Source organism: Neomonachus schauinslandi, chromosome 4, assembly GCF_002201575.2.
Source record: "Neomonachus schauinslandi chromosome 4, ASM220157v2, whole genome shotgun sequence".
NCBI lineage: Eukaryota > Metazoa > Chordata > Mammalia > Carnivora > Phocidae > Neomonachus > Neomonachus schauinslandi.
In genome coordinates, this window is record NC_058406.1 from 137,775,240 (window position 1) to 137,847,328 (window position 72,089).

The window sequence follows — 72,089 nt, forward strand, 5'->3', positions numbered from 1 at the left end:
AAATGGAGACACACACACCGGACAGATGATAAATGACAGCAATTCTGAAAAGGAGAGTAAAAGATGACTTCTATGCTACATTCTTTGTAGTTCTTTATTATTTTGATTTTAGCCATGGTAATGCATTAATGGTTTACTTGGGCAATTAGAAAAAGAAAATATGTAAGTGTACATCATCATACATATTTCCTAAACTAAAGTTACAAATAAAACAGCTTTTAAATTATACTTAAGCTTGAACTTTGAAAAGAAACACTGTAAGAGTTCTGGGTATATTATTTAAGTTTTACAGCCACATCTCTCTTTAGCATTTTTTTTAACAGAAGAAATACAAACAATTAGCCTCTGAAGAATAATGCAAAGAAAGAGCCAGCATTACTAAACTCTTGGTAGCAGTATCGGAAACAATGACTATGCACTAATTGAGTCCATTTCTGATATATTCATTTTACATATGTCAATTCTTAGTAAATGAAAACTTTATGATATTCCTTATATTTGTATCATTATGAATCTTGTCTTATTGTGATAGAGAAATCTGGAACAATATCACTGTAAATTATGTAAGATGTGCATGAAAGGATATATTGCACCTTCAAAATTAAGGCAAGTGGATAAAAAAATGGATTAAAAAGAATATCCATCATAGTATTTTTGTAAGACAACTGTAAATCTCATTTTTATGCTAACATTTCATGTAGTTTGTTTATAGTGTTCAATCAACATTAGAGTACATGCTTGTTTGCCAAAACAGATAAATCCTCAACAAAATTTTAAGGAAAAAAATGTTCTAAAAGTGAACTTGGAACCATGTCATACACTTGAAACTAACATAACATGGTATGTCAAGCATACACAAATAAAAATATTTTTAAAGGAAGAATTTAAAGTATCAGGCACCTGAAATTTAAACCAAAAGTGCAATAATATGGATAATCAGACACATACTTGCCAAATTTTCTCTGCCTGGAAATGATAAATTTGAGAAAAGAAATATGAATATATATGCCATTTTCTGATACTCCTTTCTCTTACTGAGTGGTAAATGAGTAGAGGAAAGAAATTCTCAGATCTCTCATTCCCACCATCATATTTTTGTGCTTGAGAGTTTTTGAAATAATCACAGTAAGTTCATCTCAAGACAATCACCATGAAAATGACTTGAGTACTGCACATAGCCTAAAATAAATGCGATTCATCATGCTCATTTAAAACTGCCAACATATCATGGTTTAAATCCATTTGTGAATTTTTCAGCCATTCCTTTACTTCAAGAATGAGAAATTATGGGAAAGAAGCCAGAGAAAATTTGAACTCCATGAGGGCAAGCTAAATTTATTTTCCATCCTTATGTTGCATACATGCACATGGTTCCCCAAAACAGCAGTATTGAGCAAATATTTATTGTTGAATAAAATATGAAAATTATGAAACCGATTTACCTACATCGTTCAGAAAATGAGTTGGAAGATAAATTCATTTGTTCCAGGGAAGAGTAGTTATGTAATGGTGAGAATACTAGGCACAGATACTGAGAGTTTATTCAAAGGTGGTATCATGATCAGCTAGCTTCTCAAATATTAGAACTCATAAAGGCCTCACAAATGTACCTTCTGTTTGTCTTGTTCAGAACATATCCTCAATATTCCTCAACCATGATATGTAGGGCCATGGATATATCACTTCAAGCATAAAGTCTGCCCTGAATCTCATTATAAGAACTGATACAGGAGCGCCTGGGTGGCTCAGTCGGTTAAGCGTCTGACTCTTGGTTTTGGCTTAGATCATGGTCTTAGGGTCGTGGGCTTGAGCCCTGTGTTGAGCTCCTTGCTCAGTGAGGAAGTCTGCTTAAGATTCTCTCTCCTTCTTCCTCTGCCCCTCCCACTCACGCTCACTCTCTCTCTCTCTTAAAAAAATAAATCTTAAAAAAATAAATATTTAAAAAAAGAACTGATACACTCTCTTTTGTATCAAATCTCTGTCATTTCCATATCTCTATTATAAAATGTACCACATAGAATTTATAATTCTTTGTTTCCTTGTTTCATTGGATATTGCCCATGGATCCCTCCAAGCTGGCTCTTTCACCTCCTCCACTCTGTAGTGCACCAAGGAGAGCTCATTTCTCTAAGCTGCACTACTAGGGCTCCCTTGCTCTTTGTCTTCTGATTTGGTTCAGCTAGTGGAGGCACACAGGAAATCAGAGGTTCAAAAGAGCATATTATGATATTTTCCCCTAGGAAAGGGGAGATAAGATAAGAATACCCTTATTCTTAGGTAGGTCACAGATTTGCAATTTCTATGTTTCTCTGCTGAAGACCTTGGTTCTGTTGAACAGTTAGAATTCTATCTAGATTTCAGTAACCGTTTTGTCCAGTTGTTTAGTCCTCCAGTGCTAGGGTTAGCAGACTCCCTACTATTGCAAATCGTTCATTTTGTTTTCTTTTAGAGCCGCACACATCTTTTTGAAGAAAAGCTTCATTATCTTTCCTCAATTACCCTGTTTGAGTGCTGTCTTTTTTCTTTCTAGCATCATAACTGACACACTTAACTATATGATCATAAAAATCTTTCAGTCAAGTACCATGACTTTCATCCTTTATCCCAGCACTAATCAGAGTTTAGTCAAGTAGTATGAGTTAAATTAATGTTTATTCCACCCATTCTTAGTCAATATTTCCATGATGATAGATAGATAGATAAATGATAGATTGATAATCTTATTTAAATGTTAAGAAGAAAAGAGCTCTACAGAACTTTGTTTATGCTTGGCTTTTCAAATTATGCTCATTAACCTACATATATATCTCAAAATTTTGGCATTCTTAAGGAGCCATGTGAGTGTGGGAGCCTAGGGCAGGCCACTTTGGCATACTGATTATTCTGGGTTAAATAGGCAGTGCAAGAACAACAATATGATCTCCCTCCCACACACATGCTTTGTCTCCAGAAAACAGGAAATAAATCTCCCATATGAAAGGCACCATCCCTGCATGAGGAGAAAGAGAGGCATCCTTATCATCAGAGATAGGAAATTTAGGGCCTAAGAACCCCAGTTAAACACACCTTGTTATTTTTACTAATTTACTACCCAAACCCAAATAAATCTGTTTAGAATTCATTACTAATTGAAGCTCCTGAACATAAGGAGCTTTCTTTGTCCTGTCAAATACTCACAGATTTATGTTTCTTTGTCCAAAAAGTACAAACACTGCCTGTCTTGGTCATTTCTTAAGGACTCAAGGTCTTAATTTTGTTATTGGGCCTTGGTATGTATATAATTAAACTTTGGATTTTTTTTTTTTCCTGTTAATCTTTCCCATGTCAATTTAACTCTTTTTTTTTTTTTGAGATTTTATTTATTTGAGAGAGAGAGAGAGAGAAGGCGATCTCAAGCAGGAGGGAAGGGTAAAGGGAGAAGCAGATTTCCCGCTGAGCAGGAAGCCCAATGCGGGACTCGATCCCAGGACCCCGCGATCATGACCTGAGCCAAAACCAAGAGTCAGACACTTAACCGACTGAGCCACCCAGGTGTCCCATCTCAATTTAATTCTTAGACCAGCTAGAAAAATCTCACAGGGTAAAGAACTTTTCCTCTCCAACATGAGAAAAGGAGGTTACAAAAATAATCTGTAAGGATAAAGCAGGGGAAGCTGGAGAAAACATAGGAAAGTAATAATCAAAATTTGAACATCTATTATTTTTCCAGAGCATGAAACCTACCCTCTATCTATGTTTTTTTACTCTCAAATAAGGTACTTAATCACATCTCTAATAGGAATAAGAATATGACCTTAAAGAAAAATGTTTGTTGGAAAATATTTTAAAATCAGAAATACCTAAAGGTTGCTCAATTATTTGTTCATTTGTTCACACACGAAAAGACTCATTGAGCCTTTGTCTAGAACTGTGGTAGACTCTGGAATGATAGGGCATAAAAGCAAAACTATACTTTTTAGTTGTATTTTAGGCAAATTCTGAATTCAAACATTCAATTTGAAGATATTTGAGTTTAAGGGCGCCTGGGTAGCTCAGTCAGTTAAGCATCTGACTCTTGGTTTTGGTTCAGGTAGTGATCTCAGAGTCCTGAGATTGAGCTCCATGTCTGGCTCCTCATAAATAAAGAAATCTTTAAAGATATTTAAGTTTCAATCTATACTTATGTAGAAAATAATTTCACTATTTGAAAATACATTGGTTATATGCATCTTCAAAGATTTTATACTCTCCTTTAAATAAAAAAAAGCAATGCACAGAAACAATGTAATAAAAGGGCTTACCAAAAACCCTAGTGATCATTTACTCTAACTTTCAGCTTTAAGTAGCATTTACCTATTTTATTAATAGACTTTCACAGTGTTCTTAGAACTAGTCTAAATGTCATTCAGAAAGCTAATAAATTGTTCTACAGGTTTTACTGGAATATGATTTTCAATAAGGCCTAAAGAGAGAAAGTGTGTGTGCATATATATGTATACATATTTATATAATATATATAATATATAACATATTTAACATATATATAACAATATATATTATAATATATATTATATAGGAAGCCCAATGTGGGACTTGATCCCAGGACCCTAGGATTATATATTATATATAAAAATTATATATGATATATAAAAATACATATTACATATAATATAAATATATAATATATAATATATATTTATTATTTTAATAATAAAATAAATATATTATTTATATATAAATATATATGTGCATATATATATATATATTTAGGTTACATTTTATAAGGCTTTTTCCCAACCTAGTTAAACTTGAAATCTGTCCTCTGTAATAAGTTCTATATATATAGAATTTTTGTTACTTATGATACTGATTTTAACTATTGTATAATATGAATATAAATTAGTGTGCATTAATTATATATCAGGGCTAGCTCATGTAATTTATCTTTTAATATTATGGAACTTAATGGTTTCCAGTTATTCTTAGTATTTCCATAAACATTTACTGATTTCTATAAGTGAAATGTATCTTCAAATAATTTTCATAAAATATTTATCTTTTCAGTATATTCCAGTATTTATACTTAGTCCTATTTAGCTTGATCAACTCCACAAAATAAGTTTGAGTTATTGTAATATATATATTTATATATAAATATATAATATATATAATATATACACACATAAAATTATACAAGTGTATATATATTTATACAAATCTATATAAATATATATAAATACATAATACACTATATATATATATATACGACACACAAAAAACTCTTTGACATACATTATTCTAAGTAATGTTCATTATTTCATGTAATGACTATAGAACAGACAGGTCATCTTCTTTTTGCAGATTAAAACAACAAAAAGCAAAAAAGCAACCTAAGTCTCAGAGGAGTTATGCAAAGTTTATCCCCCCAGGAAGTCAAAGACTTAATAAATAGACTCAGATCTTCAAAAACTAAATCTTAGCAGCAAAATACGATTCCCAACTATGCAAGGCATTCTTGTCTTTGCATGATCATTTGAATCCCAAGCCACATAGCCCGAGGCTTAATGGAAGAAGGCAGAAATAATCTTTTTACAATAATTTTGCTGCAAAGATTCTGTCAGATATTTCCACAGAGTGGAAAGATCACAGAATGTTAGCGTAGCCACTAATTATATCCTCTGTGTGGAGAGGAAGACACTGAGGTGCAGCCAAAACGTGTATGATTCAGAGCCTGGCAGAAATGATTTTGAATCTTGTCATTGCCTCTCACTTCGCCCGGATGCTTTAGGAGACAGTAGACCTGTCTGAACCTCCGTTGTCTGTTTTATCAAGAACGGGAGGATGATGATGTTCACTTGCCAAGCTTATTGCAATGATTTTATTTAATAGGCATACATTCAGAAATAAGATGAGGCAAAACTTTTATTTCCTGAAACTCTCTTGGTCTCAGACTTCTATATTCCTAATGGCAGAAACATTTTCTTCCTTCTAATTAAATGTAACTGTTGATTAAAACAAAGTCTTCTTTGGAGGCTTCCTCCTTTCAAGAGCTCTGTCTGCCCTGTCTCTCTTTCTTCAATGGCAGGACAGAGGAGAAGTTTTCACTTTCACATGGTTATTGGCTGAGTGGTACTGAGCCACTGAGCGCTGATTCAAGTGTTTAATTCTCCTTGGTCGGCATTCTTTGGCCTCTGTTTTTGTTTCTTTGTTTGCTTTTCCTTTTTTTCTTCATTCTGGTAGATCTTGGCCAAGTGGGTAGCTGGGCATCCTGCATTTTATATGCTGTTTTGTGCCAAGTCCTACAAGGCCTTTTACATTTTGGGCCAGACTGTGTTGTTTATTACCATGTACCTGCAACTGACTCCAGTTGGGAGATCCCTGTATTCTGCAGTCACTTCCTTCCAAAGTCTTGGCTCTTTTGATATACTAATTCTCTGCCCTTGAGGTCCCTGGGGGGAAAAACAAACAAACAAAAAAAAACATTTTGCCGTTTTTTTCTACCCTGAGAATGTGTAACCTAATAAGGTTTTAGCTAGGCCCATCTACTTAGTACCTTCCATAGCCATTGATACTCGACATAAACATACCATGTTAGATTTAAGACAATACTATGAGCATTTTTTGAGAACCTTGCAAACTTTCAAGACATTGAAATTTACTACCAAACCCCAGAGATCTATCTGGATATTTCTACCATATATTATTTTTTTTTAAAAGCTTTTATTTATTTATTTGACAGAGAGAGAATGAGAGAGCCAGCATGAGCCAGGGTGAGGGGCAGAGGGAGAGGGAGAAGCAGACTCCTCACTGAGCAGGGAGTGCAACATGGGGCTCAGTCCAGGAACCCTGTATGTTGATGACAGCCAAAGGCAGATGTTTAACCAACTGAGCCACCCAGGCGCCCCTCTACCATATAATCTTAACTTGTAACGTAAGGGGTAGCAAAACCTATGAGTCTAACTTTTGGTCATTCTGCATCTTGTTCCCTTGTTTCTTTCCCCCAGAACTGTTCCAATGAGGCAGAAATTTGCATGACATTTTTTAGCTCTCCTATGCTATGGGATACATTGATCTTTCCTTTATGTTCTAGTTCTTAATATTTAAAATCTGAAAAAAATATTTAAAATCTAAGGAATCTCATGAAAACATTATTCCTTCTCTCTCCTTCTGAAATTACAAGACTATTATCTTACTAGGGTTAAAGATATTGTATGTAGAAAGCAAAACCAAAGAAAGACATTTTTTATTCGGAATATCATACTTCTTTCCAGTACCCATGGGAATAAGCTTCAGGTTTATGGTCTCATCTCAACAACAAAAAGTTACTGAAATGGAGGAAAAATTACCCACAATGAAAAATAATTTAAATACTATTTAAAAATATTCCCTTGCTGTACCTTTAAGGCACACAACACATCTGGCATATTACATGTGCCTAATAAGTTTAGGTTAAAATTATTATTACCTATAATTATGATGTATAGATAAATACACATATATACATACACATATCTATACACATATATACACATATATATGTGTTTATTTAAATAATTGTATACAATTTTACATGATTAACATAGCTTAGCTATAATTGTTTATACTGTGCTCACAAAAAAACATTCATTAACATATTTGTTAATACTATGCATGTTGTTCTTCTAATAAAGCAAAGTTAATTTTCAAGGTTACCCTTGATCAAAACTAAAGACATACATGATCCATGTTTTTTTTTCTTTTAAAGATTTATTTATTTATTTGAGAGAGCGAGAATGAGAGAGAGTACACGAGAGGGGGGAGGGTCAGAGGGAGAAGCAGACTCCCTGCCGAGCAGGGAGCCCGATGTGGGACTCGATCCCGGGACTCCAGGATCATGACCTGAGCCAAAGGCAGTCGCTTAACCAACTGAGCCACCCAGGCACCCCATGATCCATGTTTGATTGGCATTCATATGTGTGAGACAGTAGAAAAATAATTACCCTTCACTCTGAAACAGAAACAAACTAGAAGCAAATGTTTTAACCCTTGGATTTAAGATTACATCCTGGGCCTGAGGAGAGATAGATTTAGAAATATCAAGCAATTGACAGCACTGCATAAACAGTTGCATTTGGTTTAAGATTTTTAAAAATTTTCTTGATTTTTAAAGATTGCTTTTAAAACAATTTAATAAAGTGCCATGTCTTGTTGTTATAGAGGCTATAGGATATTTTCACAAGGAGTTAAAAAAAGTTTTGTACATTTCCTTTCAATCATAAACATACTCAAATTGACTATACTTAAAAATTGTATTAATGTAGCAAATTTAGAGATGGGTTTTCACAATTCTGTAGTATAAGTATTTGACCACACACCTAACTAGTGTGACCCGCTCTGTCAGTAATGTCTTACGAGTTCTCTAACACTCCCCTGGAATTTCAATCAGTCATTTCAATAAGCATAACATCATATGCCATCAGAGACTTCCTTCTCTGAGTTACTTATTCTCCTAAATGTTATGTGACTATTTATTGCCAGGAAACTTTCTAAACATAGAAAAGTGGATGAAATATCTTTCTTCCCTTAAAATGACAACATAGTGGGGACCAATACACATTTTTTCAAAAGACTAGAGCAAATATAAATAGGATAACAGAACTCTGCGGCACAATAGGAGATCAGGAAATAGGGGATGAGCTGCTAAGGAATGCTATACGTGAAAGAAATAATTTTTTTATACAGAACATCACTATTGAGGTAAATTTACGTAAAATTAAATTTATCAATTTTAAGTAAACAAGTTTATGACTTTTGACAAATGTCCACAGTCATATAAAAACTACCACAGTCATAATATAGAATATGTATAACACCTCCCCTATAAAGGGATTGACCCTTTTCAGTCAATCCTTTCCTATCAACACTCACAAATACACTTTTTGCCACAATAATTTGTCTCTTCCAGAATTTCATATAAATAGGATGACATCTGTTGTTGCTGGCTTCTTTTACTTAGCATAGTGCTTTTGAGATTTGTCTGAATTATTACACATACAAGTTTATTTTTCTATTCCTAAGTTGTATTTCATCCTATTCATCCTTTAACAAGCTGATGGACATTTGTATTATTTCCAATTTGAGGCTATTCTGAAAGAAGCCTTTATTTACTGATTTATGTTTCAAGTTTTTATTTAAATTCTAGTTAGTTAACATACAGTGTAATATTGGTTCCAGGGGTAGGATTTAGTGATTTTTTGGTTACATATAACACCCAGTGCTCATCACGACAAGGGCTCTCCTTAATGCCCATCACCCATTTATCCCATCCCCCACTCCCCTTCCCTCCAGCAACCCTCAGTTTGTTCTCTATAGTTAAGAGTCTGGGTTTGCCTCTCTCTCTCTCTCTCTTGATTTTTTTCCTTCCCTTATGTTCATCTTTTTGTTTCTTAAATTACACATATGAGTGAAATCATATGGTATTTAGCCACTGATATTACTCTGACTGGTGTTGATAGTATGATCATTGAATTATTTTTGTTCACATTTGCCTGATGAATTTTATTTATATTTTAATCTTCATTATTTTATTGTATATAAGCTATAAAATGAATACTTTCTTGAGGTAATCCCTAAAGAAATTACAGTAAGAAAGCAGGTTACAAAACTAGTCAATATTCATATATATATAAAATACTTATAATTATGAATATTTTAATATTTAAATGTGTTTGTGGATGTTAGTTTGGGTATATATAATGACAAAAATAAAACTTAAGTTTGTCACTTTTTCTTAAGTGGTATGATATGGAATTATTTTTCTAAATTATACTTTTTCATATTTTTACAATAACATTTGAACTTGACATCTAAATATATAAGTAACATTAAAGAGTATTTAAAATTAAAACTAAAAGCCTTGTATTTATTATACTGAACTCAAAGTTCTATCATTTTTTTCAAGTTCATTCACACAACAATATTCAGTAAAATGTCTTTTGCCAAGTAAATTTTATGACACATTGAATTCCTTTTTCATTTTTGAGATTAAAATTAAAATTAGCATAATAAACATTTTGAGAACTTTGGTAGAACAGAAAACCAGCATTCTCAAACTTATTTCATAACTGAGCCCTCTTCTTACATCCAGCGCACACTGTTGGAAACAATGCTTTGTACTAGGGGATGTATTTATCTGTCAAGTACATAAACTTGTAAAAATAATCTTGTGCTTATAATGGGAGGGAGTGAAAATTTTGTGAAAAGTGAGTTTGAAAAATGAATATATTAATATTTACTACCATGATAATAAATTTCTTTTGAGGATTTATCATTTGGGTTTTCAAAGTTATTTCAACATTTATCAGAAGAGGAAGGTCTATCTCCATAATGTTCTTTTCCTTTTACCTTCCTTTGTGATGTGACATTAAACTCCTTTGGGTTTGAATTATATTCATCAATCAAATTTGTGTATGCGTTCCTAAGCTTCAACGAAAAAAAGGAAAATATAAATAAATATATCAAATACAAAATCTAGAGTTCTTAGTGTAGATCTGCAAAGACCATTTCTTCAAAGCAGTGTGTAAGTAATACGTTCTAATAGAGTAATAAAGAAAATTTAAGCTTGAGACTAAGCAAGAAGACGAAGTGTGTCTATAATACGCTGTTTAGCTTCTAATCCTAATTTGCTTCAACATTTATCAGATGGAATTAAACACTTCCCATACTTATTTTGATGCAAACTCCATCAATCTAGTATATGAATCCCTCAGAGAAAGGAGGATTTGCTTTGGTTTATCAAAACTCTCAAAATGTTGCCCATTGATCTAATCAGTTATTTATGCCTCTATTTTTAAGAGGGATTAAACTATATTTTAGGAGTGTAACCTTCACTGAATAAAATGCAAAATGGCTCTTATTGCACTCTGTGGTCTCAGCCAGAGTCATCCTTAAAATTGTAAATGTTGTTTCAACAAGTTTCTGTCTACTCTGATTCTTTTAGAGACTAAATGAAAAATCCCCAAATTGTCATTGGTACCATCCATCACCATTCCCGACCACATATCACTGACAAGGAATCTTATCCATTGATTTAAAATCTGAGTAGGGGGCACCTGGGTGGCTCAGATGGTTAAGCGTCTGCCTTCGGCTCAGGTCATAATCTCAGGGTCCTGGGATCGAGTCCCACATCGGGCTTCCTGCTCCTTGGGAGCCTGTTTCTCCCTCTGCCTCTCTCTCTCTCTCTGTCTCTCATGAATAAATAAATAAAATCTTTTAAAAAAAATAAAAAATAAAAAATAAAATCTGAGTAGGGACATGAGGAAACAACTGTCCCTTGCAGTAAATGAATGTCGTTCAGTTCAATGATTAAGAACACAGGGTCTATTTGCATACATCACACAGATACATTGACTTCAATGCGTAATCTTTATGCTACTCCCTGATCATTAGTGCAGTTCATTAATAAAAAAGTAGATATTTTAAATATACACAAGCTAAGAGATAATAAAAGTGATGTTTTGTTATTATGTTAAAAAATAATAATTATAGAAAAGCTTGCCATGATGTGATATTTTCTTAATGGGTGAAAGGAGGTGAAGAAGAGTGAAAGAAAAAAAAAAACATATATATAGATAATGCCAAAAATAAAGAAAAATATGTCTTCTATTTCAAACTAGTTGAAGAAGTGTGGTAATGACAGTAAGGAAGACAAAGTCTGCAACATGTTTAATACATTTTAGATCCAATTGTATCTACTAATTGAATTCCCTCTGTTATTCTGGATGGAAATGCGAAGGAGAGTGGGACTGAGTAAGACACCTATAAGGGACACTCATATGATGGTACCCATACGTTTACTGCATCCCATTAACAAGAAGCTTAAAATACAGGCACTAGGTAATATCAGCACTTGTGTATTGTGCAAATATATACAGTCTCTACACTTCACCTGTAAAAGAGAAAGTTACAAAGGATATCACTAAAAGTCTCAGTGAATGATATGAATCAGTAATTTATAGCAATAAAAAAACTATTTTAGTTGTGAAAATTGCCAATGATAAATGATTATTCTAACATTCATTAATTTATTCTGTTTGGCCTCAGGTCCAGTCTAAAGTCTTATCAAATCTTTTTTTCAAAACCTACTGCACACCCTCTTTAAAACCATTTTTACTGGGGTGCCTGGGTGGCTCAGTCATTAAGCATCTGCCTTCGGTTCAGGTCATGATCCCAGGGTCCTGGGATCCAGCCCCGCATCGGGCTCCCTGCTCGGTGGGAAGCCTGCTTCTCCCTCTCCCACTCCCCCTGCTTGTGTTCCTCTCTCACTGTGTCTCTCTCTATCAAATAAATAAATAAAATCTTTAAAATAAATAAATAAAACCATTTTTACCAGTTTTTAATATTTTCTTAAATAAAACACAGCATGACTTCTAGGTTGCATAATTGCATATTGTTTTAATTTGTAAATTATACTTTATCAAATGTCTTGATACTTAGTATTTTTCCCCCAACGGTGCTTTAACTAAATATGTTACTGTAGTAACAAAATCTTTCCATTTTTCAAATCTCTGCTAATTTTACTTATGTATTTATTTATGTATTTATGAGTGTATGTAGGTATTTACAGATGTACTTATTTATTTGAGAGAGAAAGAGAGAGTGCATGAGTGGGAGGGGCAGAGGGAGAGTGAGAGGGAGAGAGAATCCCAAACAGACTCCACGCTGAGCACGGAGCCTGACATGGGGCTTGATCTCAGGACCCGGAGATCAGGACCTGAGCTGAAACCAAGAATCGGACAGTCAACCAACTATGCCACCCAGGAGCCCCTCTGGTACTAATTTTAAACTTAGTTCATATCAAGTAAATGTTAAATCATACACTTTGAGATATAAAAATATTTATTTTTTAACAAACTCAATAATATAAATATGATTAGTAAGATGGAATTCTTACCTATTTAACCATTTTAGACTTGTGGTTTTCTTTCTTTCATTTGTTGAAATCTGCTTTTACTTTTATGCTACTCTAGCTATGTAGCAATTACACTGGACAATATCACAACGAACGCTGAGAAAATTTTTATGGGTATGTCGTTGATTAAGGTTAACAACAGTATTTCTTTCTAGTTCTTAGTGATTTAAATGGACCAAGTCTTCTATACTTGGTCACAAAAAAAAGCTCGTTTTACAGGTGATGATTTTGATGAGTGTTAAAAAAAAGAATTTATGCTGTTTTACTATTGATTCACTTTGAACTAAAATATACTGCAGGAAAAAAAACATATTGCAGATTTTGAGGCTTAAATTGTGTTATTTTTATTTAAAATCCTCAATATAATGTAGGAACAGAGAGAATCTCTATCTCCTAGGGTCCTACGATTTTGTTTCTATCTCTAAGTACTTCTTCTCAGAATCAGTTACATGCAGTGTTCCCTCCTCGCCAGTCTTATAGCTCAGCACATTGGAACCTTTTGAAATCCATACTGCCCTTTTGTAAAAGGGTTCTAAAGAGCTCCAGTTTTGCATTCACATGATTCAGCAGGTAATCAGACTTACTCTCAGACTTTGGATTTCTACACTCTCTCCATGCACAAACCCCTACATTATATTTTGTGACTTATATTTATGTCCTTTCTCTGTGGAGCCCTACCATCTTTGCTATTCCCTTCAAAACCTGGAGTTCTGTTCCAGAGCTGGAGTTTCATGGATGCATCTCTACATTTTGCTTCAAACCTCCTGATACCACCTTTTATTTTGTTAAAGGAAGGTATGATAAGAATATACTGTATGCTAGATCCTATGCTAGGTAATGGGAAGAGCATTGCCCTAATCATCAGCTTAATTGAAACAAAAATTTCAATTATAAAATACAAGTAAATTATGAGTTAGAACAAAAGTGAAAATAATAAAATGGTTAAATTAACTTGCAGAAGGAAAAGATTTTACATAGAAAAGATCATTCTTTAGAATGAATAAAACTTCAGGGAAGTGTCACAGGAATGTGATTAAGAAGAATGGGATGCAAGGATTGCTTTTACAGATCTCTAGTCTTTCTGAAATCCTTCTGTTATTAGATCTATTTGACCTCAATCTCATCTGAATCCCACCCCATAATTATAGCCCACTCTGGGCAAATCCTATATTTATATAAAATTTGGCTCACCAAATGGCATATGTTGCTGTGTTTTGTATCCTATAACCATAAAGTATAGCTACAATTTATTAAGCCTTGGGTTGATGACGGAGCCAAGAGAGAGAGAATGTAGGGAAGGGAGAGAGGAGAAAAGGAGGAGAGAAGAGAAGAGAAAAAAGAACAAAGAGGGAAGAGAGTGGAAGGGGAGAGAAAAAATACCAATATTGAAGCGGGACTAATCTTTTCTTTTTATGATTTATTTATTTTAGATTGAGAGAGAAGGAGAGAGAGTGCAAGCAGGGGGAGGCGCAGAGGGAGAAGGAGAGAGAACATCTCAAGCAGACTCCCCACTGACCATGAAGCCTGAGGCGGGGCTCAAACCCCAACCTCAAGATCATGACCTGAGCCGAAATTAAGAATTGGATGCTCGGGGCACCTGGGTGGCTTAGTCGGTTGAGCGGCTGCCTTCGGTCATGATCCCAGGGTCCTGGGATCAAGCCCCATATCGGGCTCCCTGCTCAGCGGAGAGCCTGCTTCTCCCTCTCCCTCTGCCTGCCTCTCTGCCTACTTGTGCTCTCTCTCCATCTCTCTGTCAAATAAATAAATAAAATTTAAAAAAAAAGTTGGACGCTCAACCAGCTGAGCCACCAAGGCACCCCAAAGCTGAAGTATTTTTTATAACCTATAAACATGTTCCTGTCTTCTATTTTTTTCCACCTATAATATTGATTTTTCACACTATGTCTTTTGAAATTTTCCTCTAAGTCTGTTACAATTCTCTTATGACTGTCATCAAAATAAGTTCCTGGGTGGCTCAGTTGTTAAGCATCCGCCTTCGGCTTAGGTCATGATCCCAGGGTCCTGGGATCGAGCCCCACATCAGGCTCCCTGCTCAGCGGGAGGCCTGCTTCTCCCCCTCCCACTCCCCCTGCTTGTGTTCCCTCTCTCGCTGTGTCTCTCTCTGTCACATAAATAAATAAAATATTTTAAAAAATAAGTTCCAAATGGTTTCTGCTATATAACAGTTTCTTGTATAAAATAGAATGCATTTCTCCTTCACATCAAAGATCAAAGGTAGATAGTTCAGTTCAGATATGGAGACTCTGAGGTATGGAGGGATCCAGACTCCTTTTCTATCATGCTAATGTCAGTTTTTACCTTCACAGGTCAAAGTGTATTTTGAGGCTCTGGTCATCATGTTTCTACTCCAGAAATTATCCCACAAAATTCTGCATGCATTCCACTCGTCTGGTGTGAGTCACATGGCCACACCTAGCTACATAGAAGTCTGGGGGAAATAGTCTTCAAAATGGATATTTTACCACCTTAAATAAGATGAGATATACATTACTAAGGAGAAAGGAAATATTGCATATTTAGTGGTAACCAATATTTCTTTTAGTGCTTTGAGATACAAGTTATGTTTGCTGTTTCAAGTCTTTAAAATCAGGTATCAATAGTGTGACCATCTCCTTCAATTAAACTTATCCTTTTTAAAAATAGAGTGTATATTTTAGTTGCAGACCATCTTTTTGTGCTGTCCTTGAATCTCTGTGATGTCCTAGTTATTTTCCCCCTAAATTTTATCTGCTGTGACCATTAGTGGCATTTTGTAAATATTCTGGTCTTTCTTGAGCACTTACATACATTGTTTTTCTTTTAGGCTTGAGTAGAGCAGCTCTAGTAGCTAAGGTTGCAAAAGTCCTGCAGTGATTTGAACTACAATGATCTCTCCAACAATGGTTTAATCCTTAGATTAATAGTTAATCCTTAATCACTTCTCTAGATACCAGGACCAAACTTCTTTTCTCTCAGGCTCTATTCCTCAATGGCAGGAACACCTTCATGCCATCTGATTTGCTTCCTCTCAGCTTCTTGTGAGCCAAGGAGACCAGATTCACCAAAGAGGGAAAATGTTACTCTCCTCCAATGAAGTCCAGGGGCTTCCAAGCCAAGGTCTTCCCAGAAGCTTTGTGTTCAGATATTCATTTTCAGTGTTCTAACCCTAGCTCCTAAAGCCCTATATGGTTCAGAGATGAGAGAACCTGCAAAAACTCTTAAAGACCTCACTGCATCAATGACCACATTTTCACACTGCAAGTCTCAGTTGCTGAAAAGAACCAGCAGCTGCTTTGCTCAGGAGAGGAATGTAGTTGGGAGTTGGGAATAGATTCAAGGCAGGAGACATTCTAATCACCATCTTCAAAGAATTTGGAAGATGATTTAAAGCTATTTAAATTTTCTCATTAGTAAATTCCTTTCTTCCATTTGATCTTAAATAGAATTCTACATGAAAGCTGAACTTCGTAACTAAAGAAAGGGGCAAGTTCTGCAGCCTTTTAGCTACCCAGGGAATGTAGTTTTAAAAACAGTGATATATTGCCTATTTGACATCTGTTGAAAGAAATTCAGAACTATTATTTGAAGTAAATCTTTGTATCCAGCAGGTATCTCTTCTACTTTGGCTGTGCAGAGGTGGAATGTCATCTATTCTGGAATCTTTCTTTTCCTTTACAAGAGGAAGGCAAAAATTCCTTCTTCAATGATAAATGTCAAAGAACAGGGATCTGTCCCTCGTGGAATACACTGAAAGAACATATTGAGACCCCCTTTTTAAGAATGGTGGACAGTAGTAGTGAGACCAATACTTGTACTGAAAATAACTTACATATTTGGTTTAAAATATTTTAAAAATCATCAAAATAAAATCACCGAAGAGCTGACATGATATTAAACAACTAACCCAAATCCGAAAACTAATCCAAATTTCAAAATAATAGTTATAGGGGGTATTCATGTCTTCACTATTGTCAAATTCTTTTTTTTTTTTTAAGATTTTATTTATTTATTTGAGACAGAGAGAATGAGAGACAGAGAGCACGAGAGGGAGGAGGGTCAGAGGGAGAAGCAGACTCCCCGCCGAGCAGGGAGCCCGATGCGGGACTCGATCCCGGGACTCCAGGATCATGACCTGAGCCGAAGGCAGTCACCCAACCAACTGAGCCACCCAGGCGCCCTCAAATTCTTATTATTAGAAAAAATAATATGTTTTATAATTATGTTCTTATTTTCATTTTAGCAATCTTTGGGCTAGATGCTTGATTTTATATCTTATCTGATAACATGCTTATCTGAGGGATATTGGGCAAGTTGTATATATTCTCTGGGACTTAGTTTCCAGATCTGTAAAGTTTTTGTAATAAAACCACTTGCCTCCTAGAGTTTTGAGATAATTATATGAATTATTTGACATAAAGACTGATGCCTAGAATTTGGTAAGTGCTCAGTAATATTTAGCTATTAATCAATTTTGGAATAATTTTTGTACTATACAATTTTTAAGGCAATCTCAAATTACTTTGAAATGAGATAGGGTATAAATGCATTCCAATATCTATGTCTGCATGCATCCTCATCTCAATGAAGTATTTTCTCTGAGAAGTTGTATGTCTCAAATTCCTCATGGCCCTGCTTGTCCCCTCTCCCCTGTCATGAAGTCTGTATTGTGTAGATTTCATCTTCTTAAAAAGAACAGCTTCCCAGGGTGCCTGGGTGGCTCAGTCGGACTCTTGAATTTGGCTCAGGTTTGATATCAGGGTTCTATGATTGAGCCCTGTGAAGAGTCTGCTTGTCCCTCTCCCTCTGCCCCTCCCCTTGCTTTCTCTCTCAAATAAATAAATAAATAAATAAAGTCTTTTTTTATATATCTGTTTTTATTATGTTATGTTAATCCCCATACGTTACATCATTGGTTTTTGATGTAGTGTCCCATGATTCATTGTTTGCGCATAACACCCAGTGCTCCATGCAGTAGAATAAATAAAATCTTAAAAAAAAAAAAAGTAACTGCTTTCCAAGTCCCAGTCCCATTCCGTGTGTGTAGTTCTCCCAGGCTTGCATTTGCCCATTGAAGTACACACCACCTTTAACCTAGGAGACAGCACTCATTAAAATTCATTAAAATCAATTACTTATGTATACCAAACAATAAAAACATCTGATGTACAATTTTTCACTTGAGAAGCACAAAGAACAAGAAATTCAACTAATCATAAAAAACTTATAAAATTATTTCAAATACTTTTCTGGCTTTGAGAGCTATCTTATTTATATACAGCTGTGTGTTCAGGGGATTTTGAAGTATGACATTTGGAGTACATGATAAACTACAGTAAGAAAAATAGTATAGTAAATTTCTATCTGCTTTTTGACTTCACACAAATGTTGTAGTACCAGTTGACATCATCTCTAGAATAAGAAACATGAAAGCAAGGTAGCTCTGCTTTTAAACGGGCTGGTTTTGATTTAGTGTTACATTACTACCTTGTTTTATGAGTTCTGTAATATCAGCCTATTTGGTTCATAATGAATAAATGATGAATAATTCATAACATGTAAAAATTAATCAGGGAAATCTGATTTTTGAGAACTTATTCTGAAAAAAGACAAAGCCTTGACATAGAGCATGAGGAATATTTTTAAAATAGTATTGGAATTTTTGTAAAAATTAAGTCTAAAATGCAGTATATTCTGTAAGATCAAAGTAACCTCTTTGAGTAAAAACATCTATTTGAATGCGCACATCATAAAGATGTGTAGATTTATGCACAAAATTTAATATAATCATGGACAGGCAAACAATCCTACCCTGCTTTTTTTTTTTCCCATCTAATTTTAAATCATGCTAAATAACAAATCAGTTGAACTGATGACTTGTATGAGCTACTGAGTAGTAACACTATTTCCTGTAAATTCTGTGAGTTTGGAAATGTGCAGTTGTAATGTGGGTATTTAAGAGTATACTGTCATGGCACTCCAAAACCCCTAAACCCCTAAACTTAAAGATAGAGGAAAGTACCTACCTCAGTGGTTATCTAAATATCATATCCTTACCAAAATTTCATCCACACAAGGAACCTAAGTAGACACGTAGGTATCATTCATTTTTGTTCTTGTTCCCTCTTTCCTCATATACTGTTTCATTCTAATCTCAATTGAAAATGGCCTTGAAAGGCCCAGGTCCTTTAATTTGATGTGAAAGAGGTTGAGTTGGTGTACTTGCAGCAAAAGGATGGGTCCCCTTAACATGGTATATGCAGATCTTTCAGATTGATGAGATAATCTTCAGGGCTTTTCATTTATAACTGGAAATGCCCCATTACTTCAGGATATAAGCAGAATTCACTGACTACACCAATCCTCTACCTATCCTGAACGGAATAAAAAGGAAGACGAAGTGGCAAAGAGGTAGAGATGTCTACACAGAGACTGAATCTGAAAAGGGATATGGCATGTGGTGAACCTAGAGAGAGATACGCATACCCAGGAACTGCCCAGGGATGACACAATGTCCCACTTCAGCTCAGAAGCTGACCGTCTTTATGGACGGTCTCCTGTATCTTTTTCTTTACCTAATTGTGCTTTCCTCGTTTCCACACCCTGAGCCTTTGAATCAGAATCATTCTTGTTGTTTTCTAAATAGTTTTTGAAAGGACTAAAATTCAGTACATTCCAAATAAATGAAGGAGGCATTGTTTAGCCCCAGATTAAGTTGTGCAACAAATATGCATTTCTTAATTGTGTTTAATTAATTTATATTCAACACAGAGACCACAGGACTGGAATGACAGGAAAATGCAGCTCAGGCCCTAATAAATCCTTTTTGACCCTCTAGGAACCTGCGAAGATCTAGGATATTTAAATCTCTGCCTGGGAAATGGAGGAAGGATCTCTAATGTCTGATGTAACATTGTCATTGGAAATCTTCTTCTTGTCTAAGTCCCCCCAGTCTCTTTTCCGATGGCTTCTGATTGCCTCTGCATCACCAATGGAAAACAGAAATTTTTACCAAGAATGGAGCTCTGATGCTTGAGATCTTGCCTCCCTAGTGCGACAATAAACCACATCCTTTGAGTTCTACCTTATCCAACGACTCCTAGAGTAGTGCCCAAGAGCACACAGAGTTCCACGAAACCACAGTCATGAATCCACTTTGCATTTTGAGAAATAAGTCTCCTATCTCATCTTTAATAGCCCTTAAATAACAAACCCAAGCATGATCATTATGTTAACAGTCACAAATATTAATTGTCAAACAATGGATGGTCAGAGCCTCTACAGATTGCAACAAGTAGATGGACTCATTGGTGATCCAACTTTCTGATCAGCTATTGGTGAACAAGTCAACCAGTAAAAGTCAATCTATTCATACTAAATGGTATTGACCCAAAAACAGCACAAGTCTAAAAGCTGATCAATGGTTACACTTTGTATTATATAATATATTAATGTCTGTGGTAATGACGGTTGAGTTGTAATAATCTCTTTTCTGACTATGCATTCTAGATGTTAAACCACATATCTCAGGATAACACCATGCAAGTAGACTAAAGATTTTATTTTTGTATGATTCATCCAGTGGGGGAAAAGAAGTCTTATTAGATTGTAGTCTTGGCCTAAGCGCACACAGAGGGCAGAGAGAGAGATAAAGCCCAAGTCATTAAAGAAAAATTCTCATGAGTTATTGCATAAATAATTTTTTGTTACTGTTTTCATTTTGCTTTGTTTTTTATTATGTTCTTTTGCTATTTACTCTTTTTTGAACAAAATACCAATTCCTAATATATTATTTTTTAAAAAATTTTATTTATTTATTTGAGAGAGAAACAGAGAGAGAGAGCATGCACAGAGGAAGAGGGAGAAGCAGACTCCCCAGGACCCCGGGATCATGACATGAGCCTAAGGCAGGTGTTAACCAACTGAGCCACCCAGGCGCCCAGGGTGCAAAATCATAGAAGATATATAACCAGGACTCTCACTCCCGGACAATTCTTTAAGTCATTTCTTTTCCTTATACTACCAAGTAAATTTATTCACCAATTCAAAGATTTCCTATGACATGCATCTTTTATATTAAGTGCGGTGCAATCTGTTTTAATTATTTTAGGTCACAAGGATGCCATTGTGAGGTATAAAATAATTTCTTGCTCTTCACTAATTCTTTACTCTTGTAGGTTAACATGCGTGTTTAGCATATTAGAAAAACATCTAGATTCTGACAAGTTTAAGAAGTCTTAAGTCATTTTGCTTTCAGTGAAACATAAGTCACCAATTTAAGATTGACATTTGCTTTTTGTTTGTGTGTGGGTTTGTTTTAATTATCCCCGAGCATTTACAAGGCAGCCCGACTAACACCAAAAACTTTGTTAACAACTGACAAAAGGGAGTATCCCACTGAGAGAAAGCACTGAAGTCAAAATAGGCCTTTACTATTTTCTTAGTTCATTAAGCACTATACTGAAAATCAGGAAAATTGTGGTAAGGATTTTAATTTTACTGTGTATTTGTAGTAAATAATTATAGGAGCCTAAGTGAAAAATACTGTATTACAATTATAAAATAAATTTTATTATCTTAACATGAAACAGAATAGATGGACTAATAGGGCCCATATATGTAATTCCAGAGCACATTTTATTAAATTATTTATACTTAATGTGGAATATGAACTGCCATCATCTTTTAAAAAGGGTCTGTTAGACAAACTTTAATAAATATATTTTGTTGAAGGAAAGACAACATTATTTCTCTGGAACCAATCAGATCTATTAAACTACAAAGCAGAGTTCTTGGTAGGAGAAAATGTATTAGGAAGAATGAAGATAGAAATGTAGGAAGGGAAAAATGATCTAAATATATTTATAATTAAAAACAAATATCACTGTGTCTTACACCAAAGACTGTGGAAAACAAATGAATGGAACTGTGGAGTACTGTTTTATCATGGGTAGGGACAAGGTTTAAACACAAGTATCAAGATGAAAATAAATGGATAATTGATTTCATTTACTGAAGAAGCATAACTTAACTGGTAAGTGTAGATGTGGACAAGTAATGGGAGTGTTTTCAAATAGTGGTGTCTGAGGTTTAAATGGTATCTGAGCATTTCACTGAATCATCTATTAGTGTTCCACTCAATTCCTTGTAGAGATACAGATCATGACAAAAATCCATATCACAACCAATAGCTAAGGCTGATAAACAAAATAAGGATTGGGGTATAATTTTTCAACTAACACTAGAATACCTGAAGCTAGACACTAATAAACCTTACCTTGGCTTCAACCTAAGGAAGAGAGACCGTTTTGAAAATACGCAATGAAGATAAAATTGTTCTGAGCACTTAAAAACATTAATCTGAACATATAAAGAAAAAACTAAATTCCTAAGAGAATATAACCATAACAAAACAGCAGAAGAGGATATTAAGATATTTTTCAATACCTGATAGAAAAATTATGTAAAATATCAATAACGTGAATATTATTATTAAAATAATTGCATCCATGATTATTAAAGTTATTTTGTTGTTAGAACTTTAATTACAAAATGCGATAAAATATTTAATAGCCCATATATCATCTTCATAATAAGACCATTTTTCCATAAACTCATCAGAGAAAAGACTGTGTTAATTATAAGATTTCACCAAAGTACAATAATTGATAACATATTGTTTAATAAACAAAAAATCAAAACAAGATCCACCCTAAAATAGACTCTCACATCAGGACACAACAGCAGAATTTCCAGCTGAGATTAGAAATGACTGTGTGCTATGTCTACCCAAACAATTTGGGATGTTTTACAGAATTTCCCTGTGCCTGGAAGGGTTGTTAGCAATAGAAAATCTATAGACAAAATAAGGATGTGAACACTTATTAATCTAATGTGGAGAAAGGACAATGATCAGTCCAGCTATACCATCAACCCACGACTTGTCATAATGTAAGCCTGTGAAAGAAACAAGCCAAGGAAAAAGAAATGAGACTGATCCTCAGTGGAAGGAGATTTGCCTAAACTGACTACATTACATTTCAGCCATAAAGGGTGACAAAAAGAAAGTCAGAGATGGAAATCAAACTCAATTATACCTTAAAGTAATAAATCTTGCTCCCAGGAATAAGTCCATACTTAAATTATAGACAGTAGAAAATGACCCTACAGAAGTTACTAAACATATGGAATGCAGTTTTTAAAAGATGAAATTAAAGGAAATTAGAAAGATTTCAATATTTTTATTACTAGTGATAATGAAAAATAAGTATTGAATTGAAAAATTTAGTTAATATTTTTAAATTTTATTTTATTATGTTATGTTAATCACCATACATTACATCATCAGCTTTTGATGTAGTGTTCCATGATTCACTGTTTGCGTATAACACCCAGTGCTCCATTCAATACATGCCCTCTTTAATACCCATCACCAGGCTAACCCATCCCCTACACCCCTCCCCTCTAGTTAATATTTTTTAAATGATTGTAATTCTAATCATTTACAGAAATTTAATGAAACTGAATTCAAAAATTTGTTTACATGACAGGAAAATCATATAATTAATAATATAACTAATAATTAATGATATAATTAATAATAGTATAATAATATAGTATACAATAATTTTAAACAGATACCAATTCAAATCTTTGCAAAGTTAATAAAAAATGAAATAAAAAAGTAAATGACATGTGAGATGAGAATGAAGAATGAAATAAAGCAATGAAATAAAGTTAAACTAAGAGAAAATATGCAAGTGTAAATAATGCAGCAGCTTGGATTAGTGTTCACCACCTTCACTTCCTCCATGTGATATAATTATACAACCATTCTTTTGCCATAATGCTCAGCAGTACTTACTGTTACAGAAGTTTGGGTATATCTCTCCATCCCAGGGATGTTGAGCTTGGGCATGTCACTCGCTTTGGTCAAAGAAGTGGTAGCTGAAATATTAAGAACAGAGGCAGTAAATATTTTTGCATGACTTAGGTAGGTCTCTTGCACTTGTATCTTTCACCATAAGAAAACTAAGTCTCAAGTAGTCTTTGTTTCAAATAAAGTGAGGGGGCTTGTGGAACAGAACCCAACCCACAGCCAGAGCTAAGCCCAGCTGATCCCAGCCTAGACTAATAGAGTTAAAGGCTGCCCACAGACACACAAAAGAGAACCGTAATCTTTTTCCTGTAAACCACTAAATTTGGAGGTAGTTTGTTGCACAATAGTGTTGCAGATATAACTCATACATCTAAAATTTAGGGAAGTGAGTGTTAATGATTGTTTAAAATCACAAATCGCACTTTATTGAACAGAATTCTTGGAAGAATGCTTGGTTAACTAGAACAGGGATCAGAGTCATGTGTTGTCAATCCTTTTGATCCTTAATTTTTTCTTTTAATAATAATTGTATATATCTATACCTGTATCTAGATTATATCTATATCTGTATCTATACATAATCTATATTGATATGGTTATACAAAGTAGAATGAATTTTAAAATGAATCATCATAATCCCTGGATTCAATGGTGACAGCCTTTTTAAATCTTTTATTTTCTCCTGTTTGTTTTTTGTTGTGTAGCAAACTTATATATTTGTCCCTAAGTAATACTGTATTTTTTGCCAAATGATAACATTTTACAAAATGATTATAATATGATTATACTAAAACCTATGATTGACTCCAAAATGACTTTTTAAAAATTTATTTTATTCTATTAATTTATTTGAGAGAGAGTGAGGAGTGAGAGAGAGAGAGAGAGCAGGATCAGGCGGATTCCTGGATCATGACCTGAGCTGAAGGTAGACACCCCAAAATGACTTTTTTTTTTTTAAAGATTTTATTTATTTATTTGACAGAGAAAGACACAGCGAGAGAGGGAACACAAACGGGGAGTGGGAGAGGGAGAAGCAGACTCCCTGCCGAGCAGGGAGCCCGATGCGGGGCTCGATCCAGGGACTCCAGGATCATGACCTGAGCCGAAGGCAGTCGCTTAACCAACTGAGCCACCCAGGCGCCCCCAAAATGACTTTTTGATAAATTATTGATCCCAGGAAAATTTTAAGTTATCAAAACTCACTCAAAAAAGAATATGAGTGTTGTAATGTGTGTATCTATATGTCTATCTATCTATATATGTATGTGTATTTATATATGTAATAGACATGTATGCATGTAAAAGCATATGAATGTTGTAATATGTATATATATACATGAAATGTAATGTGTATATATATATATATATATATATATATTCAAAATGTGTATATATATATTCAAAACAAAATTTTTCAAGACAATACCTCCACAGAAAGTGTTGTGTCTAGACATTTTAATAAGCTGTATTCTTGCAAAACTTATTGAACATAATTACCGGGGTATTCATACATTTTCAAAATGCAGAAAATATGTAGCTTATTTCTTGGTGTTAGCCACATTTGGTTATTAAAATTTGACAACATATATCATACCTTCCATATATACGTTAACAAAATCTACAGATAATACCTACCATATAGAATCTTGATAAGTGATAAATAAGATATGAAGACAGTATTTTGCAAAGGAATATAGACCATCACCTGTAAATATTTATTCAAGAATCCAATAACACATTAATATGAAGGAATCTAAGAAATCTGTTATATCATAAATGAATAGATAAAATTAAGAAAGCCACATAGACTTTTTTTTTTTTTTGAGAGATAGAGCGCGGTGCACAGGTGTGGAGGGGCAGAGGGAGAGGGAGAGAGAGAATCCTCAAGTAGACTCCCTGATGAGAGTGGAACCCAACTTCAGCTTGATCCCAGGACCTTGAGATCATGACCTAAGCCGAAATTAAGAGATGGAGGCTTGACGACTGAACCACCCAGGCGCCTCAAGAAAGTCCCAGAGTCTTTTCGTAGGATATGGCTATGGCTGATTGTAAAAGATATTCCTCAAAAAGAGCAAAAACAATCATTTCTTTTGCATATAACAGTCAAGACGCCAGCATCTCAGGGCTGTAGTTGTAGCTCTGTTCCACAAGTGCTTCCAGAGTCCCTAAGATGAGACCCTTGGTCATGACCGGGGATCGATTATTTCCCGACTCCACGTGGTGACAGGCAGCACTGGAAAAATATGCATCATGCCCCTCTCCGGAAGGGAGAGTACTGGATGTTTTGCACACACCTTTTACCTCATATTTCTATGACCTACACTTACAGAGTCATAAACAGAGTAGTGCCAAGATATATCAGTTTTATTCTGAAAACCGATGTGCCAAAGAATCAACGTTTTTATTACTGTGTTAGAGAACTGATATTAGGAACTACTGTCGTCTCTGAAAAGCTATTTTATAAAAGTCAATAGTTATTTCTGATCAAACATCTTAAATACTGAGAATTGGAGGATACTTGATAAAATGATAATGAATACCATCTTAAAGTTACAACTACTGTGAAGCTTTAAAAAAATGCAACACCAGAAGTAGTCATGTTAAAGTTAAAAATAGAACAAGGCTGACCCCACTAAAAGTATTATAAAATATTATACTGAAAATATTAATAAATAGAATTGTAAAAGACACAAAGATGCATAAGCTACGGAAATGAAAGTATCATCATTTTTTGTGGATACTAGACTATACTGAAAACTCAAAATGATCCACTCAAACAAAATGTCAATTCAGTAAAAAGCGATTTAAATATATAGATGTAAAACCATTTGTTTGCCGACGTAATAACGTTAGCACTTGAATAAAAGCAATAAAAATTAAAAGGACCTAAAGATAAAATTCTGAAGAAATATCCAGAAATAATGTAAAGAATAAATATTATTGAAAGATACTTTAAAGATTTAACTATCTTACAAATATAGTATATTCCTAAAAAAATAGTATATTCTTAGATAGGAAAAAATATCTGGAAAAGTAAAAGATCAAAATAACAATAAAAATAAAAATAAACAAAAATGTATAAATTTTAAGAATTCAGTTTTAGAATTCAATTTTTAACTATTATAATTAAAACAGATTGATAAAGACAAATGCCTACAAACATGGATTCAACTGGCAGAGTGAGAAATATGAGAAACTGAAGTTTATGGATAAATTTAAGAATATGTTTTGTTGGAAATAATGATAGCCTGCTTCAAATGTTCAGTAGCAGAAAGTTTATACCACACTTTTACTAATTGTTTAGCAATTAGAGCAAATGATCCAAAATTATTGACATATTTTGACTCAGTAAATGCACTAAGAATTTAAATTAAGGAACTAAACAGAAACATTCAATAATATCATATCAATATCAAAGACATCATTAAATAATAATATTAGAATAATGTGACTAGCCGGCAATAGACGATGTGTTGCATAAATTGTGATACACTCATATGAAGATAATTGGTCATCTAATCATGACTAATGAATATATTTTTAAATTATATCTCAAAGGAGCATATAAATATGATACCAATCTTCAGATAAAATACTATATACAGATAAACAATTTAAATATTATTTTAAATTATGATGGCGAATCCTTAGATATTGGGAGTTTAAGGTTTTTTTTTCCTATTTTGCCTTTTTATTTAAATGAATAAGTGCGTTTTTTAAGTACAGGATAGTTATTTTAAAAGAATTTAAGTAAAGTGTTTTATAAGTTTTACTAGGCCTGTAATAGTTACATGGATAAAATACTGCATGAAAAAAATCTTTGAATAGGAGGATTTATTAAACAGTTACTAATTTCTATAACCACCAGGTTGAAAAAACATTACTTAAAGTACTGAAGAAATTAGAGAGACATGTAACTCTCAACTTAAAAATTAAAAATACGTGGGAGCCCAGTTGACTCAGCTGGTAAAGGATGTGCCTCTTGATCTTGGGTTCTGAGTTCGACCCCACATTTTGGGTAGAGATTACATGAAAAAATAAAAATCTTTAAAAAAATTAAAAAATGCAAATGCAACAGAAGTTTGGGAAGAGTTATAATTAATGTAGATAAAACTCTGAATGGAGATTCCAAACTGGAAAAACATGAACAATACTCAGAGAGTGTATGAAAAAATATGAAGAGAGAACCTATTAAGATATCCCAGCTTCTCATTGTACTATATTTGTAACTGAAATTACTCCACAAGTCTAGGTCAGCATAAAAAGCATATCTTTTTACATTTTTAAGGCTTTTTTAATCTAATAAATATTTGGAATACCCGTATGCAGAAAATTATGAAATTTTATTGAAATATATTAATGAGGACCTAAGCAAAGTAAGACATACACTCTATGTACAGGGAGATTTGATTGGATAAAGAGGTCAACCCTCCCTTAAATAATCTATACATATAAGACAATTCCAACTACAGTAGTAATAGGATTTTATACAGAATTGGAAGTTTATTTTAAAGTTATTATTAAAAAGCAAAAATTCTAAGTATAAAAGACCATTCTTGGGGCGCCTGGGTGGCTCAGTCGTTAAGTGTCTGCCTTCGGCTCAGGTCATGATCCCAGGGTCCTGGGATCGAGCCCCGCATTGGGTTCCCTGCTCCGCGGGAAGCCTGTTTCTCCCTCCCCCTCTCCCCCTGCTTGTGTTCCCTCTCTCGATGCCTCTCTCTTTGTCAAATAAATAAAAATTTAAAAAAAATAAAAATAAAAATAAAAGACCATTCTTACAGAAGACTTGCCCTATCATATATCAAGATTTAATCTAAAACTAAAGTACTTAAGACAGTGATATTTGCACATGAATAGACAAACCAATAAAATAAGGAGTGAATAAAAAAATATATATGAAACTTTAGTATATGTATACAGTGTTATGGGGGTTGTCTGAGGAAACGATGGACTAACTAAACAAATAGAAAAACTCATTATCCATAAAGAAAAAGAAAGCATGAAAATAAATCTCTGTCTCACATATGCACAGAATTCAAACCCACATCATTTAAAGATTTAATAATCTAATGGAAAAGTTTTAAATAGCAGAAAATAAGCAAGAACGTCTTTCAGACCTTGGTAGAGGATCTGTCAAACAAGGTATAAAAACAACAACAAACCATGGGTCTTAATAAAAGATTGCTAAATTTAACTATATTGATATTAAAATCTTGTGGGGAAAAAATAAGCTACACCTGGGAGAAAATACCTGTCATACACATCTGATAAAAATTGATGTGTAAAGAATATAAACTATAAATCTGCACTGGAAAATACATATAACACTATAGGTAATAGGGAAAAAAACATGAAAAACTTGGGTTAATGTTCAGCTAGTACCCAAAAATATAGGCTTACTCTCCCTTATATCCAGCTTCATCCGTGATTATCCTGGTTATCTGTTTACATTGATTGTTGCTTTTCCTATACAAATTGCTAAATGTTTAGAATATCATTCCATAAAACACATTCCACAGCATAAGCAACACATATGGCCAATAAACATATGAGAAAACCTGTAATGAGGGAAACACAAATCATGGCCTTAATGAGGCCATTTCACAACCAGCGGATTGGAAAAATATGAGTTTGACAATACCAAAAGGTGAAGAGAATGCAAGTGAATGGGAACTTTTATAAGTGGCTTATGTGAGTTTGAATCCACAGAACAATTTTGGAAAATAAAATGGAATTTTCATTAAAAGGTGAATCCCATTGTATTCTATGCCCCACTATTTCACTCCTAGGAATATATCCAAGAAAATGTCTGCACCTGTGCAGCAGAAATATAATCTTCCCTTTCTTTAATGCTTCCTGATCTCAGGGAATGTTTTTTTTCCAGTCTGTCTTTAAAAATACTGTCTCTTCAAGTCTATTAAATCCTTCAAGCCCATGGCAAAAATGCAAGTTGTGTGAAAATAATTTCTGCATTTATTCCTGTAATACAAAGCGAGTACAAGCACACGACTAATGTGATTAACTCAGTGTAAGAAAAATAGAGTGAGAAAGAACAAAGAAATTAATATCTAAATAATTTTTCCTGGTCTATGGCGATGACAGTATCAGCCACCACTTATGGAATCTTCACTATATGCCAGACATTTCACACAGCATTTGCCATGATTAATTTAGTTAATCTCTGCAACATATCCATGAAGCTTGGGCTGTTATCATCCCTTTTCATAAATTAGGACAGAGAAAGGCTAAATGACTGGGCCAAACTCCTATAGCTTGGAAACAGCGAAGTTGGGAAATCAATCAGGTTATTTGACTTCACAGCCCCAGCGCTCAACCACTACATAAAAATCCTTCTCAAGTTCTAGCACCGTTCCCTCTTACCAACACTGGTGGCCCCTGGTAATCATCATGCAAAACATGAACTAGATCAGGAACATGGATAATTGGATTGCAGTTGGATAGCTTATCAGTGTAAGTCATCTGGTGACCTTTCCTTAGGACTTTGAAATTTAAAATAAGCTGTGGGATCTAAGAATGAAAAATTTGATGAAATAGAACAGTAGTGGCTATGACAAAATAACATACCATCAAGAGCTCTAGTTCATCAACAAATTATAGTGACTAAAAATAGCATTATTATTTGCTTGAATATAGGTAACATGTTTATTATGAGATTTGGACTTGATTTCTCAAACAGATGTCATATCATTATTGATAAGTTAAATTAATTTTCAGGTGCTATCTAACGTAATATTTTAATGGTGCTCTATTACTTCTATTACTTCATTTAAACCTGATTTTTTAAAAAATAAAATATTTTTTGGGGGGGTCAGAGAATTGAAATAATTATTCAAAGTCACTCTAATCATTACTTTGGAGTTTATTTTACCTCAACATCTTCAAATTACTGTCTTTGAAAGTAAATATTTTCTTGAGAGAGAGAGAGAGACAGAGACAGAGAGAATGTGCAAGAACTGGTGGGGAGGCAGAGGGAGATAGAGAATCTTAAGCAAGCTTCACACCCAGCACAGAGCCTGACATGGGGCTGGATCTCACAACCCTGAGATCATGACCTGAGCCAAAATCAAAAATTGGACGCTTAATCCACTGAGCCATCCAGGTGCCGACCCAGTTTTAAACAAAACTTACTGTATTTAACCATACTCTGTTCATTCCCATCAAAATGTCTTTACTGTTGAGTTGGTTAGTGTAAGTTGTGGGTGATTGCATTTTCTTTCTTCACATTAGCCATAAAAAATAAATTTGTGGGGCGCCTGGGTGGCTCAGTCGTTAAGCGTCTGCCTTCGGCTCAGGTCATGATCCCAGAGTCCTGGGATCGAGCCCTGCATCGGGCTCCCTGTTCGGTGGGAAGCCTGCTTCTCCCTCTCCCACTCACCCTGCTTGTGTTCCCTCTCTCACTGTGTCTCTCTCTGTCAAATAAATAAATAAAATCTTTAATAAATAAATAAATAAATAAATAAATTTGTTTTCATAGCATAATTCAGTGTCTTAACAAATTAAAACTACTTAATACAGAATATGACCCCAAGTAGCTTCTTACTGAGATAATGTACAAGACAGGAGAGTCAAGCTTGATGGAGTTTATTCAGGAGCACCTCATTCAAGCACAGCTCTGAGGCACAATTCAGACTTCACAGCATGTTTTGAATTCATTTTACCTCGATGGTGAGGTGGAGGAGGGGATAAAAAACATTAAGAATTATTTTGTTACCGTTGCTAGAGTTGCATGGAAATGCAGTCAACAGTGAGATGTAAAATGTTAAAAGATAAAACAGATTACATTATAGTGTTATATTGGTTTAACTCTGCCATAATTTCATTTGGAAAATGTCATATGTAAATATAGCTATAGAGCTTCCACATAGTTTAAAGTAAGAAAAGAATCTGTATAAAAAGACATGGGATAAAATAACATGAAGCCAAATTGGAATAGAATATAATTTTGTTCACTAACTTAATTAGGATTAAAAAGAGTCAGTACATAATTACATTTATTATTTTAGTGCATTGACCAAAATTTCTAAGAGTTATGCTGTTTTCTGGGAATAGATTTTATTTCAGAGTTTTAAAATATTTTAGGATCACCATAAACATCGTAAATATTTCTTTTTTTTCCCTTTTTTTTTATTCTTATGTTAATCCCCATACATTACAACATTAGTTTTTGATGTAATGATCCATGATTCATTGTTTGTGCATAACACCCAGTGCTCCATGCAGAATGTGCCCTCCTCAATACCCATTACCAGGCTGAACCATCCTCCCAACATCGTAAATATTTCATGCAACATTTTATTTGAAATTGTAATTGTTTCATAAAAGTTCTCTGACGACCTGAAAGCAGCATACTAATTTTTCTTTGATGTGCTTTAAATGTTTACAAGTCCTCTCATTTATAGAGACCACTGCAGAAACACTTACTGATAATTTATCTTTGTAGAATATTTTTTAAAAGCACTCAGTACTCTAGGAGAGCAACTTACTTTGCACAAATATGTTCTCTTTATCCACCAATTTTTAACAGACAGAAAGAGAAGGTAACAAAAAATAAATTCAGGTGAAATGTTTTGCAGTTAATCTTCCTGTAAGTTCTTTTTAATAAAGAAGAAAATTACTGATTATTTGGCATATGACATATTACATGTCCAGTCTAGTATAAAATGACCTCACACCAGCAGTATCATAATCTTTTATTAACACTGGCAAAAGTCAAGTGAATTAACAGTAACCATGTTAGCTGCTAGAGTTCAACTGAATCAAATGTAATATAACTAGCTTAGAATTTGTAAGATATTTGGGAATATTTAGTGCAGACAATCAGAGAAGTTGATATGGCAACAGAAGGAGAGGTCAGAGAGATATGGCCGTTGGCCAAGGAATGTGGGCAGATTTAGAAGCTGGAAAAAAACAAGGAAATGAATTCTCTCCCTTACCTCTCTAGAAAGAACACAGCCCTGAAAACCCACTTTAGATTTCTGAACTTCAGAACTGTAAGATAATAATTTGTGCTGTTTTAAGCTACTGAGCTTATGATAACCTGTTACAGCACCAACAGAAAACTAATACACCAGCTATACAGTCATTATCTGAAGTGGAAGCCAGGATACGCTCCCTCATACCTCTCACTGTGTCTAGCTTGTAAGGATTACATGTCATTGATGTTCAAAATATTTTGTTCAAATAAATTGAAGTTTTTGATGATCAGTTGAAAAGTGTAATGCAGATGCAAAAACAATATAATTTATTCTTCTATGAAGTTTTTACTAAAAATAACAGGTCAAACATAATTTCATTGTTTTAATAAAAAGCAGTTTTCAGATGGAATTCAAATAAGAATAATCTACAGCTATACTTTAAAAAGTAGAACTCGGATTCTATTTCCACTATAAAATTTCATTGACAGAGTTATACTTCAGGATCTCGAAATGTCTCCCAAATTGTTCCACTCTAAGAAATCGGTTTAACCAATTTGAGTATAATACAGAATAATGATTATGTGCAGACTTTTGGACAGAAAATAATGACCTTAAACATAAGCTTCAGTAATTTGAAGGCTGTGTATTATAGGCTTCAAGCAGAGCATATGCATAATTGTGCTTCCCTCACCTCACTGTGTAAAACCTGTAGATCCTGTATTTAATTTTACTATGTTAGGATTTTGTTTGTCTAGATTACTTTTCAGAAAAATAAGTTATGAAGCTTCTTCTAGGCAATTTCTTTATTAAAGTTGAACACACTGTCTTACTCAAAACCTTTGAACTAAAAATCACCTACCTGTATGTGGATTTGAGTAGTGTGTAAAGGTAACATAAGACAATTTAGCTATTTGCAATTAGTAAGTCATGTCACAAAACATTTGTTCTTATACCTAAAATTTTAAAAATCAGAGGATTTCTTTAATCAATGTGGAAGTAGAAGTTAAAGGGTGGATGTGTATACTTGAAATTTTACCAATAGGATCTCTGGTTAAAAAATCATACTTCTGGGCGCCTGGGTGGTTCAGTTTGTTAAGCGACTGCCTTCAGCTCAGGTCATGATCCTGGAATCCCTGGATCGAGTCCCGCATTGGGCTCCCTGCTCGGCAGGGAGTCTGCTTCTCCCTCTGACCCTAACCCCTCTCATGTGCTCTCTCTCATTCTCTCTCTCTCAAATAAATAAATAAAATCTTTAAAAAAAAAAGTCATACTTCTTGGGGCACCTGAGTGGCTCAGTCGGCTGAGCCTCTGACTCTTGACTTCAGCTCAGGGCATGATCTCAGGGTCCTGAGACTGAGCCCCATGTAGGGCTCCATGCTGAGCGTCGAGTCTGCTTGAAGTTCTCTTTCCTTTTCCCTCTGCCCTTCCCCACCCCATGCACATGCACACTCTCTAAATAAATAAATAAATAAATAAATAAATAAATAAATAAATCTTTAAAAATAAATCATAGTTCGGGTGCCTGTGTGGCTCAATAGGTTAAGCTCTGCCTTTGGCTTGGTTCATGATCCCGGGGTCCTGGGATCAAGTCCTGCATTGGGGATCAAGTCCTGCATTGGGTTCCCCACTCAGTGGAGAGTCTGCTTCTCCCTTTACCCCTCCCCCCCCACTCATGATCTCTCTATCTCGGATAAATAAAATCTTTAAAAAATAAATAAAAATAAATCATAGTTCTTTGGATAAAGAATATGTGGTTTTATATAAAATGGAATATTACTCAGCCATCAGAAAGGATGAATACCTACCACTTACTTCAGTGTGGATGGAACTGGAGGGTATTACGCTAAGTTAAATAAGTCAATTAGAGAAATTATCATATGGTTTTTACTCATTTGTGGAATGTAAGAAATAGTGCAGAGGATCATAGGGGAAGGGAGAAATCAGAGAGGGAGACAATCCATGAAAGACTCTTGACTCTGGAAAACAAACTGAGGGTTGCTGGAGGAGAGGTGAGTGGAGGGATGGGGCAACTGGATGATGGGTATTAGGGAGGGCAGATGATGTGATGAGTACTGGGTATTATCTGCAACTGATGAATTATTGAACACAACATCTGAAACTAATGAGGTACTATATGTTAGCTAATTGAATTTAAACTTTAAAAGTTATAAAAAAATAAATAAAACAGGGCTACTCATGGGTAAAATCATAGTTGATGATAGTAATAAATCACCTTTTAAATTGACTGCCATAGGTAAAATCATCATATTATGAATCAAAGTAAAATTAATAGGTACAAAGTAAAACAGTGTATATTAAATAAAAAAGTCTTGAGATCCTTCTCCCATGTACATTATATATTTATATATATATTGAATTATAATATATACCACAATTCATCAAACCCCCAGAAATCTTTCCAGGTCAGCAGACTAACTGTAATTACACTGGGAATCCTCCCCCTCCCCTTGTTAAAAGTTGCATTCTGTCCAGTTTACCTGTTGTCAAAAGTTCTCAACACTATCCTCCTGATGGTCAAAAGGGAGGTACCATCTTCACCTTCTGTATACAATCTAAATATGTTTTTTTAACTCATTGGTTAACATCAATTTCTGTCCTTCATCAATCTTCTGATTTCTTCTTTTACTAATTCTCATCACATACCTTATTAACCAAGGAGAAAAGAAGGTCAATCTTCTACTGCATAAAGTGTAGCATATGTAAGTGGATATGAACTGATCAACAGCAATAACATAGTCAGGAAAACTGTGTAGTTTCAACCCCTGATTCCTTTGGAAAGGGGGCCTGCAGAGAGAATATTATTACTCAAGAAGTGAAGTTGTAGAAAAGATAGTCCCACTAGAAAATAATGAAATGTCAGATGTGATGGTTAATTTTAATTTTGTCAGCTTGGCTAAGCCATGGTACCCTTAGTCTAGATGTTGCTGTTAAGGAATTTTTTAGATGAGATTAACATTTAAGTCAGTCAACTTGGAGTAAAACAACTGCCCTCCATAATGTGGATAGATTACCTATCATATTGTGGATAAGCCTCATCCAATCAACTGAAGGCCTTAGGAGAAAAAAGACCGATGTCTCTCTAGAAAGAGGGAGATCTTTTCCAGACTTCCTTCACGCTTGTGATGCAGCATCAACTCCTCCCTGGTTCTCCAGTCAGCCTCCAAAACTGTGTGAACCAGTTCTTTAAAATTTCTCTCTCTCTGACTTTCTGTACCCATATATAAATATTTTTCCTCTGGAGAACAATGACTAATATACCAGATATCCATAAAAATAGAGGGGAAAAGGAACACAATGAAAATGGATATTGTTTTCCACATCCCCTCTTCCACCTCAATTAAGAACTACGAAACCAAAAAAAAAAAAAAAAGAAAAAAAAAGAACTACGAAACCTCACAGAATTCTGGAAATAGACTAGAAATTCATCTTGAACTCACTTGCTAATTACACATGGTGATTTACCAGAAATGTTTGCTAGAATCACAAAATCTTCTACTCTTTTCTGTTATCAAAATTATAAGTTCAAAAATATGCACATATCCTCATAAAAAGAGATATTATATGTGACCTTCACACTCGATATGAAGAGGACAGAATCTGCTTTGTAGGGCTATAGTGTGTTCTAGTTGTGCAGCAATAGATGATATAAGATTTATATTTATGCTGCCTCTATTTTGTTGGATAAAGTGAGATGCTCAGTGAGATATTTTTCTGTTTCCTAGAATCAGTGACTAGAGTCCACAGCTGAGACAAATGACATTTAATATATCACATTTTAGTTGCAGACAATCCCTAGCTAAGAATGCAGGAAATAGACACCAAGACTATAGAATTCTGAGGCATTCAAGGTCTGAGAAATATTTTTTGAGTTCCTAGACTTGTTATAATTTAAAGAAAAGTAGTTATCATGGATAAAGTTATTTAATTCTCCTTAGGCCAATAAAGCTAAGTTTTATTTTTTTTTAATGACATGAACTAATTCCTGAATTTAAGCAAGTTGTATACTTATAGAAATGTTCATATATTGCTTACTCTATTTTATAGCACTAAGACATGAGCTCTGGAAGATCACAACCAGGTTTTATTACTTTTCTATCTATAGAACAAAGTATGATGTCTGATATTTTACTATGTTACAAAACTGTGCCATTTCCTTTATCAAAAGAGTAAATAAATGAATAAATGACTACCTGATCAAAAGCTTAAAAATATTCTTTATACAGAAATATTTGTTAAGATGAAAAGAGGAAGTGAATTAGTGTAGTTATCTGATCCTTTCCTCAAACAGGAACTTCTAGTAGAAGACTAGTATTGCAATTAGACAGGATAAGGTTTTTCTTTCCTTCCAGACTACAATAGATTGAGAGTAATTTTTTGCAGAAAAGTGAGATGGACCTTAAGATCTTGACATCAAGGGGCACCTGGGTGGCTCAGTCATTAAGCGTCTGCCTTCGGCTCAGGTCACGATCCCAGGGTCCTGGGATCAAGCCCCACATCAGGCTCCCTGCTCAGCAGGAAGCCTGCTTCTCCCTCTCCCACTGCCCCTGCTTGTGTTCCCTCTCTACCCATGTCTTTCTCTGACAAAGAAATGAATAAAATCTTTAAAAAAAATAAGATCTTAACATCAAGTAACTCTGGTGGACATTAAAAGATCTTGTTTCTTGAGGAACGATAAGAATGCAGAGATATTGAAATTTCAAGAAGCCCTTAGAAATTTAAGAGGATATTTCATTTTTATTTTTGGTGATCTACTGTCTTTTTTTCCCCCTTAATTTGGTTTCTGGAAATTATCCAGGAAGAATTAACTGATGTAATTAAAAGACTAGTTATTTTTAGCTTCTTTTTCAATATTATGGGAATGGATTGAAGGGAATTCTCCTTTAAAAATACATCTCTACTTTAAGGGTATTTTGTTTTTCAGTATTTAGCTGAAGGTTAGCCACTCATTTGTGGTCTGACATATATGCTTACCTTCAAGGACTCATTCAACAAGTACTTATTGGGTAGCAATTTAAAAGGGAAGAAAGATTACAGAGGAAAATCAGAAATATAAACTTTAATAAATGTAGGCATTACATGAGATCAATGTGTGAATATGTGTGTGTGTGTTTATTAAACACAAAGCTATGAATGCTAGAATTAGAATTATGTATATAATTTTGAAGGTATTTATTAAAATGTTTAAGAAAAGGTAAGTTTTCTTAAATATTATTTCTTTGAACTAATAAAGCTTAACAATTAGACAAATGGACTTTCTGGAAAATTTCCCAGACTCTATCATTGTATAGCAAATCCCATCTTTAAGATAATGTTATTGTTTAGTCAATAAATTCATATCTACATATGTATATAGTATTAGAGTTCTCCAGAGAACCAATAGAATAGACATTGATATATAGGAATATTTATCAACAGGGAATGGGTCACATGGTTGTGGGTGCTGAGATCCCCACAGTCTGCTGTCTGCAATCTGGAGGGCCAATAAAGCCAGTGGTGCAGTTCCAGTCCAAACCTAAAGGCCTGAGAACAAAGGAAGCCAATGGTAAAAATCCCAGTCTAAGTCTGAAGACCTGGGAACTGGGGGACCACTCATGTAAGCCCTGGTTTGAGTGAATTCCAAAGAAGAACCAAGAGTACCGATGTCTGGAGACAGGAGAAGATGAATGTCTCAGCTGGAGCAGAGAGAAATTTTGCCCTTCCTGTACCTCCTTGTTCTATTCAGGCCTTCAACAAATTAGAGGATGCACACCGTTGGTGAGGGAAATCTTCTTTATTCGGTCTACCAATTCAAATCAATTCTGGAAACACCCCCACAGACACAACCAGCTTTCTGGACATCTCTTAGCCCCATCAAATTAACACATAAAATTAACCATCATATATATATATGATATATATATCCATCACATATATATAATCATCATATATATATATACACACATATATATGTATGTATATATACACTTAATATCAGGGGGTTTCCTGAATATTTATGAGTCATAGCATAAATATGTATTTTTAAATAAAAAATATATATCTTTAACAGCATGCATATCCTTAACTGTGTGTGTGTGTGTGTATTTAACAAAAATGGTTAAGACTTCTTAAAAGGCTTTACTATAAATAGTTTGGAAGATAAATATCTCAGCAAAATATCTAGTTCTAGCGACATTATTTCTATGGTGAGAATTATGGAAGGCTGATTGGCTGTCTTGCTTTACACGGATTTAATGTCATCACACTGAAATAGTTACAGAATTCCTCTCAGCCTGAGGTTTCTCACTGATACAATGAAAATATTAAAACATACTTTCAAGGTGGAAATTGATATTGAGGAGGTTATATACTGTCAAAAGCTGTGTTAATAAATTTAAGACAGGGGCGCCTGGGTGGCTCAGTTGGTTAAGCGACTGCCTTCGGCTCAGGTCATGATCCTGGAGTCCCGGGATCGAGTCCCGCATCGGGCTCTCTGCTTGGCAGGGAGTCTGCTTCTCCCTCTGACCACCTCCCCTGTCATGTGCTCTCTCTCTCTCATTCTCTCTGTCTCAAATAAATAAATAAAATCTTTAAAATAAATAAATAAATAAATAAATTTAAGACAGTAAGATCAAAACACAGTATGCCAATCTACTATTAAACTGATAATAAACTGAAGGAAAATATGCCTTATATATCTGAGTATATTCATCTTGATACTTAATGTATTATAAAATATCATTTATAAATTGATAATATAAATTAATAATGTTCAAATCTTTCTAACGCAGTGTTTCATAAATACTGTGCATCTTTAAGTTAGGAAATGTGTATTCTAATAGATAGCAATGAATTAGACAACAACAAGAAATTTATGTTAAGGCATAAAAAGGGAGAGATATGAAGTGGGGTTGGGGGAAATTAAAAAGGAAAGAATAACCAAGAAAGAAAAAAGAATGAATAACTTTCTTTGGTGTGTATAATTTTAAGTTTAGATTGGGACTACTAGAGAAATGTTTATACCTTTGAGGAGAAAAAAAGAGACGATGGAGGTAGATTTTGTGGAGGAAAAATATACTGTTTTTTCCTGGGTAATTTAAACCAAAAATAATAGCAGGACTTAGTGAGAAGACTAAGAAATACGTGGTTAGAATATTCATCTGATCATAAACAATTATATTATTCTCGTACCATGAAATTAATCCTTTATCAGAAAGAATGAGAACAATAACAATATCTAGAAACTGAATCATAGCTATCTCAAGCTGCTCAACTTTCTTTCAAAATCTAATTAGTTACTCACCAGGACTTCTGAAAATATCGTGTGTTTAGCAATGAAAATGATACTGTGAAACTGAAGTTAATTTCTCTTCACACTCACATCCTATGTTTACTGATAACTTTCAAAACCGTGTATTCGGAGCTGTTTCACCCATGGCGGTCTGCTTGGTGGCTTCTTTCCTAGGGAGGAATGGGCAAGGCAAGGCTTACTCCTTTTCCCGCCCTCAGTGATACTTGTTCCCCAGTTCTGTACTTAACGTCTAATCAGCAAGTCAGAACAAACTACAAGCTGAAAGGAAAGTACAGTACAAACAGTCAGCTGGCCCAGATAGATCTGGCAAAGATAGATAGATCCAGCTCCGGGTTGTGAGTAGAAAGGTTATGAACTGATTATTTTAATGACCTAACTAGCCATTAACTACTTATGCCTACATTCTTAGATAAGGTGTTCATTTTGGGGAGTCCATGTTACTTCTCTGAACTTGAGCTTCTTCAAAAGAAAAATGTTAATATCCATCTAATCTGGTTTTCTTAAAGATTAAACAACATGGCACATTTTAAGCAGCTAGCGCAATTTCTAACAAATATTGAAAGCTCCATAATAAATTGCTGTTTCCTGGGGTGCCTGGGTGGCTCAGTCAGTTAAGTGTCTGCCTTTGGCTCAGGTCATGATGTCCGGGTCCTGGGATAGAGCCCCGCGTCAGGGTTCCCTGTTCAGTGGGGAGTCTGCTTCTCCCTCTCCCTCTCTCCCTCCCCCCAAATTGTGCTCTCTCTTTCTTTCAAATAAATAAATAAAATCTTAAAAAAAATTTTCTGTTTCTTAATGTCTTTATAACAGCTAAGGAAGCCCATACTTTCTCTTTTCATCTCAAATCCAATCTTAGTCTAGAAATAAACCTTCACCTGTCTCCTACCCACCTTGAAATTCTGCATCTCCCTTCACCACAACCATGAATAATGAGAACAAAATTTTATGCTATCTTTCTGGAGGCAAAGTGATCTTTATCACTGATTAAGCATGATTCCAAGGTCCATGGAGTCAGGCCACTTGAGTTTAAATTCCAACTATAATGTTTATAGCTAAAGTATTGTACGACATATTTAGTATAACACTTATACTATAACTCTATTTCCTCATCTATGGAAGAGGCTTGATAGTATGTGTTTTATTTTTTTAATAAGATAAAATCAACTAATGAAGGAGAAGCATCTAGCAATTAACCTGGCATAATTTAATGTGCAGTAAATAGACTCTATATTTTACAAATTAAGCAAGAGAGGATGGAAGCCACATTTCACATTTCATAGAGACTCATGTTCTGCTTCCAAACTAAGGTGTGCTGCATTTAGGATAACAGTAATGAAATACTTCAAATAAAATGTTCATGTGCCTACCTCTGCATTTCTGTAGCCTATGGGAGGGAATTTCCATCACTTTGTCTCAAATTCTGAGTTTTTTTAATCATGTTTTATACATATATTTTAATACCAGGAAAGTGCTATGTGCAAATTACCTACAAAAATGAGCTTTATAGTATCATTTCCGATGCTTACAAACACTTCTCAGTCTTGTTATGAGAAAATGACGTTAACAAATCTACAGTTCCCAGAAAAACTGAAGTTGACTACATGAAATCCTGTCGGAAATGATTTGTATTCATTGTTTCAGATTAATATTACTGTTGTTTTATTTTACTTGTTGTGCTTATCCACATAAAGGTAGCTCAGTCAGATTTTTTTTTATTTTATTAAAGATAAAATGATGTTTCAATAAATCATAGAAATAAATATATATTTGATTTCTTGAAAACATAGCTACCTTCTGTAATTCAGGATAATCAGAAGTTGAGAACAGTCAGAGCTATGAATAATATTTGATAGTTAAATACTGTTTGCAAATATGAAAGTATATACCTAAAATAGCTCAAGATTTTAGTGTTGTTATTTCACATGTATTTAGATAAAATTGATATCATGTTCAAATATTCTTTGCTACTACTGAAAACTAACTGAAGTTTTGTTCAGATGACTTATATCAACAAAATCAGCATGTTGGCCTCAAAAAAAGCAATGGTCCGTTACTAAGTCTATATGCTTGGTTTGATGGGTATAATTCACATTCAGGAAGATAAGAGGCTGTTAGTGGAAAATACAAAATGATTATTTGCCATAAAGCCAAGTTTTTCCTCTCTAAAACAAGGCACACTCCACCTTCAAAATTTGCTTAAGAACCCGTTATATAAAAACACTACCTGACTCCTGGTTTTCTAATTCTAACCTCAAAATTCTCCTGTGCCAGATTTCTTTCTACTAAATATATTGATAACTTTTTCATCTATTCAAATGTTCCTGGTTTTATTGTAGTCTATATTTTGAAAAAGCCACTTTGCTCCATCTCTCCAATAAATCAGGAAGCTCCTGGAAGGTAATTCCTTCTGAAGATGGAGATATTGGTGTTAAGGAGGCTGATTGGAGACAGGGGTGAAGATCTGGGGGGCAGAAAGCAAGCAGACTTTTTAAAAATCTATTCAAAGAGAAATTTAAGTCCTCAATTTAAATTTTTTGGTGTGTACTCAGGTGGCTATCTCTCCCCCCATCTTAGAGGAGGTTATTCCTGGCTGAAAGGTGGAAGACTCATGGTGTAGAGGTGGGAAAAAGACAGAAAACCTGAAAATTAAGTAAACGTCTCCTGACTCAACAGTGGGACTCCAGTTCTCACTGAAAGCTTCAGAATATCTGCATCTGGGCTGCTAATCCCCAGGCAAAGAGACGGGTTTATTCTATAATCTTTATATTACTAGGAAGAAAATGAATATTGAAGAAAAAAAGCCTAAAAATTCCTCATTAAAAAATCTGACAGCAACACTTTCAATGTAGACTAGCTCACCAGCAGCAAGCCCATCATGCTCAGAGAGCTTTTCATTGCCTCATTGTTAAATATGAGTGAACAAAGTTTTCCCGATCTGTAAAAGAAGCCACTAACACAAAATATAGAGACTAAATAAAATAAAATAAAATAAAATAAAATAAAATAAACATTACAAAGGGAATGTTGAAGTACATAGGTGGAGATATATAATCTGACTCACAGAGGTTTCAGAAAGAGAACAAAAATTTTTGATGGAGAGAAAATTATTTTTTTACACTTTTTTTCAAAACAAAAAAATGAGGTTTTTCAGAGAGATTGTATGGTGCTGGCAAACAATTCTCACTTTGTTAAATCTTAGAACATGGGAGATAAAATAGTATTTTTACATTTTCCAGGGACAAAAAGTGTACAAAAGTTCAAGAATCCAAAGGACATCTGAGTCCATAATAGCAACACTAGAAGGCAGAAGGAACAGGAAACAAATGTCTTCAAACTTGTAAAAATTAAAATCATTTGCAAACTAGAATTCTAATGCAATAAACCAGAAGTCAAGTGTGAGGGTAGAATAGATACATTTTTAGGGATGCAAAGTTTTAAAAAATAAATGGAATTCCCATTGTCCTTTCTCAGGAAGCTACTGAAGTGTTTCCAAAAAATACTTAAAGAGTCAACAACACGTAGGATGGCTAAGTCAAAGATTCTAAGAAAAGCAAGTAGATTTTTAAAGAGTCAATTATTAACCCCAGGAAAATGCAAAATATATATCAGAAAAGGGAATGTACCCATGGTATGCCACTTAGAACAGCGGTTAGTAATATTTTAAAAGTCAGAAAAATCAAAACACTGAATATGTATTTATTCAAATTTACACTATAGCTATTTTGGGAGTATGGGCTGAGTGAAGTAGTGGTTGAAGGGTGCTGTGATAATAACTAAAATGTTGAATCAAGAGATAGCAAAGTGCTAATATTAGGTAGAAATACCAAGAAAAACACACTGGATATAGTTAAAGAACTTGAAAGTCATTTGCTGTGAACTGAAAAATGGTAAGTGTGGCAGAGTGGTGACCAGGGGCTTGTTGAGTTCATCTTGTTATTATTTTTACAAGTTTTTACCATTTGTCTTTTTTATACTATGTGAATGTAATAATTAGGTAAAAATAATATTTTAAGTTAATAACAGCAAAATATTGACCACACATCAAAAATAATACATATAAGTCTAGATTAATAACAAAAACGGGTTGTAATCACACTTCACTGAAATGTCATATTTGCTGTCCCGTTCCTTCCTATTATTAAAATACAAGTGAAATCAGAAAAAAAGAAGAGATGCAGTGATGACAGCCCTGGGAGAGAAGGGTCCATCGTTTGTGAATCTTTGAAATGAATTTTCACTAACTTAAAAACAGAAGGAGTTAATTTTAATATCTCTACTGGCAGACTCATGGACTCCAGAAACACAGAGAGAAAGAAAATGAATTAACAAGTAGAGGCCTGTTTGGTGCTAATCCCAATGTTCCAGTCAAAGTCTATGAGGTTGAACCATGCTTTTCTTTACACATCTCAGTATTTCTCTGTCAGATAAATATCCAGCATTATATACTGGGATGCAGACACAGGAAGAACAGGAGGAAGAATACAGACAGTATAAGGATTATGGGAGACTATGTTGTTAGTACTTTCGCTTCAGGGCAAAAGAAAAGTTCTAAAAATCCCAGAGTACTTAAAAATATATTCACCCTCAGATAAACAGAAAACTTCACAATAAATTTTCTACCTCAGTCTATCAGAATCACAGAATATTATCACCTGGAATCTTTTTTACTAGTATATGGCACATCTTCTTACACTCCAGCTTTCTATCCAAAAGGAGGATGCTAGAAATAGCTAGAGGCTAAGGATGAATGGTTGAGAAAAAGGAGGAGATAAATAAAAACAATAATAAAGGGCACAAATGCAGACTCTATTTATTTCAGATTAAAATACTGACAGGAATCGACAATGAATAATGACAAACATATAGGAGCCTGAATATATCAAAGGACTCCAGAACGTATAAGAGGGATTACTCTTAAGATGCACAGAAAATGAATCTTGAGAAAAAGATACACTACAGTTTTTCCTTTATAGTAGATCTGTTTACATTCTCATTTATTCATGCAACAAACCTTTATTGAGGTTTATATGTGCTTTATATGTGTTAGGCATGGCTTTTGGAGATGGAGATACAGTAGTGACCAAAACAGACAAAAGTCCATGACTTCATGGAAAATGCTTCTAACTGTTATAGATGGACAGTAACCAAGACACATAAGAAAAGTATATGATATGTTAGATGGTAATAAATGTTAAGGAGATAATAGAGCAGAAGAATGTTAAATGTTGGAGAGGAATAGTTTTGGGATTTTAAATAAGGTGTCAGGAAAGACTCTACTGGGTGAGTGACTTTTGAGAAACTACCAGTCTTGCAGGTGTCTTGGGGTCAAATTTTCCAGGTGGAGAAAATAGTAAGTAAATGCAAAGCTTTGAGAAAGGATGTGTTGCGTGGCCTGTCTGAGGAACAGCATGGAGACCGGGGTGGGAAGGCCACGTGAAGAGGGAGACCAGAGAGCTGTCAGGGAAGCAGATCATACAGGGCCTAGTGAGACATGATAAGTACTTGGGCTCTAATTTCAGTGTCATGAGGATCTTTGGGGAAGCTGGAGCTCAGATTTATATGTTTACAGGATTATTTCAGCAAATGTGTAGAGACTTACTTCACTGAGGCAAGAGAAGAAATAAGGAACCAAGCATTGATCCTATTACAATATCTCAGATGATATTACCTTGGGCCAAAGTCATGGCAGTGAGGTGGTAAATGGTCCATTTCTAAATATATATTTAGAATAGAGCTGAAAAACAATTGCTGCTAGATAGAATGTGAGGTAATGGGAAAAATGGATAATTAAGGGGTATGGCCTTGGTGATTGGAAGAATGGGATTGCCATTAACTGAGGCACGCAGGATTTCAGCAGAGCTGGCTTGGAGGAATATTGGTACCTAAAATTTAGACATTTTTCTATCAAGGTGCTCTTTTAGATAGAAACCCACATGGAGATGTCAATAGGTACTTAAAGATACAGATTTGGAGTTCAGGGGAGAGCCTGAAGCTGGCTATAGAGTAAATTAAAATACTAAACTGTGTGAGTGCTGTGAAACCAGATAAAAAATTATACAGACAATTTTCTGGCTAATACACACACTAAAATAATGCATGTTGCAAAAAAAGGAATTGATAAAAGGATACAGGAAATCCAATTTTGGGGGCACCTGGGTGGCTTAGTCAGTTAAGCAGCTGCCTTTGGCTCAGGTCATGGTCCAAGAATCCTGGGATGGAGCCCTGCATAGATCAGGCTCCCTGCTCAGCAGGGAGTCTGCTTCTCCCTCTCCCTGTGCCCCTCTCCCCTGCTCATGCTCTTTCTCTCTCTCTCTCTCAAATAAATAAATAAAATCTTTGAAAAATCTAATTTTTAAAAATGGGCAAAATTTTTGAAAGTACACTTCACAAAAAAACTATATTCAAAAGACCAAACATGAAAATGTGCATAATATCATTAGTTATCAAAGAAAATAAAATTGCAATGTTATAGCAATCACCAGTGAACCATGAAAATAGCTAAAATTAAAAACTGACAATACCAAGCATAAGGAGAATGGAGAACAACTGAAACAATCATACACTGATGATGAATGGAAAGAAAAATGTTACAGCACACATAACCGTTCTAGAAAACTGCATGGCCTTATGCAATGGGTTAAATATTTAATGGCCAAGCAATTCCATTCTTGAGGATACACCCAACTGAATTGAGTACATATGACAATAGACATACACAAGAATGATTACAGCAGCATTGTTTGTCTTGAAGAATCCTAAATCCACTTACAGTAAAATACATAAATAATTTATGGGGTATTCATACAATAGGATATCATAGCAGCAGAACTCTTCAAAATATTGTTATATATAATAAGTAATATTGATAAATGTCACAAACATAATTCTGAATGAAATAATCTAGATTCCAAAGAATATATATGACTCCATTCACATAAAGTCCAAAACTAAGAAAATAAAAATTGGTATATGGCATTAGAACTCAGTAGGGTATTTACTTTTAATGAAAAGGAAGAGGAGGAATTAGGAATTATCAACTTTCAAACTTGATAATGGGGGTTGAAAATGGTCAATTTTTTTTAAGCCATGGGCATTGACACATGAGTATGTTTATGTTGTGATAATTCATTGAACTTTACTCTCATGTGTGTACTTTTTTCTTCCATGTATAGTAAACTTGGATAAAAATATCTGTGCCAAAACATATAGGGGACACTTGAGAAGAAACCGAAGTAAATATAAAAAATGTGACTCTTGAGATTAGACATTCTGAAAATTTCTTAAACAGCTAACTCATTCCACCTAAAAAGAGAATCTGAGAACTAGAGAACAGATAAGAAGATGAACATTACAGTCAGTCAAACAGATAGAAAAAGTAAAACTTTAGTTAAAAAAAAAGAATGAATGAATGAAAGAAAGACATATGCTGTAATGAAAGAAGATCTGCCTTATCTTAATAAGATTGCAGAAGGAGAAAATAAAGTAGAGGGGAAAAAATTCAGAGATAATAGCTGAGAGTCTTCGGGAATGGATGGAAAGACAATCCTCAGATTCAGTCAGCAGAACAAATCTCAAGCATGATAAACAAACAAAAAGTCCTTGTCCTTAGGTATCCCAGTCAAAGCACAGAACACCAGAAACAGAGAAAGTCTTAAAAGCATCCAGAGAGAAGAGACAAATTATCCAGAGTGAGGCGTTAGATTGACAGCAACAACAAAAGCCAGAAGAGAGTTGAATATTACCTTCAAAAAAGGAGAGAAAACAGCCATCTGATGAGAATTCTATATCAAATGAAAACAGTCTTTCAAGAATGAGTTTAAGGAAAAAATAGAGTTGAACAACAAAGCAAAGGGGATAGACTGACAGCACCCTAATCCATGATCAATCTTAACACTTGTTATAACAGATACTACGTTTCTGCTTAAATGAAGAATCATAAATTACACAATATTGTATTCTGACGTGAATTTATCAAGCCTTAATATCTACCAATGTATAGGAAATAAAGGAGAGCAAGGAATAAACCAAATAATACCAAATAATACCCAAATAAGGAGAGAGTCAGAAAAACCAGAACTAGCACAGTATCTTCAACAAGTCAGTAGCATGAAAAATCTGTTTTAAATTAAGACATTTAAAATACACGGGGTGCCTGGGTGGCTCAGTCACTAAGAGTCTGCCTTCAGCTCAGGTCATGGTCCCAGAGCCCTGGGATCGAGCCCCGCATCGGGCTCCCTGCTCCGCGGGAAGCCTGCTTCTCCCTCTCCCACTCCCCCTGCTTGTGTTCCCTCTTTCGCTGTGTCTCTGTCAAATAAATAAATAAAGTCTTTAAAAAAAAAAGACATTTAAAATACACAACAACTAGATGAACTGAATGACCCTGAGTCTGTTCTTATTTGGGCAAACCGGCCATAAAGAGTATATTTTGGACAACTTAGAATATTTGAATATGAAATTGTTATTAGAGGATATCATGGAATTATTTTTACTTTCTTTTAAAGTCTCATTTGGTTATGTAGAAAAATATATTCATTTTAGAAGATGTACTCAGAAGTGAAAAATAATGGCTTTTTAGAATTTGAAATAAAGCATTTATTTTCAAACAAATAATGAGAGAATTTATGATCAAGAAATTTTTCACCGGAATGTCTAAATGATGTACTTTAGTAAAATAGGAGAATCCCATCTCACTTGTCTTGGTTTGGGTGAGAAAGAGTTCTGTAAGCATATCTGCATACCCCAGCAGCTTACCCCACCCCTTGGTCCTCGTCATGGGGGTGCAGTGATTAATCTGGAGGTTAGATGACAGAAAATGACTTGTATTTCTTGACTGGAGAAGACATTTCACGTGTGGTGGGAGTGCAAACATCTGAGATTTGATTGATGTTCCCCCTCTTTCTATCTAGGTCAATGGGAATCAAAAATCCAGCAACATAAATAAAATCTTAAAAAAAAAAAAAATCCAACAACTGTGTCTGTTCTGCAGACCCAAACATTAGGAGGGCTAGTCACAGGTCTGTACTTATGGTAGGATATCAGGTAGCCCGTTTTTGTGTCTTGCACTAAGCTATGTTACCCAACCAAGCTTATCAAGTAATAAAGTTGATAATTTGTTTCTCCATATATGGACACTTTAATTGTATTTCTAAGTTATTTTATTTCCCAACTGGAGAAGAGTGGTAATTTTTTCCCCTGATACCAAAAACCATAAACATCAGATTCACTTGGCAGAGAAACTTGAGAAATAAAGAATTAATTTGGGGAACCAAATAACTTGCATTGATACTCAACTTTGTACACAGCTGAACTGAGTTGCTGTTGTTACAGACGCAAGTGTCCATTTCTAGAGAGCTGGGGTGTCAAGTTTATGCCTCAAGCAAATACGTTGTCCTAAGTAAAATCTGGTGCCTAGGGAAGGTGCCGAATGTCTGAGTCAGAGATACGGAGACACAGGCACTGTCTATATCCTGAAGGAAAGGCCTGAGCAATATGTGGAATTAGTGGTCTAAAATAATACACACCACAATGTATTACAGGAGAGTAACGCAAGACAATGACAGGTTGGAACCAAGTCCAGGGTAGATGACGGTCTGATGGGAGAGATTGCCTTAGTACGTTTGCCCATTGAAGCAGGTAAAGGTGGGCATAATTTAACTGAACCATGGATGTTTTTCGTAGACCTGATACTTCTTGATGTTGTATTTCAAACAATGGAAGACTCTTCCAGACAAAATGTGGATGAGTATGTTAGAAAATCAAATATCTGGTCCAGAAGACAAGGAAAACGGAAAGAAGGCACTTAAATACAGCAAAAAGTACTAGTCCTCTAAGTGGAAAAGAGAAGGACCAATTTAATAACTGCATTCGCTTCTTAGAAATGCAACTGAGACCCTTCTGAAATGGCTTTCAAACAGCAGAGGTAAATAATGTGCCAGAGGCACCACTCATTGCAGCAGGAAAAATGCGTGCAGTGCCCTACGGCCCAGGGCGGCGCGGAGCACATGGGAAAAGGGGTCAGTGCTCACCAGGCACTTCAGGCCCCAACCTTTGGAAGCATCATGGCAGCTTTGCACATCATGACTACTCAGCTGAAACAAAAAGGGAACGAGGGAGAAAATCGGGAGGAAATTTAGCAGGTATAGGAAATTCTATAACAAGGTCAGTAGAGTTTCTGTCATAGGTCTCAAAACCCTTGCTTACAAGAGAGTGAAAGCTATATCACTAGTCAGCAGCGCACCCCTAGGCACCCTGAGGGTACAAGAAATATGGGGCATAGAAAGGATGTAGCAATGAAGAGGTTTTGAATACCAGAAGGGAAACAAAGGATCCTCATATTAGATGAGGGCTGACATCACTGTGAGTTTCTTAAAGGCGCAATATGCCCCATTTCTGAAACGCCATTCTCAGTGAGAGAAGAAAATGTGGATGCGTGCCTTTGCTCCCCACATTTGGCAAATGTGTGTTATGAGAAGTAAACTTTGCTGAGTGATTTCTCCAGGTTTATTTCAGTTTTATCAATTGTGGAGTCTATACAAGCAAAATTAACTGACTGGCATCTTAATTACCTGCAACTTCAACATGCACTTGAGGCTTTTCCAAAACCTTGGTATTTAATTCCTTATACTCCTTTCCTCCATCCTATTTCAGCCTGTCACTCTGAGTCATCATCGCATAGAGCATCTAATCACCGGTAAATGCAGCTCTTCTTTGTTCCCGATTCCATTAAATCCCCTTCGTGACTGCCAATTTCTCCCTACACTGTCCAGCTTCATTTCAGTGGTAGGTCCTCATAATTTCTCCGTGGCCTAAAGTTTCAACTTCTTTACCATTTTTTGCTTAATTGTACTTCTTTGTCAAAACAAAAACAAAACCAAAACCATAAACCTGGTAAAATCTAAATCTACCCCTAATATAAATGTAATGTGAAGTGGATGATATTTATAATCACAGCAGGGCAACCAGTAAAAATTAAGTCTATCTCTGGAAAATCAAGCTGTAAGATCACTCTAAGTATAAAAAATATATATACAGAAAATCTAGAGGGTCATAGTCTTGTGAAAGTACAAAATAAGAACAAAAAAAATAAAGATAGATGAATTTAAGATACCTCTTCATCAAAATAACCAATAAGATGGTTAAAATGCAAATTGTAGAATGGAAGAATGTGATTGCAACATTTTGAACCAATAGTTTTATTTTTCTATCCAAAATATGTGAAGAACTCCTTTGGATTAATTAGAAAAAACCAGAAATTCCAAATTAAAATAGGCAATCAACTTGAAGGTAATTCACAAAAGAAATGAATGTACTATGGAAAATAAACATACGAGTTTTGTTTAACTTCTTTAGAAAAACCAGGGACATTCTAATTAAGCCTACAATGAAATGCCTCTCCCACACACAAGAAGAACTAACAAAATAAAAATCAATGACAGTGGGGTGCCTGGGTGGCTCAGTCGTTAAGCGTCTGCCTTCGGCTCAGGATGTGATCCCAGGGTCCTGGGATCGAGTCCTGCATTGGGCTCCCCGCTCCGCGGGAAGCCTGCTTCTCCCTCTCCCACTTGCCCTGCTTGTGTTCCCTCTCTTGCTGTGTCTCTCTCTGTCAAATAAATAAAATCTTTAAGAAAAAAAAAATCAATGTCAGTTATTTGTAAAGATGTGGAACATGAAAACTCTCACATACTTAATAATGAAAACATAAACTGGTATAACCACTTTATAAAATGGTTTGCTATTACCTACTAAATTATATTTTCCAGTTGGCAAGTGTCATATATCCTATGATCTAACAATTCTGCTATAAATACATACCAAAGAGAAATGAACACACATGTATAGCAAGAGACTAAATTGTTTTAGGTATATTATTTATAATAACTCCAAACCAGCCTAATCAACCATTAACAGTATAACAAACAAGGAAAGTATACTGTATTTGAAGATCTATAAAATACAACTATATGCAATAATATGAATTAATCTAAGTATAATACTGAACAGAAAAAGCCAGAAAAGGAGAATATATGTCTATGATTCCATTGGCCAGTGGGAGAAATATACCATAGCATTTGTTACTTGATTAAAAAAAAAAAAAAAAGGAAGTGATTCCAAAAACTACTGGATTATAGAAAGAGAGGGAAGAGAAGTATAGAAAGAAAGGAAGATTTGGTGATTACAAAGGGCTTTCTAGCAGGTTTAGATATTCTCTGTTTTGATGTGGATGGGTTCCCCTCATAACTTCTGGTAATTCATTAAGTTATACATCTATGGTTCATGCACTCTTAGGGACCTATGTCATGTGCAAAATTTAAAAAGTTTGTAAAAGTTCATATTACGTTATAAACGTATGTCTTATGCTCTAATCATTTTCCATTGTAACATCTAAATGAAATTCCTTAAGGAAAGTAAGAGGTATTAACGAGGCTACTTATCTCTACTCTAGCAAAGGAAGTCAAATATTAAAATGTAGAGCTCAACATCTTTTAAGATTTGTTGGTGGTGGGGCACCTGGGTGGCTCAGTCATTAAACATTTGCCTTCAGCTCAGGTCATGATCCCAGGGTTCTGGGATCGAGCCCCGCATTGGGCTCCCTGCTCTGCAGGAGGCCTTCTTCTCCTCCTCCCTCTCTCCCTGCTTGTGTTCCTGCTTTCGCTCTCTCTCTCTGTCAAATAAATAAATAAAATCTTTAAAAAAAAAAAAAAGATTTGTTGGTGGTTATTCAGTTTTCTCTCACATCAAAGAAGGAGGGTCACTGTAGTCTCACTTGTTTATTTTTTCTGTTCTTTTCTATGTTTTTGGTGACATATCTAAAAAATTATTGCCAAGATGAGTATCAAGGAGCTTTTGCCCTATGTTCTCTTCTAGGACACTTATGGTCATAGGTCTTACATTTAAGTATTTAATAAAGCTAATTTTTGTATATGGTATAAAAGTCTGAAAAATTAAAAGGAGGTTTGCTGTTTAAGAATTACAGAAAGAAGGGACGTCTGGGTGGCTCAGTTAAGCGCTGAATCTTGATTTCAGCTCAGGTCATGATCTCAGTGTTGTGAGACCAAGCCCCACATTGGGCTCCAGGCTCCTGTGTGGAGCCTGTTTAAGATTCTCTCCTTCTCCCTCTTTCCCTCGCCCCACCCTGCCTCTCTAAAAAAAAGAAAAAGGAAAAAAAAAGGAATTACAGAAGGAAGACATTAAGGTAGAGGGAAGAAACATAGCTAGATCTACTGAAAGATGTTCTATCTTTTCCTGCTCTCGCTCTTCTAATCCTAAGATCTTCAACTAAAAATCTTTTAAAAATTTCATCAAAAATATAAACCAGGTCCCTCCTATGTAGTTTTTGACAAACAATAATAACATCTAATTGGGGATTATTGGATGGTGAAAAGTATCAACCTGAAAATGATTAGGAAAATATAAGATCAATTCTCCAATTCCAACTAGAAGCAACGAGAAAGCAAGTGGGAAGGCTGCTAACAGAAAGCTAACAGGCATTTACAGTTTCTCAAGAATTGTGTTCACAATGTTATAGGAATCTATAAATAATAGGATTGTTTATTTGTGCTGTTTCAAATATTTGCTCTTATTTCAGTCATAAGTTATAATATTATAGTTCTGCTAATTACTCTGTCATGTGGGGCACCTGGGTGGCTCAGTTGGTTAAGCAACTGCCTTCGGCTCAGGTCATGATCCTGGAGTCCCTGGATCGAGTCCCGCATCGGGCTCCCTGCTCGGCAGGGAGTCTGCTTCTCCCTCTGACCCTCCTCCCTCTCATGCTCTCTGTCTCTCATTCTCTCTCTCTCAAATAAATAAATAAAATCTTTAAAAAAAATTAAAAATAAAAAAAATAAAATAGTATAGGTTGTAAACATTTCTGAGAAGTTTTCTGTTATGTCTTCTTTTAACTGGAAACACTGATATTCACAATACCAAATTACATTCAGATCTCCTTGGTAGTTCTGCATGTTACACATTGTCCTAATTTTTAAATGGCAAAATGCACACAAAAAGGATTTAGCTTATGTAACAGAAATAAAATCAGGAACAGGAATAGGAGTGGTATCCCAGTTAGCACGAATATTTAATATGGGACCTCTTGAATCTTGAGTATCCTTTTGAGCCTAGAATTAACAGGGAGGGAGGAAGTTAATTTGCTCCCGTGACTTAAAGGTATAGTTTTTTTCTGTTTTTTTTTTTTTTTTTTTGCTTTGTCGTCGTTTTTTATTGAAGCCCAATGATGATATGGAATAAGAAGTTCTCTATATGCAGCAGAGATACGGAACTTTTTTTTTTTTTTTTTTTCTGTGACTCTAAGCTTTTGCTACAGCCCCTTCTTTCTGAAAATGCTCTCTAACTGGGAAGGGGAGTTCTAGTTGTCATGTCCATTCACTTTAACTGGACAGTCCCCCTAGTCTGCCAGTGTTGATGACAATTAGTGCCAGTCTTCACACTAGTAAGAGATGTGGGATTCCTACTAAGCAATCAGATAGCAGTTTGTACAATATGAAATGCCAGACTCTAGTCAGGCATCTTGCCTGATGAATTTCACATAGTTGTATTGGTTCCACTGAGAATATATGTAGGTTGTTTTAAAACAAAGGATGAACTCAAATTAACATTACAAAAATTAACAATATATATTCAAACAGCCAAGGGTTCATTAAAAGTGAAATATAAACAAACAATAAAACAACGATTAAACACAGCTCCTTCACCCAAATCACTTCTCTTCGTCATTGCTTAACTACCTCACTTTGAATTTTTATTTTCTAACAGTTTGACTGGACCGGCCTTCAACAAAACAATCTTTTTTGATAAACTTACGGTGACCACTCTTCAATTCCAAATTTTCATCTATCTATGTTGTTGAATAGTCTTGTGGTTCTTTTCAGAGTTGAAACTATTTTAACTCAATCAACTTGAAATTAGATTTTTTTTTTCACTAGGAAGAAGAATCTACATTTTTTTTTTCTTGTTTTGATCATGAAGATTTGCTCCTAAGAACTAGGATCGTCAGGAGCTCTTTAACAAAACCTTACACTATCCGTTTACACTTGTAAACACAGAAAACAAGAAAAAAAAAAGAAATATATTTGTAAAGTCTATTTATAACTGAGTTAGCTTCCAAAATACTTAATCTCTAAAACTATTAGTAAAGAAATATCTAGATAGTATAAATCTCCATAACACTGAGTACCACTTTAAGGCTTAAAAAATATTATAGGATTTAGTCAACAAGGTGGAAATGAGAATAAAAAAAATCATATTATGGCTCAAATATCTTCCCCACCAACTCTGTATCTGTATTTTATGACCTGATTGCTAAGATTAACACAGGTAGATAGTTTATAATAAAAGAGGACAATTAATCTCTAGATTTGTTAATTGATAAAAGAGCATATACAACCATTTAGCAGAGAAATATTTGAAATATGACCTTAAGAAATTTAGAATTTGAAAAGCAATTGCAAATTCACATGACTCTTAGAAAATTGAGCAGATAGTAGACTTAGAAAAATAGATGCCCTTTTCTTCAAAAGCTAAATGTTATATACACCTAAGTCCTGAGTGTTTGTCCTTCAGATGTGCTGAATTTGCATTCCTCTCCACAACTCATCATGTCACTTCATCACTATCTTTACACTAAGCCTGATCCTCACCTCAGAGTTTGATGTTTAACAATTTAAATGGAAATAAAAATAGGTAAAGCAGTTAAAATTGTATACTTTCACCCATGGCAAATGTCTTCTTATCAAAATGGTTATATCAGAATGTTCTCAGGAAGAACTGCATCAAAGTAAACACATCAAATCTTAGAACATGTGTCCAACTATCCGCTGGTCAAAGTGTCTATAATTTTCATTAGTTGTATGTTTTCCTTCTGTTAGCCACTCACCTTTGTATTCTGAACCCACAGGTTAGTATCTAGCTGAATGAGTAACTTAAAAAAGATTAAAATGTAATAAATGACTGCCAAAACCATCGTTTTTAAGTCAGACGTTTTTGGATAGAAACACTTATTTCTGTCTTAAATGTCCTTTCTTTTTCACATCACATTACCAATTTATACAACTAGAAAACAAACAAGGACAAATAACCTGAACTAAAAATCTATATTAAAAGATGCTTCCCTTTACAGCTTACAATTCTAGAACAAAACATTATTAACAACAACTCTTCATAGTGATGTCTACCTGGTGGTTTGCCCAGAACTGATTTAAATAGCTTGTTTGGGGGACTAATAATGTTGTAGTTACAATAAGACACCATAGCTACATCTTTAAAAATCCTACATGTAATAATAATGCTTGAGATTTTATTTTTATTTATTTTTAAAGATTTTATTTATTTATTTTAGACAGAGAGCAGGCATGTGTGAGGGCTGGGGGAGGGGCAAAGGGAGAATGGAGAGAGAGAATCCCAAGCGGAATCCATGGCTAGTGTGACACAGGGCTCAATCTCAAGATCCTGAGATCATGACCTGAGTCGAAATTAAGAGTCAGATGGTCAACCAACTGAGCCACCCAGGCACCCTGAAAATGTTTGAGATTTAAAAAAATAATTGTAAACAACAATAGAGAGGACTCTGCAAATGCATTTTTCCATAGAAGTTGGAACTTTCACTTTGCAATATTCAATTTTTTGCCATAACTAAAAATATAGGCATTATATCATCATATATTTATATACAAACACATTATATATATCTACTTGCATGTAGATAGAGGCATGTACAACTCAGGACATCATATTTTTAAAATATAAATTTAAATATTTCTAAAAGATCAAAAAAATGATATTCATATCCTGTTCAAAAGTCAAAAGAAGAAATGTATTTTGATAATATATTGTCAGTGTTCGTATTTTCATGTAATAGAAGCCATACTTTCAAATTTAAGCAAAAAGTATTATTAAAGCATGTGATATACTACATATTACATATTAAAATATGTAATATAAATAATATCCAAGAGGGCCCAAGAACTGGGCTTGGACACCACATAATCAGAAATAGTACAAGAAAATACCCAGCAGTGACAGGTCAGGTTACCCAGGATGAAATGAAGATTAACATTTAGTAAATTAATTGGGGAGGGCTTTTAGGATTAACACCTATGTGAAGTTTAAGGAACATGGCTTAAACAGAGGAATAAACACATCACAACAACCTCAGCCAATTCTAGCAGGCGTTATGAAGTTGGGATGACCCTTTACCAGTAGCATGACCCTCTACAACCCTGCATTGGTAAATTATGATATGCAGTTTGCCCCCGGAAGGGGGCCATGATTTTGGAGAGGTGGTTTTCTTCAGCAGACAGATGGGATTCCTGGAAAGGGCTACCTGTAGAGATGCCTGCTGAGAGCTCTCAACACCTGGTTGTCCTACAAGGGTTTCTAAGTGGCACTGCATAGAGAATACTATCACATCCATGTTCTAGGGAAATACTACTGCCAGGACTGTCCAACATCTGGCCCTATAACATCGGGGCCAAATGCGTAAAACTACACCACTGTTTCTTTGGATGTTCCTAATGTTTAAGGCTTGAAAGGATCACCAGTGACTCCACATACTGCTGCCCCTTCATATTGTCCCCTTTCACCTGCAAGTTTCTCACAGAAGAGTCAACCGCATGAAAATTAAACCATATGCAAGTTTTAAGTTGTAGTTGCTGGATTTTCAGAAACCATGGTAGGAAAAAATCCATCTAGGATGGCATTGCAATAAGTACTAAATTTGAGTAAGTACACACTTGGCCTTTTGACTATTCAAATGCTATGTTTACCTCCATTTAGTTGTTCACATAATAGCTATAACAATCTGAATCTGCCTAATGTAATGCAACTATTCCTTATAAAAATGAAACTTCAATCATACTCAACTCTCCCCCGAAAAGGTGATCCAATGCTCATTATTATCACAACTATTTCTTTTCTAAATGACATTAGTTTCTCTTTCAGGTTAGTCAAAATTTTATTATAGTTTCTAGAAATTTTTGACCAAGATATAAAATCAATCACCTCTGTAGCATAGTTAAAAAAAAAAAAGCCTTATTCCAAATTTTCTAGAAAATGCAAATGTGCGTATGTGTATATATATAACAGATGAGTACTCAGCAGTGGCAATAACAAGGTTAGATTGATCAGTGGTGGTAATTTGGTTGAAGTCTATGTAACCCTTATACCTTCTATCATAATCACTCAGTTTATGAGGCAAGAGTTTTTGTTGAGGACCACAGAGTATGTCATCTGTTCTACTTGAGTTTAAATGCCTCCTTTGCAAAGAAATTCTTTGCTGAGTAAAACATCTTTACATTCTATGTCCATGTGGAGAAAGGAGGGATCCATATACCTTTTCCCCAAATCTCCTTATTACACATCCTCCAGGCTTTTTCTTTCCAAGTCCCTGATAATCTGCCAAACCCATTAGCCACTCCGCTGAGTCGGTATATATTTTTACCTTAGAACGCCTCTCCTTCCAGTCAGTATTGACATTTGGCATGCTGCTAGATGTTTCTGCACAGGAAAGATTTACTTTCTCCACTATTGTTGAGTGCTCCCCTCCCCATGTGTGTCATTATAAAACATAGTATCTACCCTTCTATTGCTGCTAACATATCAAGACAGTCATCAGTAAACCAGGTTCACTTACACCTCATTCATAAGTAATTTCCCATAAAAATTCACTATAAATGAGAGTTGTGTGAAAGGAGGCAGTGACATCAACATCTTAGTAGTTTAGCTCTTTGTAGGTTTTCAAATTTATGGTTTCCTGGACCAGAGACCTCTAAGCCACATGGTTGTTGAATAACCTGGGGTCAGGTTAGGGTTTCTACACAGGCGCAACAGAGAACCAGGAATTGCCTATAGGTAGAAAAATGGTTAGTTGCTCAAAAAAAAAATGACTTTGTTAAAACAAAAACAACACCAACCACAGCCAAAGCCTAGATTCTTCTTCTGTGATTACTTTTGCCTGAGAGGACATATATCACAATTTGCACACCCACTAAGTCTTAACAGTGTATCCTCAGGATAAAGTACTATTTCTGCTTGAACTTCAGCCTTGATCACCTTGAAATTGCTATAGCTTACAACCTACAGTTCACACGGGAAATGCAAGAGACCAAGTTTGATATATGGTGGCTCTAAAACAAAAAGAGAATCCTCAAAATTTAGCTTCTTTCAAGTTGAAGAAGGTACAAGATGCAGAATGTACTTTAGAGGGTCACTCAGAAAGTAACTGAGACAGCAGGAGCCTGAATTTTCATGTGGCTTATCTCCCTTCTCCAAGCAAGATAGTAACTTACCGAGGAATCTAAAGCACCTGTGACTTCCTATGCACCTGGACATATCTTAAGTAATCAATACAGCCAACTAATGGAATGCCTTGTCGGAGGTTAAAATGATCAGTCTCTATGAACAAAATTATCATGAATCTATATAGCTGATATAAACCTGAGCCATTTTGTAAAGGTACATTGTTAAATCTATCAATTACAAAATTAAAGAAAAGTGCTTCCAGTGTGTCTCTCTCTGTCAAATAAATAAATAAAATCTTTAAAAAGAGAGAGAGAGAGATAGGAAAGAAACAAAAACAAAAACAGTTGCCAGATCAGTGCCTGTATGCCAAGCCAAGTCTGGCTTGATTCACCTGGCCAAAGAGGATTTGTGTTGCTGTTGTGATTGTTGTGCAGATAAGTAAGATCTTATTCAGCTCCCCAGACCATTAAAAGACCCGTAGTCATTCGTTATAGCCACGATCTCCTTGGTTTTAATTTTGTGACTATTTGTCTCACCTCATTCCCTATTATGGTAACCCTACCATTTTGTTTCGGGAGCCAAATCAATGCTCTGAGACTGAGTATGTCTATGGACAATTTATTTAGCACAGGCTCACGGCAGATATTTCACAAGCCAATAGCATGCAGTATTATAACTCTCAATGAACCAAAAAAAGAACTAACACACTACAAATCAATGATAGATTAATCATACTATTGTATCAGGCAAGAAAATATAAAAGGAATAAAGTCCAAATTGAGTGGAGGTGTACTTTTATATAAGCTGGTACTCTGGAGAGACCAATTAGCCAACTAAGAGCTGATGATGTCCAGCTGCCAGAACAAAAGCAGCAGTCCTGTGTTGCGAGAGTAATTGCTAGAGACAGTCCCAGTGTTGACAGACAAGATGACCTTCTTTGAGGGGCCTCTACACAGCTTTCATCGGTGCCATCTTGTTGATGGGAATGTAAATCGGTGCAGTTCCTGTGGAAAACAGTGTGGAGGTTCCTCAAAAAATTAAAAATAAAAATACTCTATGATCCAGTAATTCCATACTGGGTATTTACCCAAAGAAAATGAAAATACTAATTCAAAAAGATATACCCCTATGTGTATTGTAGCATTATACTTACAGTAGCCAAAATAGGAAGAACCTAAGTGTCCATCAATAGATGAATGGATAAAGAAGAGGTGGTATATACATATACAATGGAATATTATTCAGGCATTAAAAATGAAATTTTGCCATTTGTGACAACATTAAATGGGCCTAGAGGAGGGTATTGTGCTACATTAAATAATTCAGACAAAGACCAGATGATTTCACTTACATGTGGAATCTAAAAAACAGAACAAATTAACACATACACACATGCCCACAAACATAAACAGTTCTCATAAAAAAGAACAAACTCATGGGTGCCAGAGGGGAGAGGGTTAGAGGAATGGGCAAAACAGGTAAAGGGGATTAAGAGGTATAAATGTCTAGTTTAAAATAAATAAGTCATGGGGATGAAAAGTACAGCATAGGAATATAATTGATAATATTGTAATAACTTTATATGGTGACAGATGGTGACGATACTGATCGTGGTAAACACTGGGTAATATATAGAATTGGAAGGGCTGCCTAGGTCTGCACTGTTACCAAAAGAGACAGGAGATTCTGAAGAAGAGAGTCTGTATGGCACACTTCAAAAATCACTGGTACATTCTGACAAGGACTCCCTCCCAGACCAAACGTTTAATCAGGCTCCTCTGAACCTTCTTTCCACTAGGCCTTGCCCTTGATCCTGGCCTTGGCTGGCAAACCCATTTTCACAAGGAATTCTGGTAACCAAATGATCAAGAACCCCCCTCCCCAAACTTGATATCCAATTAAGCTTGATATCTAATCAAGTTCCTCTTCCCCCACCTTGATTTCTAACCAAATTCTTCCTAACTTTCCAGCCCCTCCCCTATCCTCCTACTGGCCCTGAATTCCCAGCTGTCCCTGTCGTATTTAGAGTTGAGTCAGATCTTTCCCCGCTACTGCAAAATCTTGATCCCTATTGCAATAATCTTAACTAAAGTCTTCCTTGCTATTTTTAATAAGTATCTGGTACAAATTATCTTTTACAGTATCACTCAAATGTTTTAATTTGCTGTGTCATCATACCCCTATTAGGCTCCTTGGGAAATGCAAGTCTTTGCCTCTAGGGAAATGAAGTGACTTGGCTGTTGTTCTTTTTTATTTATTTATTTATTTATTTATTTATTTATTTATTTATTTGAGAGAGAGAGAGGTAGAGGGAGAGAGAAACCCAAGCAGACTCTGTGCTAAGTGCACAGAGCCCAACGGAGGGTTCGATCCCACAACCACGAGATCACGACCTGAGCTAAAACCAAGAGTCAGTGGCTCAACTGACTGTGCCACCCTGGTGTTCCTTGACTGTTGTTCTTTTCTCTTTTCTTTTTTTTTTTTTTTAAGATTTTATTTATTTTTTGACACAGAGAAAGAGAGAGTGAGAGAGGGAACACAAGCAGAGGGAGTAGGAGAGGGAGAAGCTGGCTTCCCACTGAGCAGGGAGCCCATTGCAGGGCTCAATCGCAGGACCCTGGGATCATGACCTGAGCCGAAGGCAGACGCTGAAAGACTGAGCTACCCAGGCGCCCCGTGACTGTTGTTCTTTAGTCGAGAATTTTGGACTAAGCAGTTGAGGATCCCCACAGACTCATAATGGCCTCCTTAAACATTTATTCAAGATATACCAGGGTTTGTGTTCCTGACCAGGAAAGAGTAACAGAGACTGGAATTACCTTCCAATCTGAAACAACTAAAAGGATGAAATCTATAAACCAAGGACTCTCAAGACACTGGACATTGGTCAGTGATATCTGTGATCCCTAAGAGACTGCGAACAAATAATGTTATTCATTTTTATTTATTTATTTTTAATTTTAATTCCAGTATAGTTAACGTACAGTGTTATATTGGTTTCAGGTGTACAATATAGTGATTAACTATATTGTACACCTGTACACTGTATAATTCTATACATTACTCAGTGCTCATCTAGGTAAGTATTCTCTTAATTCCATTCACTTATTTCACCCATCCCTCTACTGCCTCCCTTCTGATAACAATCAGTTTGTTCTTAACTCTTAACTCTTGTTAAGAGTTTGTCTTTCGATTTTCTCTTTTTTCTTTGTTTTGTTTCTTAAATTCCATAGATGAGTGAAATCATATGGCATCTGTCTATCTCTGACTGATAATTTCACTTAGCATTATACTCTCTAGCTCCATCCATGTTTTTGCAAATGGCAAGATTCCATTCTTTTTATGACTGAGTAATATCCCATTATATATATGGAATTTTTCATTATCCATTCATCTGTAAATGGATACTTAGGCTGCTTTTATATCTTGGCTATTGTAAATAATGCTGTAATAAACATAGGGGTGCATGTATCTTTTCAAATTAGTGTTTTTGTATTCTTTGAGTAAACACCCAGCAGTGGAATTACCAGATCATATGGTAGTTCTGTTTTTAACTTTTTGAGGAACCTCCATATTGTTTTCCACAGTGTCTGTACCAGTTTGCATTCCTACCAACAGTGCACATGGGTTCCTTTTCCTCTGCATTCTCTCTAACACTTGTTATTTCCTGTGTTTTTGATTTTAGCTGTTCTGACAGGTGTGAGGTGGTATTTCATTGTGGTTTGATTTGCATTTCCCTGATGATGAGTGATGTTGCCTATCTTTTCATGTATCTGTCAGCCATCTGTATGTCATCTTTGGAAAAATGTCTGTGCATGTCTTCTGCACATTTTTAAATTGGATTATTTGTTTTTTTGGTGTCCAGTTGTATAAGTTCTTTATATATTTGGATACTAATCTTTTATTGGATATGATATTTGCAAACATCTCCTTTTGGAGAGTTATTTTAGATCAGCAGAGTCACATTGCTTAGACCAAACACTCTCAGATAATCGCCACAAACTCTTAATATTTAGTCTAAATATCTCCTTGCTGCAGTTTCTTCTCCATATGTTTCAGGGGCCCTCAGCAGCTGAGCTACAGAGTTCTTTTTGGTGAGAACAGATAAGATGATGACACTTGACACAACTTTCTTCATTCTTATATCAAAACAACTTTACTTCCCAAAATAACATTTTTCTTTTGTCTTTGTCATAAACAAGTGACAACAACTTCACTTAAGGCATAAAAAAATAGATGTGAAATCATATCAAACCAATACACAACACATACCTAGTAAGAATTCAGATGACGCTTCCTATACTTAAACCCACTGTTCTGAGAGCCCATACTCCCACTAAAAGCAGGGATCTCATTCAAGAACGGTATTTCAGGAGACATAATGTAAAACAAAGAGTCACTACCAGGAGTTTTCACTGCATTGTTACCTCCTCTAATGTATTATCAATGTCATAATCAAGGAAGTGTCTTTTGGCCTTCTCCTGTGACATAGACAGGGAATGGGTCAGCAACAGAAACGATAAATCTAGGGGTGCCTGGATGGTTCAGTCGGTTGAGTCTGACTAGTGATTTCTGTTCAGGTCATGACTTGTGGATCGTGAGATCAAGCCCTGCATCCGGCTCTGGGCTCAGTGAGGAGTCTGCTTGGGATTCTCTCTCTCCCTCTCCCTCTACCCCTCCCAGTGCTCTCTCTCTCTCTAAAAATAAATAAATAAATCTTAAAAAAAAATGATGAATCTACTCTACTATTTCCATCTCCCTAAGATACTGGATTTTTTTTTCTATAGTATACTAAGAAATATCTGGGATCTCAAATTCATTCAGCCAAGAACACTGATGAGTTCAAAAATCAAACAGTCCAATGTTTATAAACTCTCACTAGAGTTCTATTAGATCAAATCCAAATTCTGGTTAATGCATTGGTACTGGGCATTCCAATCTAAAAACTGAGAAAAGGAGAAACTAGAAAAGTAACTTGAGGAGAAACTAATTAAATGTGAGGAAAATGAGCCATGAGTTTCTGAGAATCCAAGTAGAGAAAAATGTGTTTTTATAGAATAATGGAATGATTAATTGTGCCAACTACAACTGACAAATTGAATAATATCAATACAGAGAACTGACCACTGTATTAGCAATATGGAGTTGAAATCGACAAGAGCTATATCAGTGGAATATTGGAAACAAAAGCTTGATTAAACTGTATTCAGGGAGAAGAGGATAAAAGGGGCTGGAGGTGATAAAAATAAATTTGTAGAGAAGTTTTGCTATTGTGGGGGAGGGAAAGTAATTGTCCTTCTACACTCCTAGGTTCTTTGCTGAGACCCTCCTGTAATAAAAGACAAATTAACGGGAGAAAAACAAACAGAAGTTTTATAATATGTATACGTCTTGTATGCATAGGAAACACCCAGGAAAAATGAGCAATTCCTCAAAATGGCCCAAGCTACCCCTTAAATATCATGTCCAGCTAAAAACAAAAGATGTTGCAGGTTGGGGGGAGCCAGTTATGGGAGCTACTGAGAAAGGCACAGCAAAAAAGGGAAGATTGTTTTGTAGCTTTAGGTCCTTGCTTTCTCTATTGATAGGAGTTTCTAGAGATTAAGTCATCAGTTTTTTCCCCATACAGAGAAAGAGAGAGAGACACCCTTGCAAATGAAGATTTCCCTTATAATTGTAAATGTCTCTTACCAACAAGTAACATCTATTCAGTTTTCAAAGCTTTTCCTATGTCTGCTATTTCTTAAAAATAACCAGCTTAAAATAATCCTTATGCCAATGAGAACCCTGTTCCCCTTCACTTTATAAAAAATAACAGATATGGTAGAGGCTGGATTAATTGAAGAGAAACACAGGGTAAAAAAAAAAGTTTTCATTTGTAAGATAAGTCGTATTACAGTTTGTTTTTTGATGGAAATGATACAGGTGGTATGCGGGAATGTTGTTTTAGGAAAATGAGGAATTGGAAAGGGATGTTCTTGAGGATATGAGAGGGTTTGGATTTACAAATGAATAGTTTAACCTTAGATTGAAGGCCCAGTTCTCCCATAGGGACCACAGGGAGAGCAAGGAACAGAGGATAGTTGCATGTTTGCATGTTGGAATGGTAAATGTGGTGGGAAAAATATGTGGAAACTCTTTTCTCATTGCTTCTCTTTCCTCAGTGAAATAGTAACCAAGGATAGCAGCTGAGGATGACAAGTGGGGGAAATATGGAAGGTTTCAAGGGTAGGGATGTGACTTGGGTCCCCCACCGACTGCAGAGGGTGAAAAGATAGTAGAAATATATTTAGGAAAAATACCATTGAGAGCCTAACTAAGGTCAATGTGAATGAATTTAAACTGGTCATGGTGGCTGTTTGTTTTTCTTCTGCTGTGTGGAGGAGAAGCTGAATAGGGAGAGAGTCCATTTAATTCAGGTAGGTAATTTGTTGTGTCAGTTTCTCTCTTGTAGAATATAAGGTTTGTAAAACCAAGGAGTTCATTCTCTTGTTTTTTTGGGTTTTTTGTTTTTGTTTTTGTTTTTAAGTATCCCCACTACCTGTAATAGTCCCTAGCTTGAAATTTGCTCAATAGATATTTGTTGAACAGATATTTAATTAATGGATCCATGGGGAATCAAACATACGAATTTCCATTCTAGTCGAGACTACCCATATACAAGTCCTCAATCCAAAATTTTCGAGACTTTTCTCCAAAATTACCTCTTTTTCCTGTTCACTAAATTTCTTTATCTATTATTGCATAATGTTGTGAGGAAAATTGTTCCTGTGGTAGTATTCATTAAAGTATTAGAATTAGTGGTACAGCCTGTTAAAAAAGAAAAATTCAACTGAGTAAATCTGAAGTTCTAATTGGCTTTATTAAATGATTCATGAATTGGGCAGCATCCCATCTAGCAAGTAGAGTGGAACTCCTAGGAGTTGTACAAAATGGAAGGTTTTTATAGAAAAGAGGGTGGGGCAAGGAAGTTATTAGTCAAAGAAAAGAAAGGATTGTTTTAGGCAAGGTCACTTTCCCTAAGCCGGGCGGGGGTTGGGGGGAGAGAACAGGGTGCCTTATCATGTACGTTACATTATTTTCCTTGGTGTGGGGGTATGGAGAAGGCCCATGTGACAGATTACCTCATTGGTGCTGACCAAAATTTTCCTGACTGACCCGGTAAAACTGCATTTCCAAAGTTGAAAACTTGCATTAGGTTGGGGATAAAGACTTGTTTGGTGACTTGACCTAGCATAAGTGATTCCATCTTGGGCCTGTGGTTTTCTTTTTAGTAAGTCTAAATTGAAACTTCCTCCACAGAAAAGCACTTTTATGATTTTGATAATATGAAAATGAAGTATGTTACTGAAACTCTTAGAATTTGTCACTAATATCCTAAGAACCAGACATGTGCAGACCTGGCACTTACTGGTTCTCTGTGCGTAGCCATGGAATCAACCATATTTCTGTTGGTTGCCATCTATAGGCCACAGAAATTCTGAATATACTTGAACCTTATTTATCAACAAAATTTCTTTTACATGCTTCTTCCTAGCCGAAGACAAATCAGAGTGTATGGATATAAATATCTGTCAATAAGCCCTCTGAGAAGTTACTGATATTTTCCTTCCTGTCCAGGTAACATGAAGAATCTCTGAGAGGAAACTGTGCTGTGGTAGGTGTCACTGTGGCCTAATGTCACACTTCTGCATATTTGTCTCAACTTTGGCACAGCATAGCCTCCTTGATTCATTTTTATAACACACAAGAGTCATTCAATAAATGTCTGTTGAAGAACTGACAATTCTCTTATAACAAGAGCTAACATTTATACTATTACTTGCCAAGAACACTTCCAACTACTTTTCATATGTTAAAACACTTAATCTTCTCAAAAACAGTATCAATAAATGATTGCCCAGAGTATACATTTTTCATCCCTCTTTATTGATTTATGTTTAGGTTTCTGTTTTAGTCTGGGACATTTAACATTCTGTGAGATTTAGAGGAAAGTAAATTCTGCATCCTACTGGAAAGATGAAAATCTCAGTCAATGGCTTACCCAGCTTCCCTTGCAGCTTTGGTTTGAACAGGTGCTCTATGTAGACACATATACTCCAGATATTAAATTGAAAGCTAGAGACAAAAAAGATGCAGTGCCATAAAGAATAAAGAATTGGAGTGTCAGCTACAATCAGCTTAATTTCCCAAGAGAATCACTGTCTTGTTGCAGCAAACTGCAAACCCTGCTCCTTTGCCATGGGAGCATGGGTATCCTAAACAGAAATCATAAACATATTGTTGTTTTGTTTCCCTTTGTACAACCCTAATTGTATGGAATTGGTTCTCTAGGTTCTTAACTACATAATACTAGTTAATTAGTTATCTTTTTTTAATTTTTTAAAAGATTTTATTTATTCATTTGAGACACAGAGATACAGAGAGAGAGAGAGAGAGATCATGAGCAGGGGGAGAGGCAGAGGCAGAGGGAGAGGGAGAAGCAGGCTTCCCACCAAGCCAGGAGCCCGATGTGGGGCTCGATCCCAAGACCCCGGGATCATGACCTGAGCCGAAGGCAGACGCTTAACCATCTGAGCCACCCAGGCGCCCCTAATTAGTTATCTTTAATCAACCACAATATATTTCTGTTTCTTGCAGTATCTTTGATTGATACACTCTCATATTAGATCAATAGAGACATTTTAAATTAATACCTCATTGGGGCACCTGGGTGGCTCAGTCGTTAGGCGTCTGCCTTCGGCTCGGGTCATGATCCCAGGGTCCTGGGATCGAGCCCCGCATCGGGCTCCCTGCTCGGCGGGAAGCCTGCTTCTCCCTCTCCCACTCCCTCTGCTTGTGTCCCCTCTCTCGCTGTGTCTCTCTCTGTCAAATAAATAAATAAAATCTTTAAAAAAAATTAATTAATTAATTAATTAATTAATTAATACCTCATTAATAAAATGAATTAAATAACTTGATAATATATTGATTACATGTTTTCCTGAACCCTGTGGGAGTACAATAACAAGGTCCTCATGACCTTATTGCATAGTAGATGAGTTAAGACATAGTAATGATTAACTGATATACAATTAATAAGTACTATAAGGAGAAATAAAGTATTCCAAGAATCCACTGGAAGGAGAGATTATTAATCAGGAGTTTTCTGGAAAGTTTGACATGAATTAGGAAACTGGCCTGTTCTTAAAGTTTGGGAATTCAGAGTGAAGGAGGGAGTACCATGAACTGAGTTGTCCAATGAGATGGTTCAGAGCCTATCCTTTATTTTGGCAGGAGGAGATTAAGGAGGGCTTAGGAGAATACACAAGCTTCAGTGATTATTTGGGCCAAGTATATAATATGAGGGTGAAAATAAGCCTGTATATGACAATAGCAGTGATACAGCGTGTGGTGATAATGCCTCACCCCCTTCATTTACTGTTTTTCAGACAAAGTGCTGATAAAATAAAAGAAAGTTGCAGATACTAGTTTAAGACCTCTGTCCTAAGATATCCAGTCTTTTTATACAGTCCAGTGTGTACTCTGAAATTTTATAAGGAGTGACAGAATGAAATAAGTAATTCAGGAAGTTCAATCTGATGGTGGTCTTTAAATAAATGTGGGAACAAAATTACTCAACTTCCTCCTTTTAAGCAACATTATCTGGGTGGCTCAGTTAGTTAAGCATCCAACTCTTGGTTTCAGCTCAGGTCATGATCTCAGGGTCATGGGATCCAGGCCTGAGTTGGGTTCCATGCTCTCAGCATGGAGTCTGCTTGAGAATCTCCATTCTCTCAATTCTCTCTCCCTCTGCCCCTTCCCCTATGCTCTCATCCTCTCTCTTTAAAATAAATGAATAAAATCTTTAAAAAATTATCTATGGAAAAAGAGTCCTTATTAGATTTGAACTCTACCTTTTCACCTCTCCTGTTCTGTTCCTTTGGATCAGTCACTTTGTGGTGTTTTCCTCCTTTTCCATTCACCTTTCTAAATTAATTATAGTTAATCTTAAGTCACAATGCAAAGATACCCAAAATGCATTGGCTCAAAGAATGTAGTTTATTTTTCACTCATGTAACAGATCCTTGTGGGTGGGGCAGCATCTGCTCCAGAATTTGCTTCAGGGACCTTCTCCAGTTGGGCAGCTCTATTATCTACAACATGTAACTTCCAGTTCATTCCAGACATCATGGTTTTCAGTCAACAGGAAGGAAATTAAAGGGATAGATCCATAGCAAGTTTGTATTTTTTTAAGAAAATAAGATGGAAGTTCACTTATGCTCACATTCCATGAGGAAGAACTTAGTTGTATAATCACAGGTAAGACTGAGTAAAGTAGTTTGTCCCACAAATTAAGTGCTCAGGAAGGAGACTGAGGAGGTGAGATCTGGGCAAACCAACGTCTGCACCTTTGCTTTCGTTAGTCTTCTGTCCACACAAACTGAAGTTAAACTGATGGAATCTACTTTACTTCCATGTTCCTCATGAAGATGTAGTGATAGACATTTCAAAATAGTATGTTCTGTATTCCATAATATCTTAATAGAGAAAGGGAGTCTCTAAGAATATTAAATGGATTTTGTATTGTTTTTAATTTACTTTGGTCTTCTATGTAGAATATAATTCTGAACATTTTATTTTTTTATCTTTTTAAAATTGAGATATAATTGACATATATTATATTAATTTCAGGTTACAACATAATGATTCAATATTTGTATATATTGTGAAATGATCACCACAATAAGTCTGGTTAACATCCATCACTACATATAGGTAAAAATTTTGTGTGATGAGAACTTTGAAGATCTACTCTCTTAACAACTTTGATTTTTAACTTTTAATTCTGATGTTCTGAATCTCAATATATTCTAGTAAAATATCAATGTTTTTATTGACACCTGCGTATATTTTATGTGTACAGTACCTAACAGAAATTGAGAGGGGAAAATGGCTTTATATGGTTTTTGTTTGTTGCCTTAAATTTATTTGAAGTTTTTTGGTTGATTGGTTAGTTGGTTGATTTATTTGGTTAAGGGGATAAAATATGGAAAACTTTAGAAATAAAACTCAAGTCACAATTCATTCCTTTCTTCAGATGAAATAGGATATTTTCAATTGCACTTCTGTGGTATCCACCCTCCAAGAGGTCCTGGATGGTTTCTGCCTCCTGATATTCATGGCCATTAGCAGTCCCTCTCACACTGAATAGAACTAACTTGAGTAACAAATAGGATATTATAGAAATGGTGAAGTGTGACTTTTGAGGCTAGATCCTATAAGGCACATGGGTTCTGTCTTTTTGAGTGAGGACAGAGCATGTCATGAGATAGGTGAAAATTAGCCAGCTCCACATGAGTGAGCCATTTAGAGGTAGATCTTCCAAACAATGTCAAATCTTCAGATAACTACAGTCCTGGTTGCATCTAAGCTGTGTATCATAAGATTACCCAAGCTAGAAACACCCAGCTAAACTTTTTCTGGATTCCTGTGTCACAGAAACTATGAGATAAATAACAAATATTTATTGTTTTAATCCACTGAGTTTTTAAACAATTACACAGCAATAAAAACTAATGCAATCCCCAACACATCAATAGCACTTTTCTCTGTACATCTACCTATTTTTTATTCTGTATTCAATATAACTTTGAAGTTGTCATAGTTTTTCCACTGAATGATGCTATTCTTTTTGCATGCATTCTCCTCTATAGGAATTAGTGGATCAGTTTCTCCCAGAGACCAGATTTGGGTGACATGTTGTCACTGACTGAAAATTGAAGCACATTTTGTTTCTTTCCAAGAAGCCTGCCTAGAAGAGCAAAGGGAATCACCAAGTTGCAGAGTCTGAGAAAGAAATGGTAACAAATGAGTTGAAGGAAAGATCCTCTGCAGCAAGAGATCTGCAGATGAGATAGCACCCCAAATATGCATAAATTATCCAAAAACCCTATGAAAACACCAATGAGAGAATACTCTTTTTCACAATCTGCCCAGCTCTGAAAGTGTGATGCCAGCTCACAACATTACCAATCATAAAAGTATTTCTGATCATCCTTCCCCCCCACCCCTTCACTCCAAACTTGGTGGTAGGTGTGGATTTAAAACAACAGTTTCCAAGGTAGCAGAGTAGGAGAAAAAGCAAACTGTTCTTCATTTATTACAGACTTTCCCATTGCATGCATCCAAACTGAGAGGTGGGGGTGGGGAGGCTCTTGGATTTGGAATCAAGTTCAAAATTTGATTTTGACATGGCATTGGGAATTCTAAAAGTAAATACAGTTTGTTCTACAGGAAAAAAAGTGATAATTGAAGTCATAAGAATAGAGTTTTCTATATTTTATCCAGTAGCACTAGAAAAATGAGCTCCCTGTATCTATGTAAAGGAAGAATGGGAAACCAAAGTAAAATTGCTTTATGATTAAGTCCCTGAAGTCATATATTTCACTATAACAGTTTGATGGGAAATGTGCAGAATTACATAGACCAAAAATAGACAATTTGATTGATGCAACTCTTTCCTGAAAACATGCATGCTGAAATAATCATTTTTGCTTTAAATATAACTGAATTGAAGTAACGTATTTTAAAGAACTAAATAGCTGTTTTCCTTCTGCATTTTATGGTGATGCTACACACAATGTAAGGGAGGGGGTGTTTTTCCTTCCCTTTTCAGTGCAATTAGTTGGCAGAGTTCGATAACTGGACATAAAAAACTCCATAAAAATGTTCCGAGCACATTCCACTCTGCTGTATTTCTTTGCAGTTTTTAGTCACGTTCTGAGGAGCCTAAGTAGATGTATTACCTTA